The sequence below is a fragment of the Apium graveolens genome, chromosome 5, assembly GCF_009905375.1.
Source record: "Apium graveolens cultivar Ventura chromosome 5, ASM990537v1, whole genome shotgun sequence".
In the NCBI taxonomy this organism is placed as follows: domain Eukaryota; kingdom Viridiplantae; phylum Streptophyta; class Magnoliopsida; order Apiales; family Apiaceae; genus Apium; species Apium graveolens.
In genome coordinates this window covers 298,996,783-299,057,730 of record NC_133651.1, presented here as the reverse complement: position 1 = coordinate 299,057,730, position 60,948 = coordinate 298,996,783, and the positions used below count along the sequence as shown (strand labels likewise).

The following is a 60,948-nucleotide window of genomic DNA, read 5'->3' as shown; positions in this document are numbered from 1 at the left end:
AAAGACGCGCCCTCAAAACAGGTGGAGGAGGCGCGCCCAGTTATCGAGAAGGGGGAGAGAAATTTCTTAATTGAAACATGTACTGTAGTGAGCCTTAGGGCGCGCCTTGGGCAAGGAAGGCTCCTTGGACGGATTGCTTGGACATGATTGCTTTGACAGACTCGCCCGTTGGCTTGGACAGAATTGGAGCGAGCCCTAACGATGCATAATTTAGGGCGCGCCCTATGATGTAGAATGATATAGGAAGAGACCAAAGGCTGATGACACAGGGCGGCGCCAACATACAGAAATGTCAGGGCGCGCCCTTAACTTCTACTTGAAATATAAATGCAACTTTTATATGCTGCTTGGATGGATTCTCTGGAAGACTCAAGGAAGATGGAGAATGTTATTACTAACCTATTTGATGCAGGTACTCTATTGAAGAACTCCTTCCTGTAGCACATCTACAGGAAAGGCGGTGTCGGTGGTCAGAGACCTCCAGGGGTATGCCTGGACTGAAGGCCTCCTCCTGTAGTCAATGGGTGTCCTCATTGGAGATGTGGGGTGAAATCTGGTGTGTGCTTTGGGAGCTCTGTCTCTGTAGTCAACGGGTGTCCTCGTTGGGAGACTTTGGAGTATCCTGCACTTTGCACCCAAAAGCTTGGGATCACTTGTCTTGCAATCTGGTAGGGGCTCCTTATCGGGGGACAAGGATGCGTCCAATATTTGGGGTGAACCATGGCTATACCTGCATCCACGGACTTGAGAAACAGCTGGTAGCGGAGGGTTATCCTTGGCCAGGGAGATGCCTCATTCGTGAAGTCTCGAAACCGCGGACGAGCCTTGGGCCTTTGTGGTTGGGCCTCATCGGCGGACATTCCTAAAGCTAGTAGAAGGCAGTTTCCAGTGGGTTTCCTACTGGGCCTCGGGATAAGAAATCTAAGCCCATTAGGTTTCTTGTTCCCCAAGAACTACGTGGGTTTGATCCCCTATAAATAGGGGTACGTAGGCACATTGTAAGGGGTCAGAAGCGAGAGTGCAAATGAGCCACCACTAACCCTAAGCAATCTCAGCCCCCAATAATCAACACCACCAAACACTGTTCATCTTTTCCGACGAATACTGTTCATCGGATCCACCGACTACTGTTCACGTTTCCGACAAAGAACCGCCATCACAGATCTTGTTTCCGGCTACGAACCTCAAACTTTGTTGATACCAAATTCCTCCGTCAACAAATTTGCGCTAGAAGGAGGGGCTAATCAAGATCTACATCTGGGAGGAAGGATGTCTCAATATCATGATGGAAGTTTTTATGATGGAAGTTCTGAAGAAGATTCTGATCATGGCTACGAATATGAACCCTACGTTCCGCCAATGACTGATCATCCCACGCCGGACGTTGGAGGACAGCCACATGTGCTCATCAGCAACGCCGACTTGTTGGAACAACTGTATCATATGGGCGATGCTTTGAATGGTTTCGATTCATGGTTGAGCACTGTGGAACGGCGCAAGGCCAGGAGGGGTCTTCGCCACAACCGAGCGGCTCAGGCACCTGGAAAAGCACCCATGACGGATAGGGATGTCTCGGCCGGCTATGGCCACACTGAAAGAGGGCATGTGCCGATAACCCCGCGACGCCTGGACTATTCTAATGACACGTCCCCAATCATCGAGCTAGTGGAAGAAGATGCTGATGGACGAGAAATTATGCGGACAGACACCCGGGGAGCCACCCATCCACACCGCTCTGGACGTAGTCTCGAGGAACGCCGACAGGCGGAGTCGATGCCGGAGAATCAGCAACGAAGCTTCGCAGCTTTGAAAGATCGCTTGGGGATTCGCTTGGGCGATGACGATTTGAGAATGGTATTACTTGAGTGGCAGAAAGAAGCTGATCGTGGAGATGTGACGCCCCATGATACGACGCGTGTGCCCCTGAATTCCCAGGAAAATCAGGAGCGGCACCGCGATCCAACGCATGTGCCCCTGAATTCCCAGGAAAATCAGGAGCGGCACCGCGATCCAACGCGTGTGCCCCTGAATTTCCAGGAAAATCGGGAGCGGCACCGCGATCATGAGAGAGCTCCTCCCCGCAGATCGTTGGATCGATATGGGCGTGGATATGGAAACGATAGTTGGAGAAGGCCTCAATGGAGAGGAAGAGGTGGAGGCCGAGGTAGATATTTAGAGGGATACCGTCGTGGCAATTACCGCAGTCACCTTGATTCCTGCTGGAATAACCAAGCAGATGGCTATGATTATGCGGAACATGATGATCACAGAAATATAGAAAACTATGATCGCGGTACTGTTCGGAGCCGCGGCCAAGGTGGAGAAGAGAATCAAGGGAGAAATCAAGAACGAAATCCTGAAATAATTGTAATACCTGAAGACGCCCAGAATACAAACCAGCAGCAAGCCCCTCCTGGGGGGAATCAAGTGAAAATAGCTCCATTGCAACCCCAAGGTCCGCAGCCTCAAATGCAGACCATTCCTGGCGTGGGAACTTTCAATGTAGGAGATCTAAAAAGGCTACTTAACCACCTCGAAGGCAGGGTGACGGCTACAGCTGAAATCCCTTCCCCATTCTCGGCAGCAGTAAGAGAGGCACAACTGCCGGCCGGGTATCGCAACACTACTAGCGATCTCCGTTTCCACGGAAACTCAGATCCGGTGGAATTCCTGGGTCGTTTTAATATAGAGATGGATGTGTACCAAGTACCGGACTTGGCTCGATGTCGTCTCTTGGCGGCAACCTTTAGAGAAAGTGCCCAGCAGTGGTTTCAAAAGCTCGGGCCAGGAGTGATCACCTCGTGGGATCAGATGAAGAATTTGTTCTTAACTAAGTTCCAAGCCGCAGTGAGATACGCTCCCTCTGTCACAACTCTTGCCAATGTTAGACAAAGGGAAAATGAAAGCTTGACATCGTACTTCAAAAGGTTCAACGCCGAATCTACTAGCGTGAGGGGAGCATCGGACAAAGCCTTAAAAAGCTTCTTGATCGCAGGATTAAAGGTTGGTTCAGATTTTTGGAAGCACTTGCAAGGAAAAGATCCGGCCACTCTAGCAGATGTCTTCGCTTTGGCAGAATCTTTTAAAGCCATAGAACAATCTTTGGCAGAAGTACAACCGACTTCACAGTCGAGTCAGAGAAATAAAGGAAGGAAGATGGATAGGTCTCCAAGCCCAAGATACCGAAGGGATAGTCGAAGCCCAGACCGGGTGAATACAGCAAGCACAAGGAGGGGATGGAGCCCTCCCTCAAACTATGACTACAGGACAAGCCGGTACACACCTTTGGTCGCATCTATCGATCATATCTACGAGGTAAACAGAAATAAAAGGCTATTTAGAAAACCTGAAGCTTTATCATCATGGCAAAGCAAAGACAAGAAAAAATATTGTGAATACCATGAATCATCTGGACATAACACGCATGAGTGCCGACATTTAAAAGACGAAATCGAAGCGCTTATCAAGGAAGGATACCTCGGAGAATGGGTAGTCAAGGAAGTAAGGAAGCACAAGGATGAAAGAACAAGGGAAGAGGAAAGACGAGCCCCACGCGGAACAAACAATGATACCCTGGAGGAAAATAAATTTGTCAGGGATGGCAGTATCCGAACAATCTACAGGGGAGATCCCGGAATGGAATGCAGCAACCGAGCCTTTGCAAAATACGCTAGGGAAGCCTGGTTCAGGCCTCTCACAGATATTTATAGGGTGGAAACTGGGCCACCCAAGGTGTTTAAGGGTGAGCCCATGGATATCACCTTCAGGGAAGCAGATGCCCGATGGGTACATCATCCCCACAATGATACGCTGGTTATTTCCATCCAAATCGGAACAAAGAATGTCCATAGAGCCTTCGTGGATAATGGAAGCTCAGCAAACATCCTCTATTACAACACCTTCAAAAATATGGGACTACCTGATCAGGATATGTCGGGGGAAGACTCGTGGGTCTATGGTTTTTCAGGTGCAGGAGTTATAGTCATGGGGTCGATTCGGCTGCCATGTACACTGGGGGAAAGCCCATTGTCGGTAACAAAGATGCTTGAATTTAAGGTCCTGAATCAGGAATCGTCCCACAACGTGTTATTGGGACGACCTTTTCCGCGGGACATGAGAGTCATCGCTTCAATTCATCACCTAACTATCAAATTCCCAATGAAAAATGGGGTAGGAAGTATAAAGGGTTCCCAGTATGACTCTCGGGAGTGCTATAAGCAAGCTATGAAAGGCTTTAGAAAAGACTCCCACGCCGAAGATACTCCGTACGCGGATCGGGAGAAAAGCATTGAACAACCAACCGAGGAAATCCGAGTCCACTATTATATCGAGCAAGAAGATGAACATCCCTCTGCGTTGCCCCCGACAATATTGTACTTGGAAGACGCAATCAGAATTGAGATGTTGGAAGGAGAAGAGGCGATGGATACCGTAGTCTAAACAGATTTCCATAGGGAATGTTTAGAAGGAAGATTCGATGTCTTGCAAAGCCTCGAACATGGTGATGCCCTTCCCCCTGCAGGAGCACCCTTGCCCGTAAAACATACTGAAGAAGTTGATGCCTCCGCTACGCAAGGCACACCTCCTAAAGGGGATGCACCCTCTCTGCAAGACAAGGAGATATATGATTCGCCTGACTTGGATCCCCGGATTCCAATGCCGACGGAAAAGATGGGGCCAGCAGAAGATACGATTGAAATCCCTGTTGATGAAAAAGACCCGAGCAAGGTTCTGAGAATAGGGGCCCAGCTGGCACCAAAGTTAAAGGAAGGTCTTTCAATATTTCTATTGGCAAACCTCGATGTATTTGCATGGAGCCATTCTGATATGGTGGGAATTGATCCAGAAATAATGTGCCACCGATTGAATATCGACCCCAAACATAAGGGGGTTCGATAAAAATGAAGGGCCGTAAGCGGAGAGAGAGCTATAGCCCTGGCAGAGGAAGTAGAAAGGCTCCTAGACGTCGGACTAATTTGAGAATCCTTCTACCCAGAATGGCTAGCAAACCCGGTGTTGGTAAAAAAGCCCAACGGCAAATGGAGAACGTGCGTGGACTTCACCGACCTGAATAAAGCATGCCCGAAAGATAGTTTTCCCCTACCAAGAATTGATTAGTTGGTCGACGCCACGGTAGGACATGCTCTGCTCAGCTTCATGGATGCATACTTCGGGTATAACCAGATCCTTATGTATGAGCCTGACCAGGAGCACACCTCTTTCATCACTGATAGAGGGTTCTACTGCTATATCGGAATGCCATTTGGTCTGATCAACGCCGGTGCCACTTACCAAAGGTTGGTAAACAAAATGTTCAAGAAGCAGATTGGGAAGACTATGGAAGTGTATGTGGATGACATGCTCGTGAAGTCGAAAAGGGCGGAAGATCACGTCGCCGACTTAACTGAAATGTTCCATATTCTGAGAAAATATAGGATGAAACTAAACCCGTAGAAGTGTGTGTTCGGCGTAGAGTCGGGAAAATTCTTGGGATTCATGGTCAACCACCGGGGGATTGAGGCTAACCCGGCGAAAATAAAAGCTCTGCTAGACATGAAATCTCCCACCAGCGTCAAACAGGTACAGAGTCTGACAGGAAGAATCGCGGCCCTAAATCAATTTGTGTCAAAGTCGTCGGATAGGTGCAAAGAATTCTTTAAAGCAATCAAAGGGAGAGGGAAGGACTTCCTGTGGACCCCGGACTGTGAAGAAGCTTTTCTGAAAATTAAAGAACAACTGGGAAATCCTCCAATGTTGGCCAAGCCAGAAGACGGAGAAACATTAATTCTGTACTTAGCGGTGTCTGAATATTCCGTCAGTACCGTATTGGTAAAGGAAGAAGTAAGCCACCAGTGGCCTGTATACTATGTAAGCAAAAGGTTGTTGGACGCGGAAACCAGGTATACCAACATGGAAAAACTAGTGTACGCTCTTATTCTTGCGGCACGAAAGCTAAGACCGTATTTTTAGGCTCACCGAATAGAAGTTCGCACCGCTTATCCGCTCCGGCATATTCTACATAAACCCGAATCGTCAGGGAGAATGTTAAAATGGGCCTATAGCTAGGGCAATTCGATTTGGAATATTGTCCTCGCACAGCAATCAAAGGACAAGCGCTGGCTGATTTCATACTTGAGTTCAATGAAGAAATTGATGATAAGGCCATAGTGCTGGCAGAACCAACCTCGCAAGAAAGTCATCAGGATGAAAAGAAGCAAGAAACCCCCACCCTTGGTGGACATTGCACGTGGACGGAGCCGTAAACAACAACGGGTCAGGTGCCGGGATAGTCTTGATCACTTCGGAGGGACACTGCTTGATGAGTGCTATCCATTTCAAGTTTTATGCTACCAACAATGATGTTGAGTATGAAGCCTTGATCAACGGTCTGAAATTAGCTCTGGAGGTAGGGGCCGTGAATTTGATAGTTCGAAGTGATTCCGAATTAGTTGTAAATCAAGTCAACGGAGGATTCCAAGCCCGGGGACCACGGACAGAGCTATATATGAGATGTGCAAAACGCCTACTAGGAAAATTTTCAAGTGCCACACTGGAAAGTGTTCTGCGAGAAGAGAATAGTAATGCGGATGCTTTGGCCAAGATGGGTTCACAGATGGACAACGTTTAACTTGGACAAATCCCTTTGGGAATCCAGGAAGTTCCAAGTATCTCGGAGGTGGAGGTGTTTTAAACGCAAGAAATCCCACAAGAAAGCTGGATGACCCCCATCCATAACTATATTCAGACAGGGGCTGTACCAGAGGATAAACTGCAGGCTCGACGCCTTCGGTACCAAGCTGCGAAGTATGTCGAATATGACGGGGTACTATACAAGAGAGGATTTAACCAGCCACTGTTACGTTGTGTGGATATGGAAGAAGGAAATTATATTCTCAGAGAGGTGCACGAAGGGATTTGTGGCAATCACTCGGGGGGTGGTTCCTTGGCATTAAAAGTGCTCAGACAAGGGTACTACTGGCCGACTATGAGGGAAGATGCTTTCAATTTTGTCCGGGCTTATGATCGTTGCCAGCGGTTCGCCAACTATTCCAACACCCCGACATCCACCATTACCTCATTGGCAAGCCCCTGGCCTTTTGCCATGTGGGGAATTGATCTTATTGGAGAGTTACCCAAAGCAAAGGGGGTATGAAATACGTCGTGGTAGCTGTGGACTACTTCACCAAATGGGCAGAAGCTATGCCACTAGCCACGATCACCGCAAAGAAGATAAGGGACTTCGTGTTCAATTCCATAGTATGCAGGTTTGGTATTCCCTACAAGCTCATTTCAGACAATGGAAAATAATTCGATAGTAAAGAGTTAAGGAAGCTCTGTGAAGACTTAAAGATTAAAAAAGACTTCGCCGCGGTTTATCATCGGCAGAGTAATGGTTAGACAGAAGCCATAAACAAAATCATAAAACATACCATGAAGGCAAAGTTAGAAGAGAAGAAAGGGGATTGGCCAGAAGAAATGCCTATGGTTCTTTGGTCCTACAACACGACACCTAGATCGACCACAGGTGAGACCCCTTTTCTGCTGATCTACGGGTATGAGGCCATGGTTCCCGTGGAGGTTGGAGCAGGATCTCTACGGAGAGATGCGTTCGACGAGGAAGATGCGGAAGTTAACCAGAGGCTCCACTTGGATCTGTTAGATGAAACCCGGACAAACGCTCAATTGAAGCTCGCTGTGTACCAACAGAGGGTCGCAAGTTATTTCAATAAAAAAGTAAAATCCGTACCGTTCAAGGTTGGAGATCTCGTGTTGCGAAAGGTTATGCCTAACACTAAGATAGCTCAGCACGGGGTGCTTGGAGCTAATTGGGAAGGACCGTACAAAGTTAAAGTTATACTCTGGAAAGGGACCTATCGCTTAGAAGATCTGGATGGTAAACTTATTCCTCGAGCATGGAATGCAGAACATTTGCGGAAGTATTATCAGTAGGGTGTGGCTGTGTCCCCCTTATTTTCTTGTTTTGATTCTTATGTAATAGGCTAGTAGCAAATAAATTCCTCCTAGCCTAGGAGGGTAGTACATGTGACTGCGAACCTTGTAACTAGCAGAAGGAAGAAAAATTTTCAAATAATTTCCCCATAGAGCATAGTAGCCATGAGACTGGTGTAATTTACACACTAGAGCGCGTTATCAATAAAAGAGAAAAGTTACTTCAAAAATTACTATATTTGCTTGACATGAAAATTCTCATCTGAAAAACATCAATGGCGCGCCCTATGTAGAGGCGTTCCCTATCTGATAGCTCCTGCTTTATAATCAAGACAGACATAGTAGACAAGGATGAAGGAAATAAATGCACATGGCCAGCAAAATAAGACTAAGGCAAAAGCTCCCCAAACTAAGGCGCGCCTTTGGACTAATAAGTCAATTAAAATATTGCAAAGGTACTAATGGAAAGAAAAAAGTACATATTATCTATAATATGGCGCGCCCTTATATCTAAACACTACGAAGAAATAAACGATAGATCTGAATGACACAATGACAAACTTTGAGATCACACAAAAATTAATTACACTAAAAATATGTTAAAGGGTGCGCCATATAGTAACATACTCCATGGAAATATATGATTGCCAAGGGAAAAATCAAAGTGACTTAACAAATTTTTGAGTAAAGATGAAATTAACGATGAGTCATACATACAAGAATAAAAGAGTAGCAGAAAAATAAGTCATACAACTTTGCACAGCATCAAAAGAGGGCTGGCTCCTCATAAGTATTTGAAATTTAAAGTCGTAAATAATCAAGGCGCGCCTTGAGACTGGTCTGTTGGAGGAATAGATTGAAGAAGGACAGTTGGATCAACTTCAGGCGCGTCCTTGGAGACTTCCTTTTGTGGCACGCCCTCCCCTTCTTCTTCCTCTAACCCAAGTTCTATCGTCCTCGCTTTGATTTCAGCAGCATGCTCTTTTTTAAATTCCACCATTTCAGCAACAGTCTCTTCCCCAAACTTCTCAAAGGAATAATCTGGATCATTGGCCAAAAAACCAACTCTGTAGAAATGAAAACCATTGGCAAATACCTCATCAGATATTTCCCTCTTCTCATCAGGCCAGCCCAGTTTCTGCTGCTCCTCCAGATACTCAACCCTCGGGTTGGCTGCACCAAGCTCAGTATGGAGAGAGGTTGCCTTTTTGTTGGCAATCTCTAGCTGAGAAGTAAGATTGGCAACCTCATCCTTGAGAAAAGAAATCTCAGAATCCTTGGCCTTGATGTCCTTAGCATGCAAAAAGTCCTTGTCCCTGAGGGTATTCCTCAAAATATTGTTGTCCCCCTGCACCCTCTCTAGGCGCGCCCCCTCTTCCAGTAGCTTGTCCACCACTCGAGTGGAGTGGATGAACAATTGGCAAGATGCCTTTATTGAAGCACGAGCTGCATCTCCCAAATCCATGGCTTGCCATTGCTCCACTTCTTCATCCGAAACATGAAGGGAACCAATAGGGCCAAGAGCATTCAAGGCAGCAGAAGAGCCAGAAGGCGCGCCCTCTGCTCTTTGCCTCTTAGGCGCGCCCTGTTTCTCTGTGAGATCAATTATGGGCCTTTTTGGAGCAGGTGCTGTTTGAGGAATGGGGGCGGAAGTTGGAACAGACGCTTGTGCTGCAGGAGCATCCTTCTTTGCCTTGGGCCTAGGCTTGTCACCAGGGCGCGCCCCAAAAGACTTGGGGATTCTTGGAGGTGCCATTTCTGCACAAACATAAGACATGTTAGTTAAGCCTGACAGTTAAGTATGTTGAATGAAGCACTAAATAAAAGCAGTTGATAAAGACAACATTGGTAAACATGTGTAAAATGCTACGCCTAGAGTAAAAGAGCGCGCCCCTGAAGACGTGGAAAGATTAAATAAACAGAAGTTTTTATCCAGTATGACAATAAAGAGTTAATAAAAGAGAAGTAGGACGCGCCAATAGTGAAAGGGCGCGCCTTTAGATTTTACAGTGAATGAACCTGAAGGATCTTGGCCTTGTAAGGAGCCATCCTCTGTTTCTTCTTCTTCTTCTTCAGCTTCTTCTTCACTGTCTAAGTCAATAACACGAGAAACAAGAGCACCCTTCCTGAACTTTACATATTTGCACTTCACTCCTACTTGGTCAGAAAGGATTCCTACTCGCATCAAGTTGGTTCGAGTGACTAAGGTTTTTAAGTTCCACCTGTCAGTAGCCACTCTAAGGAGGGCTTCAGCTCGTTTTTTGGGCTCGCCTTTAAGGGGTTTGGACGCTGGTCTATCTAAAAAAGTATAAGGATGAGAAAAGAAAGAAAGAATATAGAAATAACGCAAGGAAAAAAAACGAAAGGGCGCGCCCTTACTTGGTGACTTGTTGAATCTTATCCTTATTCTGGGAACGTCATACAGGTAAAAGAAGTTTTTCTTCCAACCTTTCGCATGACTAAGCTTGCCAGAGGAAAACCCCTTCTTGTTGTGCTGTTTGTCCACCACCAAATAGTAGTACCCATGGTCAGATTTCCTTAGATTGAAAAAATAAGCAACTTCTGCCATTGACGGTTGAGGGAAACCCAAGTCCGTATAGAGGACAAACAAAGCCAGGATAAACTTGTAACTGTTGGGGGAAAGTTGGAGTGGAGCCACGTCGTACAGTTCTATCACTTCCCTGAGGTAGGGATGTAAGGGCGCGCCTATACCCAAAGATACTAGCTTGGGGCTGGTCACCATTCTGGGAATTTTGAAGTTTCTCCCATAATTGAAGATATGGGGCCGCATCATGCTTAAAGGGCGCGCCCATATGCCCTCCATATGATAAAACTCCATGAGCCATCCTAATTGCTCATCTGAACAGGCTGAAGACAGGCCCACACAAAAAAGCTTACCATGCTCCTTCCTGAAACGTTTCTTCACAGCCTCATTGCATGGTTCGAATTCATCCCAGTCAAAATCTAATTCACTATCAGAAACTTCCCAGTGTTGGAAGGGGATTGGAGAAGGTTCAGGAGAGGTAGAAAATTAGAAGGAGTCCTCATCAAAGAAATTTTCTTCATCACGTAGAGGTGACGCACTTGCTTCAAGCGCGCCCTCAGGAGCGGGAGAAGTAGGCGCGCCCTCTTTGTGTTGGGGAGATGGGCTTGGGGATACTGTCCTGTAGGATACTTTAGAGGGTCCTGCACCTACGTTGACGCCCCTCTCAATACCTCTATATCTGTCGGCGTTCAAACTCTCGAACCAATCATCATCGTCTAGTTCTGTCCTATCTGGGATTGGGGATCTGTCCTTTTGGACCAGCTTCTGCTTCCCTTGTCTACGAGACAAAGGAATATTATTCGTGGAGGAACTATCTGAGGAATCTGCCATCAAAGTCCCCTCTTTGGAATCCTGAAGAAGGCGCGCCACCCAGTTCAGAAATTCGGGAGTATGGTGGGCGTTTGGAGGTTGAAGATCGAGGTAAGTATTTGGGGGCGAATAAATCCCCAAACTGGTGAGGAATTTCTTGAAAGGGTGAAAAGGAGAGGACGCGCCCTCGTCTTCCAGCTGTCAAGAAAACCAAAAGAAATGTTGAGGGCGCGCCCCATACGAAAGAATGAGATACAAAAGTGTAAAGGAAATGGGATGGATAGGCGGGGGGTGTAAGAAGAGAGTACTTTCTATGATCTATATCAGCTCCCTTCTAAAATAAGCCTTCTAACAAGGGGCGCGCCATCAAGAAAATCTTAGCCTATTATTAAAAGTCTTTTTTATTACAACAGGCGCGCCCTATTCTGGTCATGAACAGATTATAAGCCAAAGATAGGGTGCGTCCTAAGTTGCTGGCGGATTCTAAAAGCACAGATGGTTATGTGCGAATTGTCAGTAATGATTGAAATTCTCAAAAACAAAAATTTAAAAGTTAGACCCAAACGATTTCAGATCTAAAGCAACAAAATTTGAAATTACAGATATACATACACAGATACATACATCATTTCATATATATCATCGAGAACAGAAGTGGAAGATAAAAAGATAACATGGCATGCAATGTGGTTTACTTAACGAAATTCAGAAATATAAGAAGCCAGTCGTACCTTTTCGAATGGAGAAGAAGTTGACTGAAAGAGATTTGGAGAATGGCAACTGAGAAGGCTGGTTCTGAGCAAAACAACACCGCTGGGTTTGGAGCTTTTGAGAAGAGAGAGAAAGTAAGAAAAAGGGGGGAAGGTAAAAGTAAAAGAAAAAATGACTGATTGTGATTAGTATTTATAGTAAAAAAGATGACAGCTGTCAAATCAATCATACCAATTGTGAATCCCTAATAATAAGGGGAACGACTTTTAAACCGTTTGAACTTCTAGGACGCGCCCTATTGGAGGCGCGCCTTATTTGATTACAATGAAATCATTGAAACTTTAAAGGAAAAATTGGGAGACACTCCCTATTCAGGGCGCGTCCTGTAAAAAGTATTGGAAGATTTGTTTATACAGATTTTAATAAAGGTGAAGAAAAATTCCAATCTCATTTTCAATGGCATATGGAATTTGGGGGTAGTTGTTATGCCCAAAAATTGGTATAAACAATATTCAGATTAAGATTAATAAAATGAGCAGAATCAAAGGAGAAGCGCCTGAAATCTAGGAAAAAGATGAGATTGACTTTCCATAAATAGAAGGCGCGCCCAAAGATTGCGCCCCGTTGACTAAGTAGCTGATTAACGGTTGTGATTATCATGTATTAAAGGCGCGCCCTCAAAACAGGTGGAGGAGGCGCGCCCAGTTATCGAGAAGGGGGAGAGAAATTTCTTAATTGAAACCTGTACTGTAGTGAGCCTTAGGGCGCGCCTTGGGCAAGGAAGGCTCCTTGGACGGATTGCTTGGACATGATTGCTTTGACAGACTCGCCCGTTGGCTTGGACAGAATTGGAGCGAGCCCTAACGATGCATAATTTAGGGCGCGCCCTATGATGTAGAATGATATAGGAAGAGACCAAAGGCTGATGACACAGGGCGGCGCCAACATACAGAAATGTCAGGGCGCGCCCTTAACTTCTACTTGAAATATAAATGCAACTTTTATATGCTGCTTGGATGGATTCTCTGGAAGACTCAAGGAAGATGGAGAATGTTATTACTAACCTATTTGATGCAGGTACTCTATTGAAGAACTCCTTCCTGTAGTCAATAGGTATCCTCATTGGGGATGTGGGGTGAAATCTGGTGTGTGCTTTGGGAGCTCTGTTTCTGTAGTCAACGGGTGTCCTCGTTGGGAGACTTTGGAGTATCCTGCACTTTGCACCCAAAAGCTTGGGATCACTTGTCCTGTAATCTGGTAGGGGCTCCTTATCGGGGGACAAGGATGCGTCCAACATTTGGGGTGAACCGTGACTATACCTGCGTCCACGGACTAGAGAAACAGCTGGTAGCGGAGGGTTATCCTTAGCCAGGGAGATGCCTCATCCGTGAAGTCTCGAAACCGCGGACGTGCCTTGGGCCTTTGTGGTTGGGCCTCATCGGCGGACATTCCTAAAGCTAGTAGAAGACGATTTCCAGTGGGTTTCCTACTGGGCCTCGGGATAAGAAATCTAAGTCCATTAGGTTTCTTGTTCCCTAAGAACTACGTGGGCTTGATCCCCTATAAATAGGGGTACGTAGGCACATTGTAAGGGATCAGAAGCGAGAGCGCAAAGGAGCCACCACTAACCCTAAGCAATCTCAGCCCCCAATAATCAACACCACCAAACACTGTTCATCTTTTCCGACGAATACTGTTCATCGGATCCACCGACTACTGTTCACGTTTCCGACAAAGAACCGTCATCACAGATCTTATTTCCGGCTACGAAACTCAAACTTTGTTGATACCAAATTCCTCCGTCAACAAAAACCATCAGAATACATGTGCACCACTTTATATAATTTTTTGCAAGGATCGAATCCAAGGGCCATTCCACAGTTTTTATGTGGGCAACCTGAAGGACACTCGGGGAGTGTCAAGCAAGAGCTGGTCAAAAAATTCACAACTTGTAGCACAATTTTCTTGTAGCGTTTCCGAAGTCCCCAATTTAGTAGCCTGGAACTTGTCAAGAGCATGCCATTACAACTTAACCTAAATAATCTGTTGCAGCTTAGTTCAAGGTCATGTAGTTTGTAGAGTTGTTTTTCAATTGATTTCCATTCGATAAGCTTTGTAGCGTTTAGAGCACCAACGTTGAACTATGAAATCAGCTTTTATCCTGGCAAAATTGTGAAACAAGTTTGTCAAACGCAAAACTGTTTCCTGAGATAACGTTTTTCCATGCTTTGCATACAAGTCTCAATTCTTTTTTCTGCATGTTTGAGTTTTCGCAGTTCTTGATCAGATAGTACTCTAAAACATCAAATTCAAAGTTACTCATATCATTCAATATACGGCCTGCAAGTTAAGAAAATCATGTATTAGATTAGTTTGTTGTAGTACAAAATACTAATAATCTTATAGCGCTTCGTGCATTAACTCAATGACCAAACTATGTTATCAGACATTACCAGAGAACTGAAACCGTAGTATTCTTGGGCTGGATCGAAGAAGCACCCCCGAAGAGAAACAAAGAAGCTCTCCCAGAGATAAAATCAGCACAAATATTACAGGTTGCGTGGCAAGATCTAATATAACAGATAAGCATCCTGTATATATAGCATAAAATAATCAGGGTTGAGTTTTCGATTCATAATTACAATTTGATTCTTACCTCTCCTTTTTTTCAATTCACAGTAACATTGTATTACATCCTCACTTTTGAGCTGCCATCCTACTTTTTATTGTCACAACTTCTTTTTTTATCATTAAATACTGACAATATTTTGATTAAAGATTAATTAATTTATATCACTTTAAAAAACTGAAAGTTATATATTAAATATATTTTATAATATTATAATTTCTTTATTTTATTCAATTATAAAATATTAATATTTTTATCAAATTTTATTCAATTTAACTTCATAAAAGTCAAATATCACAACTAAAAAAGAACGGAGGGAGTAATATTCTTGCAGATCTGTCAATTATTTCCGATCTGACATCGTGAACTGGATTATCTTGAGATCATAAATAAAGAATCCGAAAATATAAATACACGTGACATGGTTGACAAAATTATCTTGATTATCAATCCCGCACAAAAAAATTGAAAATACGAACATATTCAAAAAATCAAACCTATATCTGATTCGATTTTTGTTCTAAATTTGAGTTTGGATCTCAGATCATATTTTTTTTATAAAATCCAATATGTGGGCCTGATTAGAATTTGATCTTTTTTTAAAATTTTATTTTATTTAATAAATAATCAAGATATTAAAAACAAATAATTCTAACATATAACAAAATTAAAATTATTTTAATAACAGGATTAGATATACGCTTTTGCCAAATCTTAATAACTTGAGATTTATTTATTTTTTTAAATAATTTTTAATATGGTGTTCGCAAGTAAAAGTAACTAAATTTAATTTTAAAAAATAAATAAATTTATTTGTTATTCGTTTTTAAGGTTGATCTTAATTGCATTCCGGTATGGTTGGGTTGCAAATTCAGAATTATTTTTTAATAGTTAAACTCAAACACGCCATTAATCCTTACATCCTTGGAGAAATGCAAACTCAAAGCTACTTAAAGGTAGCTCTTCGGACCTAACATCAACATATTTCACGACCTCAACAGTCACGGGAAAAAAACAAGAAGATATCCTTAGGAAATGGGTCAAATATCAAGTCCAAATATATCAAGTGAGTTACTAGTTACAAAACTGACTAAAATGAGTCACCCATTTAAAAATTTATATTAAAAATATCAGTTTATCGTTAGTCGAAATTCTTAAAAATATTATATATTGAGTTTGACACATTTTTTTATGAATGATATTACATCCAAATGAAAAGTTACGAGTTCTACTATTTTAGATAATATTTTTAAATTTTTTTAAATTTATTTATTATTTATTTTTATTTAAATCAAATAATACAATCAAAAAATTAAAAATAAATAGTTGATAAAATTTTAAAAATCTAACAATATTATCTAAAATAGTGGAACTCATAATCTTTTATTTGGATGTAATATCATTCACAAAAATGTGGGAAACTCAATATATAATATTTTTAAGAATTTCGACTAAAGTGATATTTTTGATATAAATTTTTAAATGAGCGACTGATTTGAGGCAGTTTTGACTCAATTGATACATTTGAACTAAGTGACATAGTTGATATTTAACTCTAATGCAAACTCATAGCTAGTTCTTGTTTGATTTCATCATTGAAATATCGGTGGCAATGAATGATTAGGAGTACACTATCGAGGTGCAACAACTGTAACAGTTTGGTTTGATGAAGACATAAAGAACATTCTGTTGAGAGAATCCGCTTCATATTTGTCACTCGACTCCACGATTGATTTATCAATTAATTCGGAAAGTCTATCTTCTTTGTAACGTGTCCATGCCTGGACAAGTCTATGTTGCAATTTTCTTGTAAGTTTCTTAACTACCAATGTGCATCAAGTTCCTAAATAAAAGTGTTAGATTGGTACTTACATGACCCATAAGATTGAGGTTGTGCCCCGGATGATTAAAGAATCTGCTCTTTTTGCCACTTACAATCTCTATCAGCAGTACACCGAAGCTATAAACATCTGATTTTACTGAAAATGCTCCTTCTATGGCGTACTCAGGTGACATGTAGCCACTGTAGGTTGAAAGAAGAGATGATTTCTTGTAAGAAATCAGAAAAAGATCATCGGAACCTGCATTGTGATAAAAACTCTTACTATGTTCCAACCACCCTTGCGGTTTTTGCTTCAGTTTCACTATCTCCAAAACTTCTTAGCCATTCCAAAGTCTGAAATTTTTGGATTCACATTATTATCGAGAAGAATGTTGCTAGCTTTTAGATCTCTATGAATGACACGAAATCTTGAATTTTCATGAAGGTAAAGTAGCCCCCTGGCAATCCCGTTCATTATGTTAAAACGCTTAGGCCAATCTATGGATGCCCTCTTATTAATATCTGCTAAATTTGATAAATTCATTAATATTGTGTTAGTTTAGAAAATCTTTATAAAAATGTAAGGAGATTTAACTAATAGAGTTACTTCAGGTATTGGACCAAATGAATGATGGAGAAACTGTACCTCCAAATATGAAGTAATCTGGACTTTTGTTGGCATATATTCGTAGACATCCTTTCTCCTTCCTTAGTAGTGGACCAACCAAGAAGCCTAACCAGATTCCGGTGTTGAAGCTTGGCAATGCATGATACCTCATTTCCGAACTCTTCTACTCCTTGTGTGGAACACGTTGAACGCCTCTTTACAGCTATCTCCTTTCCATCTTCCAGAATACCCAACATTTTTTTATTGTAAAGACGAGACTTTTTAAACAAGATACATTTTGTCATGTTTTTTCTTCTGTGTCAATCAAATTTGAGTTGTGATTGTGTTGTAGTTTTGTAGATAACTTTAGTAACGGAAAAAGAAGTATGACCTAATATATGCAGTGAATACAAATTTACATTCAGAGTTGTTGAATAAAATCTTGGAGAGTATAAACAAGAGATCCATCTTTTCCGGTCTGTTTATGATTAACTCTCTTGATTCATATCTTTCAGTTGGAAAATTCTATTAAATAGCAGAAGTTCAATCCTAACTAAACCTAGTACTTTTCATTGGAGTAATATCATTACCTTGTACACAGGTCCAAAGCCACCTTCACCAAGCTTATTACTGTAGGAGAAGTTGTTGGTGGCATTCTCGATAGTTCAGAAGTCGAACAAAGGTAAATCTTCACTCCTATTAATCTCATTCTCTACAATTTCTCCTGTAAAATTGGGAAACAAATACATATAGGTGAAACCTAGGCATATATAACTTTCTGGAAAGCATTGCTACTTAACAGACTAGAATCTCTAACAAGAAGCTTAAATTAACTCACAGGAGTATTATAGGACGGAGATTCATACATGCCACAGGTAGAAAGCAAATACCATTGTTGAAATTGATATGATGGGTAAAAGTACAAACAATGTAATTCGCACTGCTCTGGCACTACTACTTGAACCTGAATAACCAAAATGACATTAACCTGTTGAAAGTTAATCTAATATAATTGTAAATTTCACATATGTTTTTTTGTCGTAATATGTAAGTATGAGGCCCTTGCTAACGGTCATTATGTATTTTTACCTGAACCTGAGGCCACAACTCTTACATAGAAATCTTGTCCACTGGGTTCTTGATCTATGATATCAATCAGATCACCGAACTAAAGCAAGCATCCACTTGTTTCTCCTGTGATGTTAGTATTTGCATATGCTGTGCAAGAGCAGTTCTCTAGACACTTCTTCTTACAATCCGCAAGGTTCATGCTCAAATTATAGGATGAGCTCTGTGTATCTGGCAATTTCATGTTTGACTGAGGTACAAAATCATCCTTATCACTGCAATTTAATTGTGTCTTAGGGACACACCCCTCTGTCCAGACGTTGAAATTTTTGGGCTGAAAACCATCATCTAAACACTTACAAAGAGAGTTAACGTTGCAGCTGCCATATGCCCCACAGCGTGCATAAACATCACAACAATTTGCCTGGACAAATATTGTCGGCTCCCATGAATTACTGTGGTTGGTCCATGTATAACGTATTACTCGCCCATCCGGCTCTGTAGTTATCCTCATAAGCATAGAATTATAAATAAGCTCGTACTTATAATACATCTCTTGTTAATATGAAACTCATCCCAAAATATATTATTTTCACCTGGGGTAGGAATACCGCTGAATCTTTCACCATTCCAGGGGCCATTGCGGATATATCTAGCTGAACCATTGCATAAGAATAGTTGTGGGTAACCACTGATATCGAGCTTAACCCTAAAATTCCCAAGAGATGGATCATCATTGCTTTTCCAAGAATTGAAGGACCAATCTAGGCCATTAGCCAAGTTCTTTCCAATCTTCATGCCTGGTAGGAGCGTACTGTCAGGAAAATGAAAACTTTGCCAATAAAAATGTGCTGGATCAGGGTCATTTTCTGTTTTGATAACAAAATTTCCTGTGTCTAACAACTGAGCAACCGGATTTTTCAAAGATGTTGACGAGCTTGATGACCAAATTGTGGTGTTTGTGCCATTAAGAACTTTGAGAGTTCCCTCGCTACTTATTGTTAGCATGCCTGATGCATCAGTAACAGGTTTATCTCGATTTGCAACCCATACAATAATCTCACTTGCTTTTTTGTATCGTATGCTCAAGTACCGATAGTTTGAACTACCAGGACTAAAGAAACCAAGTTCAAACACTCCGTTAGCTGATACAATGGTTTCTCCAGTTTTAATTCCACCATCTGGGAAAGGATGTCTCCTGCACTGGACCTTACTATAAAAGAGCACAAAAAGGAGGAGAATAAGATTAAGGTAGAAATTTTTTTCATCTTAGTCATGTTGATGATTCCTGTGATGTAAATGGCAAAATGCAGACTTAGTTGCAAATCATTTTGTCCAAGGCCTCTTGGAAGTCAAGACATTCATTCCTGGAATGCTAGTATTAGTACTGACTTTCACAAGGTGAATTACAATTTTTTCAAGTGCCTATATATGTTTTTATAACCAGCAAGTCAATTATGAACCAACCATGAAATTCCTTGAGGCTTTACGAGCAGTGGCTTAATTGTTTAAAGACTTGGCAAGTTGACTAGACTCTGTCAATACCAAAGTAAAAAAAAACACTACAAGTGTATTTTATATGTACTCAGATCTCATATATTATCAAAGAGCATATCTTCATTAGGATCTTTTAAGTGCAAATGAAATGAAAACAAATTTCAATTACTAAAAAAAATTGTTTACGCAACTGCAGGATTATTTATGTTATCAGGTTAGATCATAGATGCCTTGACTTGCGAGGATTATCATATAAGATCAGATGATAATGTTCTGCAGACAATTGGGATATGAATCTAGTTATTGCTTGATTATATTTCACACGTGCAATTATATACGTTTATCACTTAACTTCGATCTGATTGCTTCGATGGCCAACTAGACCAAACTCATGATTTAGCAACACAAAATAGCGACCAGCACAGTAGAGACCAAACGAACTAGTCTTCCGATTTTGCCTGCACAAGTTCTACGGTTTGTGCATTAGAGCTTACTACCGAGGAGCACAAAGACAAGCACACTCAATGTATATGTGCCCTGTCAATTGTAATTGCATTATGCTTCTGCGTAGTTGCAAGAATGAAGACTCAAATGTTGCGTAAACACTTCTATTTCGACGCCTAGGAAGTCAACACGTTTTTCCTTTTTCTGAAATGCTGTTATTTATACTGTCTTCCACGATGTGAGGTAAGATTGTGGAGCTCTATGTCAGACTAAGTAAATTGTCCAGAAAGTTATTGGATTGCTTATTAATTTTAGTGTTTTCTAACCAGTTAGTCAATTTCTATTTTTTAAGAAAAATTGAACTACCATGATGCTTCATTAACAGTGATTGGTCTGCAACATTAGCCAGCGGAGGAAGTGAGACAGATCCGGTGTGTATATTTACATTGAGCTGGCCTGGTCCCACTATGCACACCAGCATGGTACAACATTGAAACTAAAATATTTAACATGGGAGCCAAAAGAAACCGAACATCCCAACAACTTATTCATGTTTTATCGTTTGATCCTGACCTGAAAACTTCTCCTGTAATAACATCTGCTGTCAAAGTTGCTTCAAACGAAGATCTTTTAATCGAGATTCTGTTGCATGTGCCCGTTAAGACACCTATGGGGTTCAAATCTGTATCCAAACAGTGGTTCTCTCTCATTACTAGTCCACGCTTTGCTCGTCGTCGCAACCCTCTTCCCTCAGCCTCTGCGCTCTTCTTCATCACCTTCTCCTGCAGAAGCAACCCCGAATACCAGTTTATTCCTCTTGACACGAGTGATGATTGCAGAACCCCCTTCAGAACTCTTGATTTTGTTCATGACCCTTTAGGTTCAGGCATATCTGTTCTACAGTCTTGCAATGGGCTAATGTTATGTGCTAGCTATCGAGCACGTATCTTCAATCGTAGATATTATGTGTACAATCCTACCACTAAGCAATTTTCTATCCTTCCTCAGATTAAACGTAAAAATTTGAAATATGTAAGTGGTATGAATTTAGCCTTTGATCCTGTAAAATCGCCTTACTACAAAGTTGTTTGTGTTAGACGCTCTGAAACGGAAGGTAAACCTTTTCAGATTGAGATTTATTCATCTGAAAACTGTATTATATTGGAGAGGTTCTGTTCACTGGTGGAAGGGTTTCGTCCAAGTAGTTACTGGAATGATGAGCCGTACACATTATACTTCAAAGTTGAGGAAGAGATTTTAGAACAACTGCTAATGCCTATGAAGCACGTTAACGCAGATGAATTGGATGGGGAGGAGGAAATGGTGGAATTTCGTGAACAGGTAGCTACTTATCTCGTAGAGTCCGAGGGACATTGGCATCTCATCGAAGTGTATTCTGACTCCACTTGTTTGTTCAATGTGTATGAGATGGCATTAGATTACTCAGGGTGGTTTTTGAAGTATGAAGTCGATTTATCTGCGATATCAGATGTTTTTACAGAGATTATTACGAATGACCGCTATGGTTACACCTTCAATATACTGTCACTTGTGAGAAGAGGAAAAGAAGAAAATGGCTCTTTCTTGGTATTGGAGATACCTTGTGGTAAGATTGTCCGTTACAACTTTGCCGATAGAAGTGTTGTGAAGCTGTGGGAAGATCCAGTTGTTCACAAGTTTTATTATGATGACGGCTTAAAGTATGTCAATGCATTACCATACATGGAGTCTACTGCTTGCGTTTAATACTTTGATTGGTGTAAGCATCAGTTCGTGCTTAACAAGTTCGTCAGTTATTCGTGATTCCACAAAGTTAATTGTAATCACAGTTTCACAATGATTTTAATGTTAGTGACCACTGACCAGTGAGTACATAAATCTATACAGTTTTAGCAAGATTAAAACACTACCGAGCCTTTTTGTTTCGTGCATCTTAATATTTGGTATCCTGAAGCAAGAGCATTACAATGTACTTCAATGCAGAAATTTTGTACCGAACAATTGTGGAGAGTTCGGTTTCTGCAACAATATTACATTAAGAGGATTTCAATGTTTCTTTGCAATATTACATTGTAGGTGGTCTGGGTTGGCCTAGGGGGGAAACTAAAAGTTTGGAAAATTTTTAAGATAAACATTAATTTTATATTACATTTACCACCACAACTCATCAAATTGAAGCTGTAACTGAAGACCATAACGGAAAGATAGCAATGATACAGATTTACCTGAAGAGTGTAAAATACAAGTTTTACAATGTCATGTTCTGAGGGGTGTAAGCTAAACCTCAGGACCAGCAGCAAATAGGCTGACCAGGCCTCTAAATACTTGTGCTGAAAGTTGATGGGCGGAAAAGAGCTCTCCGTCCACGTTCCACACACTCTCTTTGCCAATAGATTTGAATGTAAAAGCCAAGGTCTAGTAGATGCAAGAAATAAATATCAAGCTTTAGACATGCTAATTATGATATAAAAAACAAGGTGATGTCACAAAATAATTCATACTTTATGGTGCTCCACAAACTCAAAGTTCAGCGGATGTCCTCCCTTCCTTGCAAGCTGAGTCAGATGCCTGTATATATGAAAAATAAAGGAAAAAAGAATTATTACAATCCTGATCCTATATTCTTAATCAGACCTATTCATCTTTAACTTCTATATATATCAGGGACTACTGAACAGAAGCGGGATGTAATGTACGGAGATATGCATATATACCACAAATAAGATGCTCTGGGGCAGTCCTTGATCAATAAAAGGTGAAGGAAACCATCTGAAAGGTGTGCATCAGCCACCAAACCATCAGGTGCCTTCTCATTACGGCAAGATATTACAGCAGCACCAACACTAATAAATTTCCCCCTAGACCTCAACCATTTTAAATCATGTAGGTGTGACTCTCTGATTGGAGGTTCTGACATTTCAACCGGTTTTGTATTGCAAACATCACATTTAACACGACAAACAACTCTTTCCGACTTTTTAGGTAGGAATTTTGCTCTGTCACCAGCACTGCTATTTTCATCTTTTATGTCTTCCACGAATGTCACCTCTGCTTCATATAAACTAAATGAAAAAAATGTAACATTAAAATTGAATTTTCAAGGGTAATAAAAAGTAGGAACACCAAGCACCAACCAAGAAATATAAATCAGTAATAGATTGAGAATGTTAAAACACTTCAGAACTCCATCACTTCTGCCATCTCCAGGACTTTTTAAAGGTAATTACAGGTAATGTAACTATAAGTTGTGAGTACTCCAAGGAGAAAGAAAGAACTTGCATATAATGGGCATACCTGTGTCTAAGAAACACTTTCGTCCCTGCATAATCATATCTTTTGGGGCCCATCCACCGATATCTTTCACTTTCTGTAATGACATCACCGTAAAATCCATATCTGATTTCAGGTGAAGAATTGGGATGAGATGATGATCTAAAATCAATATAAAAGACAATTATAAAAATTTGGATGAATCTGGTATGTATCCCTAAATAAATATCCTCATATCCTCTCTGCAGAGTACAAGCACCATTAACCAATTACCCAGCAAAAGAAGCTGCATAACGTACGGAAATCTCTTCCTTTGATGTAAAGGTAGCTTTCCACCTCACAATCTGAGCAATGTCGAGGCTAATCCTTTTACCAAGGACTATATGTAATGCCGATGTTGTTGGATCTCGAGCTCCAGTAGTACTGCAAACAGAAGGTCAATGTGCTCTTAGCTAAAATCATATTCCCATACAGCTAACGGTGTTAAACAGTAAAAGATTGTGATACTAAACTCAATTAGGTCTAAGATCAGAATAGCCGCTGTCTAGTTACATAACAAACTATGCATTACATATGCCACAGTTTCCCTGTTTAAAACTTAAAAACAATAAAATGTTGACTGCGAAAGAAAAGGTATTCTTATGATAAACGAGTATGCCAGGACTCGAGAAAACTGATAGAAAATTTCATGACCATTTGTGTTGTTGCATACTTGCATTTTAAAATGACAATAAATATGACAGTAAATGATGAATTGAACTCAATAACATGACTGTGTTTCAGGTTTAAATCTGAAAATGCCGGCAGATTGAATTTAATAATAAGTTTGTCTCAGTTAAAATTATATCTGTATTAGGATGCTGCCGAAAAAAATTATGCCAGAAAAAGCTGAAGGACATATGCAACTCACTAAAAGTTTCCTGATGCTTATCTTAAAACATGGGAAGCAATTTTTCTTCACATTTTCCATGCATCAAGTCTAATCATCGGAAATGTAAAGATAAATCATAAATATTAAGCAATAGCAGCAACTGCCACGGTGCCACCTGGTCTCAAGCTTACATAATGTCATATATCAGAGCGTTGAATGCCCACAGATATGCCTCTGACTTACGATTTAGCCTACTAATCAACCATTAAAATAATTGTTTGTGTCCAGTTTTGTACATTGCACTGAAGATTGAGGTGGAAATCAATTTTACATTGCAACTTTTGTATGGTAAATAAGAAAGTACATATCCTCACATCTATAACTCAGAGGATGCTACACAATTGTTTTAATCATCAACTGAAGAGTTCATCTACAAAGTTTTGCCTAGTATGAGAGAATCACTGATATATAAAATTTATTGGACCGGTGAGGGTACTTCTGGTGTCATACAAGCAAATTTATACGACCCAATTGGTTTATTTTTAATTCAAGTGGTTAGAGTTCAAGAGTGAAGGCCTTGTGTAGTCCTATCGGCTTTATATGCATCAACCTTTCCCTGCGTATTTATCATTCACTTGAGAATATGTGCAACACTACATTCTCTAATTCATTGTTTAGACATTTTCCAGAAATCGCAGTACGTGATTTTTTATGTAAATGTAGTACAAAAGTGACTGGTGTACACTCAAATTTTTTAGAAACTTTAGACCGGTTAGCGTTAGAAAATGTCTAAACTTTAATATGATTGTTTTTCTTTCCAATTAAAGAGGGAGGGATGCATGTACAAACTATTAAATGAACATTATTTATCACAAATTTGCAGCTAGTACTGAATGGGATATTTGCATGAAAGAGGGATGACTGGCAACACAAGAAAATACCACATCACAATAGCATCAGTTGAACCTGCAGGAATAAGTCCAAGTCTAAACCGATCATTGGGAAAATGAAAGTTGTCTTCTCGATCTGCTACTGTGAAAACAATAAGCACCAATAAAAAAATGGTGCAATAAGAGTGTGTTATGTGTTCCATATTCTCTTGTATCCACTACTTGAATAGTTATGTACAAGGTAGAATATTTACATGAGTTTTACCAACCTGAATCACATATATCATCTTCTGGTCCTGAAAATTAAGATAACCATGATAAGTGTGCTATATTTAACAAACTATGGACACTAAATAAATTTGCATGAAATGCTACGTACTGAGATTTTTTGTTTGCGATTTAATAGGTTCTGAAGTTCCCACACTCGTTTCTTTCAAATAAACCAGGTTATTGTCATTCTTATTAACTGGCTGACCAAAATCATTGGGGGATGGAGGATAAGGAGCTTTATGTCTTGACAAGAGAAGTCCATTTAGGATTTCATTGAAAAATCCATCACCACCCTGGAGCCAAAAAACAGAAGAGAAGAAAATTAATTAGAAAATTGAATCAGTTTGATATATAGATTGTTGGAATTGAGGCACTGTAATCAATTATTAGGTGTCAAAAACAGTAATACAGACACTATTTGTTAAACTTTAGGGAAAATGGTTAGATGATTTTTTCTACAAAAATAGAATAGAGTCCTAAGCAACATGTTGAGAGATAAACATAAGTCATGTATGATTTTTGTTACGTACAACAGCGACTATGCCATCATAACGGCTGAGCTCCCTATTTGAAATACCAGAGGTAGCATCAAAAGCTTGTCCTGCCCTGCGTGTCACAAGCACCTGAGGAACAAGCCGAAGGTAAAAAACTAATAGCATATCAACGTTACTAGAATTAACTATATATTAATATCTAGATAAGTAAAGAATTATTATTAACTTTGGAAAACCAATTCATAGACTCTGTTAATAAGGTAAAGAAAGTGTCTTCACTCTTTCCTAACCATTTCAAAGCCTGGGAGAGAACTGGTTCAGGCTCCACTAATATGGGGGAGTAAAATTTATATTCTAATTTCTTTAATATAAGCACAGTAAACAACTTAATATTTAACCAAACTCAAGAAGTGCCAAGCCATCGTATTTATATCACCCAAGGTCATCAATGCATTCTTAACAGATTAAGCCAATTAAATTATCTGGCTGAATGATTAGGTCACTTTATAAGCTATCTGGATCTTGACTTATTCATATAATTTTTTCAGCAGCTTGTCATTAACTTTAATCAGCTCCACTAGTAAAGTTTCTAGCTTAAATTTTTCTTAATTTGCCTCTTGAAAGATGTTAGTTGAGCTCTTACCGTAATTGTTTGACTTTCATATGTACCTTACGATTAATTACTCCAACAATACTAAAATACATGAAGATACTACTCAGATTCTTATAGAACCATAAAAAGGAATAAGATACTTGAATAACAGAAAATGCAGCACTGCACAGACAAGTACATTATAAATAATTGAAAAACTAAATACGATCATCAAACTTGCCTTTGTTTGTACTTGAGCGAGACAAAATATAGGAGCCACCTCGTCCCACGTACGACAGCCATTTCCTTTTCCACTCATCGGATTAACAAAAACCTAGTCAATCATTATTTAATCTGGAATTCTTTTACTGCCAGTGTATTTCATTTTATACTTACGAAAAAATTGCCAGTCTTGCATACCATATCAATCTAGATGTATTAATCAACTTACTAAAAGACTTTTAGGTCGCCCTGCTTCCATGTCTAGAGAGAAATTAATGCGAGCCACCCATAAATGACATGTTTGTGAATCCTTGTGACCAAAAGTATAAATAGATGTTTTCCAAAGGGAACTCTGAGTCTTTGACCTCCGAACACAGTGTACCTTGAAGCGAAACATCTGCAGCAGAAAATAGGAAAGTTATCTGTCAAAAAAAGCATGGTTGCCTTATATTCAAATAGGAGGGACTGTAATCACATTATTAGGAAAAGGAACAAAGCAAGTAACCTCAGATGCACGGCCGAGAAGGCGACCAGGGGCCTTTCCGAGAGCAGGTTCATGAATCAAGCCCCAATCAATGAACTCAACTGCATATGTATCAGAGTATTCGATTGCAGTGTCCCTTTTGGGAACAGACTGCTTACCCAAACAAGATGATCCAGTGTCATTCTACCGCAAACAACAAAAGTCAATACAGGCAGATAAGTTAATGACACTACAGAGTATCAACCACAACAAGCTCTATTTAGATGTATATCTATCAGATTGCAGCTTAATGTACCAAACATTTATACTGTATCAATAAGATAACACCCAACAGCGTACTCGTCCTACAAATTGCTTATAACTAATAGCTTAACGTTCTAACTCCTATATAATATAAAACACTTTCTTTTCAGTTCTGTTAATGTCATCCAGAATCCTAGTTAGTTACAGCAAGTTCAATGCTAAAAGCAAAATGTTTTTTTTGAACTCCAATACTAGTTCCTTTTTGTAACCAAATAATTCAAAATTTAACAATTCAACCCAACTTTCGCAACAATGATCATACAAAACCCATCACAAATTAAGGCTAGAAATTAAATCTTTGCAGAACCCATCAAATAAATTTTACCAACAAGAACATAAACACAACACCGAGCTGCATACTTATCCCACAAATTACTCATTACTAATAGCTTAACATTCTAACTCCTATATAATCTAAAACAACTATTTTTTCAGTTCTACAAATGTCAACCAGAATCTTTAGTTGGTTAGAGCAAGCTCAATGCTAGACGCAAAACGGCTTTTTGGTCTTAAAATAGAACCTCAACTCCAATCCTAGTTCCATTTGGCCACCAAATAATTCCAAATTCAACAATTCAACCCGACTTTCGCAACAATGATCATATTCATACCCCATCACAGATAGAGCCTATAAATTGAATCTTTACAGAACCCATCATATAAATTCCACAATTTACACCACCAACAAGAACATAAATACAAACAGTAAAAAAACCAAGAACATTAAAGACAACCTTGAAAAAAACCAACAAAACACAACCAAATAAAAATATATAAAGACTTACATTTTTAATAAAAGAATCAACTTTGATCCAAGAAAGGCCATCAGAATTAAGGGTAACAGAAACCTCACCAACATGATCAAGAACAAACTTTGATTTTAGAATTCTTGAATCTTCTTCTTCTCTCTCCATTACAATATTAATGGGCTCTTAGAAATCTAAAAATCTCAACTTTCAGATGGGCTGAGATTTAACAAATTGAATATTTATTAGCCGATTTGCTCAGAGAGTTGTTTTGAAGATGGTTTGTGTTTTAACTGCTGGGTAAATTTTAGCGCCTTATGTTTTTGACCAAACTATACGGACTTATAAATCTGAGGCTTAATTCGTTTCAGAAAAAATCTGAGGCTTGATATTTCAATAAATTAAATCTGAGATTATGAGATGTTTGACGGAGGAATCTGGCAACAACAAAGATCTATGACGGTGGTTTTTCGCGGAAAATCAAACAGTGTGTCGCGGTTTATGGTTATTTTGGGCTGAGATTGATCATGCCGGCTCTCTTATCGACTCTCAACTTCTTACCCTCTCAATATGTCTATGTACCCTTTATACAGGGATCAAGCTGACGTATTTCTTGTGGAATAAGAAATCTAATGGGCTTAGACTTCTTCTTCCTAGGCCCGGTAGAAGCCCATCCAGAATCCGTCTTCCACTAACTTTAGGAGTGTCCAACTATGAGGCCCAACCGCAAAGGCCCAAGGCTCATCCGTAATCACAGGACTTCACAGATAGTGCATCTTCCTGCGCAAGGATAACACTCCGCTACAGGTATCTCCCTTGATTTACGGACACAGGTACAGCCACGATTCACCCCAAGTGTCGGACGCATCACTGTCCCCCGAATGAGGATAACCCACCAGATAACAGGACAGGTGTGGCGCCCTCCAAACCCGGGGTCTAGATTTGGGGGTCACTAGCCAATAAACTATAATAAAATAATCACAGTGGAATAATATAATAAATATGACCCCTTGCATGCAACTGGATCGATCACAGGTTATAGTATGGAATAGGCACTAATACAAACCAACTGTTATTACAAACCATGAGTCTAATTAGTTTTACAACTTATTCAAATTTTATTACAAACCTTTATACTATTCAAGCGTCCCAAACTGTCTACCTGGAAAAACACACCAAACTATTTACAAGCACTCGACTTCTGGTCAAACTTGGGACTCAAGCCTGCTCTGGCTTAGCTGAAATATTAGAATAATAAACAAGTATGAGCGAAAGAAATGCTCAGCAAGCAGTATAAAGTTTGTAAATGAACAACAATAACAATATCTGAGTAAAATCAGAAGCTGATATAAACTTTAAAGTTTAAGCGACAGTTTAATAAAACACAATTATGCACTATGTTGTTCCTGATGATCAGTCATGAAACAACACCGGTATCCCGCAGCCATACCGTAAATATAGGTATCGATATCCCGCAGCCATACCGTACCTATTGGATATCCATGAAGAAGGCATATACTCGCCTAGCAAGATATTACACTTTCGTATAATAACTCACGCTGGACCGGTGCCTCGGTCTCTTGTGCTAACCAAGAATCAATTCACAAAACAATTTTGATTAAAGGAGTCGGATCAATGACATCCTTATCTATTCAACTCCCCATGTCACATGGTCCGGAGTTATCTCAACAACTGATGGCGAAATAACTAGAACAATTAGTTATTCGCTAATCTCAATTCAAAGTCTCACTGTATAGAGTATATCTGGATAGTATAGTTATTCACTATCTATCGAATCAAAAGATTGGTTCTAGAAGAATGATTACTAGAATACGAGAATGTCAATAAATATAGGAATATTGATATTCAATATGCTATCAAAGTATTTATAACCAGTTCTTATATTTGAATATGTAAAACAATAAGTTATTCTGAATTTAGAATAGGGGAGAATACTTGCATAATATAGTTCTAAATGAACATCACTTGAACGATAAGTGAAGTTAGGGTACTTGCCTGGTATGCTCGACAACTTCTTACTATAACTCTGCTTATAACTGCTGGCTACTATCTCCGTCTAACACTTGACTGCACTCCTTGCTACTCGATTCTATAAACAAAAGAACTATCTTAATTGATAGACCAAACTCAATCGACGTAACTATACGTCTTAACATCTACCCGATCGTTTATAACTAGCATGACATTTTAAAACTGTAACAGATAACATGTATATCACGTAACACGTAATCATGGTATTCGTATAACACGTACTCACATATTTCATGTAACACATAAGTCAGATCATTAAAAAGGTACGTCTCAGTGCGTTCAGAATGAAAATTAGTTCAATAATAATATTTACCGATCAGATACCGACTCAAACTGATATATATCTCACATGACATTGCAATACAAAAGAGATTAGGACTTAAAAGTATTTTTATTGGAAGCGCAATATTTTTCTGAGTCTATACGCGTTCGTTTCGTATTAAACGGACGAACGGTTTAATTATTATGAATAAAATAAGAATAAATAAATTTAAATCAATTAATAATAATATTAATTGATTTTTAAATACCAAAATATAATTTTTAAAACCTTAAAATAATTTTTAGAAATTATTTGAATTAATTATAAATAATTTACATTTATTTAATTATTTATAAATAAAATTAATTGATTTTTAATCAATTAATTATATTCATAAATAATTAACTAAAATAAATTATAAATAATTAAATCAAATTGTATTTTTGAAAATAATTAAAGAAAATAATTTTAGGAATTTAAAATAATTAATAACTGATTTTTAGAATTAAATAAATTGATTTTTGAAAATAGGAAAAATGATTTTTATTAAAAAGTAAAAAGAAAATCAGAAACGTTAATTGGTATTTGGGTCATCCCTTCCAATGGATCGAACAGCGGCCTGTGCGGTGGGGAAACGGCCGGAAATTCAAGAGCACCCGACGGAAACTGGAAATGATTCCAGAATCCGGCGAAGCCTCCCGGAATCCGGCGCCGCCCAGAAACCACACCACAACCTCGAATCATAGCCAAACTCGATGGGTTTTTATACCAATCGATTCCAATCTTTCCCAGGAACTCAACTGCAACCATATTAACCTCCAACTTCAACCCAAACAACAACTCCGATCAAATTCAAACATTTCCCGGCGAACCAAATCGGAAAACCCGATTATAACCAAATCAACGCCAAAACTTGAGTTCTCGGTATCAAAATGAAGCCCAGAACACATACAAACTAATCCAATCATCAAGTATAACTAAGAACATCATTATAATCCATAAAATCAAATTGAAAAATCCACAAAAACTTAGAACTCGACTTCAACACTTCGGGGATCAAACAACACATATTTATAATCAAAACGACTGGAAAACATCATCTAAAACTATCTGTAACATCAGAATCAATCAAAAATCAACACAACTCAAGAACGATTTCAAGAACAAAACTAAAAAAATCGATTTTACAGAATACTCACCCTCAATTCGTGATTTTGATATCAATAGAACGGGCTCCTAATAAGGATTATTTTGGTTACAAGAGCATCAACAGAGGATTCCTAGAACTCCCAATATCACTGAATTTGTGTTCTTGACAAGATTTTACCCCCAAAATTATATTCTTGATTTTTGGTTTTAATGAAATTAAAAGAAACTAAAAGAAATAATGGCCTATTTATATCTATACAAAAATTATATCCCAAAATAAATTAAGGGTGTTTTTATCCCCTAATTACAATAATTAGGGCCCCAAAATAATAATTACGGGGAATAATTTTAAAAATGATAAAATACAAAATTAATGTCAAAATTCCCAAAAATCGTGAATAATTCAAAAATATAAAAATAAAGGGTATTTGAAGTACGAATAATTTTATAAAAATAAAAACATCGATTTTGTGGGGTTTTTCGTCCCGGTGGGGTCCCGGTCCGTTGATTTTTGAAAAACAAAAATGATCCCTAAATTACCAGAAAATCCCGAAAACACGTAAAATACATTCAAACGCACATAAAATCAAATAAAACAGGTAACTCAATAAAGATGCTAATAATACACGTCCCGATTGCAAATAAGTTCTTATAATTGTAATTTAAACATTTTTTTTTAATCAATCGAAAAAAAAATTCTGGCCCGCACAAAAACACACATAACAGTTATAACATCTCATATTATAGCAACAATTACTTTAATTTATAAAACACACAATATTTATTTATTTAACATATAATATTCACATAATTTTCCCAGATTTTACAACAGGTGATCCCAAGCTCTTGGGTGCAAAGTGCAGGATGACTTCAAAGTTCTCCAACGAGGGCACCCGTTGAATACAAGAACGGAGTTCTCAAAGCACACACCAATATTAACCATGCATCCCCAACGAGGACACCCGTTGAATACAGGAGGAGGCATTCAATCATCAGGCACACCCCTAGAGGCCTTCAAGCTTTTCACGGACATCCCCCTCCTTGACCGTCTCAAGGAGGGAATTCTTCAAAGAGTACCTGCAACAAATACGTTAGTAAAAATAACCTCCACTGCTCCTCTCTATGCAAGCTTTATCATGAAGTCACCATTAAAAGTGTATTGACCAAACACAGGACGCGTCCTTAGACCCTGGGCGCGTCCTCACCTTTATAAAGCCAGCATTGTTTCTTCAACAATTGTTTCTTACAGCATGTCACGACGACAAGATGCGTCCTAACAGGTCGGGTGCGTCCTCCAGCTTCCATTGCCAAAAGACCACATTTGCCAAGTATTTTTACCACGGCTGACGCGTCCACAACACTTGGACGCGTTCTTCCCTAATCATGCACTCCCAAGCTTCTCTATTACCAGATCATAAAACATCTCCTCGAATGTAGGCGCGTCCTCTGTGCCTGGACGTGTCCTTACCTTCTACAATGCAATACCGGTTCTGACTGTACTTAATCCGCATTTGACCCGAGTCAATCCAATGCCAAATTTTTGGGTATAACAACTACCCCCCAAATTCCATTTATAGTTGAAAAAAAAATTGGAATTTTACTCACAACCATAAGCAAAATTTGGATTACCCCATTGCAGTACGTTAGGACGCTACCTAACACCTAGACGCGCCCAAGGTTTTTATTCACAACTACCCGTTCCGTGACAGCTGGTGCACACGTCATCCACCTACTTTTCTATAAATACCTTAGTCACATCACATCATTGTCACTTTCCTCTTTTCTCTCTCTTCAAAAACACCATTGTCGTCGCTGCAAGAAGCTAAGTTCAAGAATCCGACGATTCCACCAGCCATTGCTCTATTTTTCTAGCTTAATCCAACCCCCATCATATGAGGTACGTAAATCATCTTTTATTTCTTTATTTGGTTGAGTAATCCAACCGTAATAAGCAAAAGACTGTTCGTATGCTTCATGTTTATCTCAATTGTTCTTCATTTTCTTTTGTATATATATGTGTATATATCTGTAAAACCGCCGTATTTAGCTTCTTTGATTCTCAAATTACATGTTTCTAGGTTCTTAGGGAATTTCCCCCAAATCGATTATAGTCGATTAAAATTCTACTGCGTTGCAACCATATTGGACACGTCTTCCCATCAGGGCGCTCCCCCAAATCCTTGCTTAAGACATGTGTTTACGTTATTTTAACCAAAGGTCATATAGAGACAATACCTTACTAGGACGCGTCATCGGAGTGCGTCTCCTGCGATAGATTCTTAGAACGCGTCCTCGTACGTTTCCGGTATCTTCCTTTCTTCTCTTTTTTTTATGTGGACGCGTCCTCAAGTTTTTCTTCCTTCTTTTGCAGCTGGAGGACGCGTCTTCTTCATCACCTTTCCATCCATTTAAAGTTCTCAACAAACGCCTTGAGATTTATTCCCCACACTTGATCTCTTTCAAACTCGATTTCCCTGAATTTCACAAGACGAGTTCCTTCCATAAAGCAGAAAGACGCGTCTTCGAATCTCTCAAATCAAAGACTTCTTTAATGTCTGATTCCAGTTCCGATTCTATGGATCACATCCCCATAAGCTCTAGAATGAAAAAGAAAGGATTCAAACGAAAAAGAACTCCAATTCTCAATGCTAGAGCTGCTATCGAAGATTGGACAGATGATGAAATTGTACCCACCACTAACAAACAACCTCTACGCATGATTACTTCATATGAAGACGCGTCCCCTACTCAGGACGCGTCAGCTTCTCAGGACGCTGCTTCCTCACAGGACGTGGCTGCTTCTCAGGACGCGTCTCCTCTCAGCGTAAGTGAGTTTGAAAAGAGGATTCCTGATCCTGAAAAGTATCCGGTGTCCCCTCAAAAATCCAATCCACCTCTCGAACACTGGGAACCCTCAGATGTTGAAGTGGATTGTGACTGGACAAAGCTTGGTGCTCTAACTTAGGCAGAGAAAAATGCCCGAAGGAAAAAAGAAAGCAAGCTAGCTTGTGTTGCCCTTGACTCCACTGCAACTAACTTGGAAATTTAGTGGCACATGAAATACTATGACATGGAGGGCATCTGGGCGCGCCCTCTTCGTACAATGAGGCCACACATTTTCAACATTGGGAATTAAAGGATCCCTATAATGGTGCTCACACCAAAACTGATCTCTCTAGGCGTGGGCGCGCCCTTGCACCCATACATGAAAAAGATTTTGAAGTGGTATGACGTTGCCCCGGTCCAATTGTCTCCAAACTCGTACAAGCTAGCATGGGCTCTGTACATCATGTACCACAATCTTGGACTGGGCGCGCCCTCCATGAAGGAATTCAGCTTCTTTTACAGCATCAGAAAATCAATCCTTGGCTACCATGTCTTTGTAGTCAACAAGTGGCTGAACAACAAGGAATTCAATGAAGGCAAGATCAGCCACGAGAGGGATTGGAAGGAACCTTTCTTCTACGTCTATGACATCAAGAGAACTCGAGTTCGCTTTAACTTAGAACCAAGTAAGTGATTTGTAAAACGTGTCCTCATAGGCTTGACGCGTCCTTTACTCTGGACGCGTCCTCTTTTTTCCAAATTTCCCTTTTCCTTTAACAAGTCCTCATTTTTTCCATCTTTAGACAAGAGAGTTCAAAAGGAATGAGCAGGAAAAAGAAAGAAGAGAGCAGATAAAGTACACCAGTATGTAGAGAAACACTTCAACCTCAAAGGCATGATCACATAAGACAACCTTAAACTGGTGGGCGCATTATCTACCCGGGTTGGCTCTGTCTGCAAGTTCCGTGAATTTCATAATGGCAAACCTGTTCTCACGGCCTCAGAAAAAAATAGGGGCCTTAGTGTCGCAGAAGTAGTCGAGATTGACATTAGTAAGCAATTTGACTTAGAACAAGGTAAGTATATATGAGAGATGACGCGTCATACTTTTTGGACGCGTCCAAAGCTACAGAATTAGCTTCTCATTTTAAAAGTACTCACCGACATTCATGGGACGCGTCATGTTTCTTTGACGCGTCACGCGTATGTTTTTCTTTCCTTTTACACGCGAAACTTGATCTGATTTACAGGTGTTTCCTGCATATATGTTTCTATTTTGGGCGTGCCATATTTCCAGGGCGCGTCTTCCCGTAATATTTATGACTGACATTGTTAGCATGTCACTCATGTTTTCCTCACAATCTTCAGTATAGTCAATATGTCCTTCAGTAGGACGCGTCGTATCTTTAGGATGCGTCATAGTCACACACATAGATGCATTTTTCATATCTTTGCATTCATTTTTCTTGACACATTATCATGCATTTACATGTCTTTATATGCATTCTATTTGACATTTGCACATTGACAATCTTTAAATTATGTTCTTGGCGCGTCTTACTATCAGGACGCGTCTACCTTATTCAACTAACCTTTTTCCATGTTCATGTCGCAGATATGGCTTCTCTCCCAAAAGGATTTGCTATTGGAGCTTCCAAGAAGCTGAGAGCCAGGAAACAGGCCCCTGCAAAGCCTGATCCAAAGGTTAAGACCCCCACTCCTGCTGTGACTCCTTCCCCTCCACCTAAAATAATTGACACTACTGTGCTGGACATCCCGGAGAAGGACGACGCGCCCACAAAATGCCAAAAGACACTGCCAGATGATCAATCTTTTATTCTCTGATATCTGTGCGCGTCCTCAGCTGGCCACTTTACTGAAGATGAAGTCTGAGGCTGGACGTTCAGGTCCGAGGAACAAACAGAAGAGGCCATGGTGAGGGCTGCAGCTGAGCTTCATTTGCACGCCAGACAAAGTGCCAACATGGCTGCCAGACTCAGGGCACATCTTGCTACCATTGACACTGCAAAGAGCCAGGCTAAAGACAAGATCAAATCCTTAGAGAAGTATATCAATTTGCTTGCCCGAGAAAAGGACGCCGAGATTAGGCGCCTGCAGGAGGACAAGACGCGCCTTGAGGCGGAGAAAGCTGTGTTGGAAGGTAATGTCTCCTCTATGGAGAAAACGATGGAGAGTGTTATCACACTAAATTCCACCATGCAGCTGGAGCTTGACACTCTAAATGATGACAGACTGCATGGGTGGAAAGAGGAGAAAAAACTGGTCTATCAAAATGGCTTCACAGCTGAGTTCGAGGAATGGTGCTCTGAGTTTATTGCAAATGACCCAGAGTATTCTTTCTCCAAGTTTGATGAGGACACCCAGAAATGGGTAAGTGATTTTAGAATCAGAGCTGCAGATTCCATCAAGAGCAAGAGGATTTTTCTAGTCTTGGAGGAAGGTGACGCGTCCCCGGCGCCTTCTCCACTTAACGTTCAGCCTCCTCCAACTGACAACCAAGACAAGCCACAGGACACGCCCCCTGTCTAGGACGCGTCTTCTTTTTATTCATGCAACTTTTATCAGAACTATCTTAAGGGTGCAGGCCCCTTTAAGCCTTGCAACTTGTAATGATTATCTTCGAACTCCTTTTGCTTGCACTTTTTATGATATTTCTCTTTTATTACTTTTATGCATATCATTTTATTTTTTTAACTTTGTTTTGTCATAGATAAGGGCGCGTCCTACTATTAGGTCGCATCGCCTTTGGAATCTTGGTGCATTTTTACCATCATCTGTTAAGTAGATGTCCTTGAAGGGCGCGTCCTTGGAACAGTACGCGTCTTAGTTCCATTTTTACTTGAGTTTTGTTGTTCCTTTTGACAGTCACTGCATCTATTAACATCCGTATAGAACTACTACTCAGGGCGCGCCCCATGGTTAGGACGCGTCATACAGCCAAGCAAATTAACAAGCAAATAACTTTTGGAAAATTTCAAAGTTTTCATTAATAATGCGCTCTGGTGTCAAAAGTGCACCAGTCCCACGGCTACTATGCTTTGTGGGGAATTTATTCGAAAAAATGATCATTCAACTAGTTCTAAGGTAAGTAGTACATGCACTACCCCCTAGGTTGGGAAGAATTTATTTAATTCTACTCCATAATCTGGGCACAGCCCTAAGAATATAATAAAAGAGTTACGTAAGGGGCCAAAGTCGCGCCTTACTGATAATACTTTCGGAGATGTTCCGCGTTCCACGCTCGCGGAACTAACTTCCCTTCCATATCCTCAAGGTGATAAGTCCATTTCCACAAAATTACTTTTATCTTATATGGTCCTTCCCAATTAGCTCCAAACACTCATCCTTCCCAATTAGCTCCAAACACTCCATGCTGGGGATTCTTCGTGTTTGGCATCACCTTCCTGAGCACAAAATCCCCTACCTTTAGCAGTTGTCCCTTTACCTTCTTGTTATAATACCTTGCGACACGTTGCTGATACGCCGCAAGCCTCGGATGAGAATTCTCCCTTGTTTCTTCCAAAAGATCCAAATGAAGCCTTTGATTAACCTCTGCATCCTCCTCCGTGTAACGATCTCTGCGAAGCGACCCCGAACCAACTTCCACGGGGACCATAGCTTCGTAGTCGTAAGTCAGCATAAATGAAGTTTCTCTCGTAGTAGATCGTGGGGTAGTGTTGTAGAACCACATCACTTTTGGGAGTTCTTCAGGCCAATTCCCTTTGCGCTCTTCCAGTTTGGTCTTAGGGGTGTGCTTTATTATTTTATTCACGGCCTCTGTCTGTCCATTACTTTGAGGATGATAGACTGCTACAAACTCCTTCTTAATTTTCAGGTCCTCACATAATTGCCACAATTCTTTGCTGTCGAACTGTTTCCCCTTGTCAGAGACAAGTTTGTAAGGAATACCAAACCTGCAAACAATGGAGTTGAAAATGAAATCTGTGATTTTCTTTGCCGTGATAGTTGCCAATGGTATAGCCTCTGCCCACTTAGTAAAGTAGTCAACTGCGACCACCGCATACTTGACATCCCCTTTAGCCTTGGGAAACTCCCCAATAAGATCTATCCCCCATATGGTAAATGGCCACGGGTTTATCATAGACGTCAAGAGCGTCGTTGGCATAGATGAATAGTTTGCAAAGCGCTGGCAGTGATCGCATGCCCTGACGAAATTTGCAATATCCTCTTTCATTGTAGGCCAATAATATCCTTGGCGCAAAACTTCCATTGCCAACGAGCTACCCCCCGAGTGATTGCCACAGATCCCTTCATGCACTTCCCTTAAGATATAATTTCCTTCCTCTTCATCAACACATCTAAGCAGCGGTTGATTGAAGCCCCTCTTATACAGAATTCCATCGTATACCACATACCTTGCAGCCTGGTAGCGGAGTCGCCAAGCCTTGAAGTTATCCTCGGGGAGGGTTCCTTTGTGAATATAAGCGAGAATGGGTTTCATCCATATTTCCTTGGGCGCCTCATTATTTGCATCATTTCTACCTCCGGGATATTAGGAATCTCCTGGATCTCTAGGGGTATAGATCCCAGTAACACAGCTTCCTGCTGCGACCCCATTTTGGCCAGGGCATCCGCATTGTTGTTCTTCTCCCGCGGTACACATTCCAGCCTAACTTTTCTGAACTTTTCAATCAGGCGTTGCATGCATCTCAAATTCAATTATGACCGCGGTCCTCGAGCTTGAAACCCCCCCTTCACCTGATTTACCACCAGCTCCGAGTCACTCCTCGTAATTAGGTTTCGCACTCCCATTTCCAAAGCGATCTTTAGGCCATTAATCAATGCTTCATACTCTGCATCATTATTTGTTGCATAAAATTTGAAGTGAATTACGCTCATCAGGTGATGGCCTTCTGGAGACACGAGTACTATACCCGCACATACTCCCCCATTGTTAACTGCCCCATCCACATGCAAGATCCACCAGGGATGTGGAAATTCCTCCAAAGACTCCCCTGCATGGGGGGGACACAGCATCACCAAAGCTCTGTCATCAACTGAAGAGTCAAATTCGAACAAGAAATCGGGTAAGGCTTGTCCTTTAATTGACGTTTGAGGCATATATTCCAAATCTAACTGTCCCAACTCCACAGCCCACTTCAACATTCTCCCCAAGGATTCTGGTTTGTGAAGGACTTTCCATAACGGGTATGTCATACGGACTTCAACTCTATGGGCCTGGAAGTATGGTCGTAATTTTCTTGACGCAAGGATCAGGGCATAAACCAGTTTCTCCATGCTGGTGTAGCGAGTCTCAGCATCGTACAACCGCTTGCTCACATAATATACCGGTGACTGCTGTCCGTCTTCCTCTCTTACCAGAACAGCGCTAATTGAATACTCAGATACTGCAAGGTACAGTATTAGAGATTCTCCATCTAACGGTTTTGACAGCATGGGAGGGTTTCCCCAGTTGCTCCTTGATCTTTCTGAAAGCCTCTTCGCATTCTGGTGTCCATACGAAGTCTTTCCCTGTCAACTTAATTGCCTTAAAGAATTTCTTGCATCTGTCAGAAGATTTGGAAATAAATCAATTCAGCGCGGCAATCCTCCCAGTTAAACTTTGCACTTGTTTCACATTGGCGGGTGATTTCATATCCAGCAATGCCTTAATATTTGCGGGATTGGTACACTTTTATGGGTTCAACTTCATGCAAAACCTCCTTAGAATGTTAAACATTTCCATCAAGTGTTCGATATGGTCATTCGCCTCCTTGGATTTTACCAACATATCATCCACATACACCTCCATGGTTCTCCCAATCTGGTTTTTGAACATCATATTCACCAATCGCTGATAGGTTACGCCAGCATTAATCAATCCAAACGGCATTCCTATATAGCAGTATAGCCCCCTGTCGGTGATGAAGGATGTATGTTCTTGATCGGGACCATACATGGGGATCTGATTGTAACACGAATATGCATCCATGAAACTTAGCAAGGCATGCCCTGCCGTCGCGTCAACCAACTGATCAATTCGTGGGAGCGGGAAACTATCCTTTGGACATGCCTTGTTGAGATCTGTGAAATCCACACACGTCATCCACTTCCCGTTCGGCTTTTTTACGAGCAGTGGATTTGCAAGCCATTCGGGGTAGTAAGATTATTTGATTAGTCCTACCTCCAACAATCGGTCTACTTCTTCTTTTAATGCCATCGCCCTTTCTCCGCTCACTGGGTGACGTTTTTGACATATGCCCGTACAATTCGGGAAGATATTCAACCGGTGACACATTACTCCTGGGTTGATTCCCACCATGTCTGAATGACTCCATGCGAAGACATCGAGATTTGCAATCAAGAAGCGGGTAAGACTTTCCCTCATTTCATCACCAAACTGGGATCCCACTTTTAAAACCTTGCTCGGGTCATCTTTGTCGACCGGAACAGATATTGTGTCTTCAGCCGGCCCCGTCTTCTCGGCGGGCATAGGGATCCTGGGATCCAAATCAGAATCAAAGTCACTGGGGTCCTCCACGCCCATTTTTTTATCCGAAGGCGCGTCCCCATGAGTGGGTGCATCTACCTCAGGACAAGGCATGGTTTTGTGCAACGCAGGTTTGGGGGGCGCGTCCTCCTTTTGAGGAGCATCAACCTCAATTCCATTTTTGCTCTTCAAGGGCGCGTCCTCTTTTTGAGGAGCATCCACCTTGAAGTTATTTTCGAGATTTTGCAGAAACTCACTTCTTCCTTTCAACTTTTCTCCGTTAACCTCCTTCTGCATGATCTCTTCTATAGGGTTCACCACAACTTCTTCCACACTACGGATCCTCGAAACATTACCCAACGTCAAAATAGGGGTCCCGGTGGTATGGGTTTATTTCTCCTCTGGGCCTTCTACAAAATAGTGGGCATGAACCTCTCCACTTGATTTTGTATGAATATCCTCCACACCCTCAAATGGAAGACCTTTTCCCTCGTATCTTCTCCTGCGGAATTCCTTAACATCCTTGTGATAGCAGTCGTGTGACTCGTATTGCGACCCTCTCAGACTGCCTACTACGTTAGGTGTTGGGAACTTTATCATCAAGTGATGTATCGAGGTTATCACCCTGAACACCTGTAACCAAGGTCTGCCCACCAACACGTTGTGCGCAGAATCCTGATCCAACACTTTGAAATCTATCATTTGAGTGACAGACAAAGCTCCTTCCCTAAGTGTGACGGGAAGCCTAACCGAACCCATAACTCTCACTGCTTCTCTAGTAAAGCCATAGACATGTGCATCTTCAAAATACATGTCGCTATCCGGGAAACCCAATTTTTTGTATGTGCTGTAATACAGGATGTTCGCAGAGCTCCCGTTGTCCAAGAAGACCCGATGCACGTTCATTGCCCCGATAAGCATAGTTATTACCAGTGCATCGTTATGGGGATGATTTACCCATCTTGACTCTCTCTCCCTGAATGTAATATCAGCTGAATCCCCTTTGAATATTTTTGGAGGTCTATCATCCAAACAATGAATATTGGTGAGTGACGGGTGTCGTGCTTCTCTTGCATTTCTTTCCAACGCCCGATTACTGTCACCGACAAAGGGGTGTCCTCTAAAAATTGCCCTGATACTACCAGCTCTTTGGAACTTAACCTCTGCTGTCTTTCCAGCGTCTTCTTCTCGCGGGGGCTGTCTTTCATCTTTCCCCTTGTCATCATTCCCCCTGCGTCGTTTCACCTTGTCAATCCATTCTCCCAGGTATCCCGCCTTGATCAACTCTTCAATTTCATCTCTCAGGTGACGACACTCATGGGTGTCATGACCGGCAGACTCATGGTAATCACAATACTTCTTCTTATCTCTACTCTGCCATGAATTCAGACGGTCTGGTTTCTTAAAGATTCCTCTATCCTTATTCACCTCGAAGATATGATCAATGAACGCTTCCAGTGGAGTGTAGTTGCTTACTCTCCTTTCATAGTTCGATGGTGGGCTCCATTCTCTCCGCGTGTTCACGGCGTTCACCCTATTAGGGCTTCTGGCATTTCGTCGATAATCCGGGTTCACGGATCTATCTCTCCTCTTGGATCGCCTCTTGGAGTTGTGAGTGTTATCATTCTTTTTTGTTTCTGCAAGCGACTGTTCAATTGTTTTACACGATTCCGCCTGCACAAGTACATCGGCTAACGACACAGGGTCCTTCCCCTGCAGGTGCTTCCAGAAATCTGTTCCCACATGCAGACCAGCTATAAGAAGTATTTTCAGTGTTTCATCAATTGCGCCCCTCACCAAAGTGGACTCTACATTGAACCAAGTTTCTGGAACCACTACTCTTTCACATTGGCCAGCGTGGTAACTGACGGTGTATACTTTACTGCAGCTTGAAACTGAGTTAGAAACAAGGTTTTCATCTGTTCCCAGGATGTGATCACACCTGGACCAAGTTTCTAGAACCACTGCTGAGTGCCTTCTCTAAAGGTGGCAGCCAGGAGACGGCATCGAGCCAAATCAGGTACTTGATATACATCCATCTCAATGTTGAAACGCCCCAGAAATTCCACAGGGTCAAAGTTCCCATGAAAACGCAAGTCATTGGTTGTATTCCTCTATCCTGCCGGCAATTGCGCCTCCCTCACAACAGCAGCAAAAGGAGAAGGAGCTTGCGCAGTCGCCGTTACTCTTCCTCCTTCAAGATGGTTGAGAAACCTCTTAAGATCGTTCATATTAAACATCCCTACTCCAGGAATGGTTTAAATATTAGGTTATTGAGGTTGCTCCGCGACTTGTTGCGGTTTCCTTTGATTACTCCCCGGGTATAGTGGTGGATCTCGCCGCCCCTCTCCCTGAGGCTGCGGCTGCGGTATGTTACCATCTTGATTTTGAACATTGTCCCGCACGCGGGGTTCCTCTGGGCCGCGTCGCGGTACTTCCTCATTATTCTGCAACCTTTCTTGAATTCGCACACCGTCCCGGTCATGAGGATGCGTCCTGGAACCATTGTCCGTAGCACTGTGGGAAGCTACAGGAACAACGACAGGAGCTTCTTCAGCGGAGAGCGCGCCATATCTCCTACCATTGTAGGGTGCCCTTCCATGTTAGTATCTCATCCTTCCTCGCCCATTCTTTTGATAGCCTCGGTAACAATTCCCGAACCTTCCTCGCGGTGGGGCACGCTCGTGTTCGCGGTGCCACACCCTATCATCCCTTTGGTATGTAGGGAGCATACACGCTGTGTCACGGGGCCTCGCTTCTCCAGCGTTTCCTTTCTTTTTCCATTCTACCAGCAGCATTCTGAAAGAGATGTGTCCTAAGTTCAATCATGTATGATGATTTAGGAATAACTTTTATGTAATCTGTTTTGATTTCATTGATATTAATAAAAGACTTATTTTGGTTTTATTGCGGGCTTTATCTATTTAAGTGTTTAAATAAGATATACCATAATTTAGAGTAAAACTTTTTATGGATTATGATGAGATCATAATAATGAGACCTAAAAGATGATAACTCTAAACTTAAATATTTCCTGGTCGTAGGATTACTAACTGGTAATTAGTAATCCACAAAGATCGGTACATACTATGCTTGCTTCATTATGAAGGATGTATGTTCTCATAGACATTTGTGTGGTGACACTCTAACTAGTATGTAGGTGCTTATTATAGAATAAGTTCACTGAACATGACTCACACAGCTGGACAACTGATGGAGTTCACTCACGTGTCAGCAGTTGTTCACATAGTGATAGTTGTACAAGTATCCTTAGACTTGAGGTCATCATAGTCATCTTGTGTACACTGAACTATGATTTGGTTTAGTTCTTAGTCTCCAGGGACAATTATAAGGGCTCTACTGGGTATAAGAATTTGTACACGAAGATAGTGTATGATCAATAAAGGATCTACCCCTTCCAGTGAAGGAAGAGAATATTCAATGCTGATCCACTTATGCTAGTTCAGGAATCTCTGACCAGAGTGAATGAAATTAGAAAGGAGTTTCTAATTTACATTAAATAGAACTAAGCATAGTGAATGGGAAAGCAAATGATTAAATAAGATAGGCTTGACACAAGTTCCATGCCTTGTATTTAATCGTGACATTGCAGGGTAGAAGGAATTGATTGTACGGTAACTACTCACTGAATAGGTTCTTGGTATTCTAAGCAGTGAATTCGTATTATCCGGATAGTCGCGATATGCTGAGAAGTATCCCTCACGATGTAGAATAAATATGATTAATTTATTAATTAATCATATTTAATGAATTAGAGAATTTATATAAATAATGATAAAATAGTTTTATTATTATTTATTTCTACTACCGGCTTAATATTGAACCTACGGGGTCACACCATAAAAGAGAATGATTTAATGGTGGAGGAATTAATTAATAATGCCTGGTAATTATTTATTTATGAAATAAATAATTAATTAGCAGATTTATTAATTGATTAAATGAGATTTAATTAATTCTTAATATTATTAATTAAGAATTTAATTTTGGAAATTAAATCAAGTGAGAGAATTATTTTTCTAAAGTGTTTAGAAAAGGGATTAATGATTAAAAGGTGTTTTAATTATTAGTTAATTGGTTAATAAGAATAATCAATTAAAGAGTTAATAATAATAATATTTTATGAATAATTTTCAGCTAAAATTTTTGTCTATAAATATACTATTATAAACCCTATTTGCCTCAACCCAAATAATTAACCCTAATTCTAAAGTAGAACAATAGGGAGACAACTAATTCTCTCAACCTCTTCCTCCTCCATCACATTGTACTCTTGGTGGATACCGGTGGAGTGCTTCACAATTGAGGAGCAGTTGCTAGGGATTTCCGTTCATCGTTCTTGGATCGCTATTAAAGACCTCCATCTTTCCATTAACGTAAAGCTTCTTAAGGTAAACATACTGAACTATGAATTAAATATTATTTTTCGCATGGATCCTGCGGAGGATTTCGTTTTTTTTTTAAGATTTATATTTACGTTTTCGTTGCGTTTATGTGCTAAAAACCCTTCAATGGCATCAGAGCTACTTGAGAAAAGTTTTTAATTCGTTTATGTGTTTAACTGTTTTCGATATATGAGCATGTATGTGATTCGCCATGATTTGATGTTGATATAATATGTTTATATATGTATGGTTTTGAATATATGATATTCATGTGAATTGTATAATCATAAGATGATTATGTAATCTATATATATACTGATATATACATGATTTATGTTTTTTCTAATTATGAGAATCATATTAGATACGGATTCTGAATTGGCTGCTGAAGATTTGCTGAAATCTGGGTCTGGTGTCCGATTTACGCAAACGAATACCCTATTCCATAGGTAAACGAGCGTCTGAACAAAACTGATAGCTAAAGTTATCGACGATTCGTCTGTAAGGCGTTTGACGTCGTTTACTGCCCGTAAATAGTGATTCTTATTTTTCTGATTTGATTCTGATATTTCTGATTTTTGTCATATTTTTTTTTATGATTAGATCATGGATAATATGATATGTTAAGATCAGATTATGTGTTTTAACATGCTTTTATGTGTTGTATGAGCATGGTGGATGGTTATGGCCTTTCGACCTTAGTGTAATGGTTTTGGTTTTGGTTTTAAATACGACTTGCATGTCGTCAATCTTTGTAATCATAAATCTCGAATGTAACTCGAATTATTCTTGTAAGTTCATTAGATTAGTTTTAATTTCAATCTATGTAATGTAATTGAAAACTCAAGAAGGCTATCCAATGGAGGTGATACAAAGAAGAAGACGAGGCATACAAGAAGTCTAAACAAAGAAGAAGACTTATGTAATAAGTAGTTGTATTTATTTCCATCACCATATTAGATTGACCTTGATCTTTATCATGAGCTTGATAAAGATCACATAGGATGGGGTCATAACCAAACACATTTACTTTATTGCACTTTACATTTACTTGTTTATTTAATTTTATATATGAGATATATGCCTAAGTTTACCATGCGATGATAGATTTAGGTGAACTTAAATCAATATAAGGCGTGCTCTAGAAAATCTAAAATAGGAATCGTTTCTTGCCCTAACAATAATATTATGAATGCAATCATGAGATTCTTGTGTTTATGAAACACGTAATTAAATATGAATTTTCAATATTGAGAGAAAGGATGAATCTGTCAAAAGCAGATTTCTATCTGTAAGAAAGGGGTATTAAGTGAGGCCTCTTGACAATGCTCCCCCCGATCTGGGAATCATCTGATTATCGATTATTGATTTGAAATATTTAATTTAAAAGGAAGAATCTCTTTATAATATGATTATGATTGTAACATAATATAATCCCTCTAAAATTAAATAATATCAAGTAGTAATTGGCCAATGACACAACGGGCTTGTGTCGGTCATAGCCTTCCAACATGGTAGAACGTGGTTCTTATTTTTAAATCATTGTCGTTTCGTGCTACAGCCGAGGGCTTTGATTTCGAAATAAGAAATACTTGTCTATTACATAGAGATGTGTACATTGAATTAGAATCTAAAGGTCGTTACGTGCTACAGCCGTGGGCCGTTGGAGACTGATTCAATTGTACGAAATATTGGGTTAGACTTGACTTAGAATATTGAGTTTGTCGTGCTACAGCCGTGACTCAATAATTCAAGAGACTAAAGTTTTATTAGGGAATAACATAAGATGTAATTGACAAGAGTTGTCTGCCTATTGAACATCACATGATGTTTCGTGCTACAGCCGAGGTTGTGTGATGTAATGTAGGATCTCTATTCCCACTAGCATTATGAATGCTTAATTTTCACTTAAGGGTTGTATAAATTAGATAAACTAGTGGGAGCCACTTATGAATAAATACCCGATTCATATAGTGTCTTGAAATGAAATTAAATATTTGCTAAGTGTTGTTATGTGTTTATCATTTACATATTTACTATATTCGCTATGTATAACACCCTCCAAATCCGGGGTATAGATTTGGGGCATTATTAATAACCACTACAAACTAAACCTGCACAAGCGGAATATAAAAATAATAATTATCCCGAACTATTACTACTCAGGATCTTTTAAGGTTTGAGTTGAAAACAAGAACCACATACTACACTTTATTACAAACCCAAATAAAATAATCTGTCTCAAAAACTCTCTTTGTTACAAAACTTTATTCTATCTACATTCTCACCACACAACTTTTATTCAAACTACACAAAACTTTTATTCAACCCAACATTACTACTTATCCTGTTACACCTGATCTGGTAATTCAAAGCTCTCTTCAGGAATAGGAAGGAACACTCTTGGTATAAGAGGGTCCCGCTGCTTGACTCGCTTCTTGACTACGCGGGTCCTGATGGGTTTCATTCTCTACCTTAACTGTAAAACAATAGGAATAACAATAAAAAGGGATGAACCAAAATTGCTCAACAAGCCTGCAACAATATATATAGTATAAAAAGAGAGAAATAAGTGAACCAATAAGCTGCTGGTTTGAACAACCATCTGAATCTGTATAGGATAATAATTTGCCAACACTGGCGAGTGCCAAACGAACAAGACTGGAAACAAGAACAAACATATGCACTATAACCTGCTGATCAGTCAGGATACAGTGCGGATCTATACCCAACTGCATAGACCCAACCAACATAAAGAGTACTCAGGCAACTATGGCCTATTAAATAATTGTATGGGTAAAACCCAGCCCGTATAGTAACCATCCAGTCCAAGGTATAGCATCCGGAACAATCAGAATGCTTTTGATATATCCCAACACCAGGACATATCAGAGTATATGTAACAAGGGTAAAAGTATTGGAATATGAATATAGGATTCAATAAATTGGGAGAAATCAAGAATCGAAATGAAATAGAAACAAGAATTATTAATTGGGTAACAGTGTATATGAACAATAATTATCAAAGGTAACTGATATGATAAAAGGAAATATAATTCACTATTCTGAATTTAGAATAGGGGAAAAACTTGCCTTGCGCGTACTTAACCTGGTTCAACTCACCGCCTTCTGTCCCTAGCTTGCTCTGCCTTGCTAACACTGAACCAATCATAGAAAGATAGTCGTTTAGATAATTTACTATATACGTGTATCTCGAATTGATACCACGTAACCTTATCAGTCTACCCATGTGTTTCTATCTGACTCGCATATATACACATATAATTATATAACACGTAAGGTTCACATAGCCACGTAAAGCACATAGCACATAAAGCACATAATTAATTTTTAGACTTATAATTATTTTTAGAATCGATACTAGATTCATATTTATAATAACTAACCCTATCTGATTTTATTACAATTTTTCGGGATTTATTCGACTCGATTCTACCCCTAATAGGGCCTATGAACAATTAATTATCACAAAACCACTATCTTCCGGAAGAAATTATAACTTACAACTATTTTCATTGGATTCGTTTCATTTTTCTGAGTCTAGGGGTCTTCATTTCGCTCAAATCGGACTAACGGTTTAATTATTATGAATTAAACAAGATTTAGTTAATTAATAATTAATTATAAATAATTAATTATAATTCAATAATCCTTAATTACATTTTTAAATAATTAACTAATAATTATTGTATTTTAAAATAATTAATCCCTAATTATTAGGATTTATTACAATTATTTATAAATTTATAATACTTACTCGATCAGATCGATTATTTACAAATAATCAATCGATACAATTAACTGATACGTTATTTATCGAATAAATAGTAACTGCTCGAATTATAATCTAACTCAACGGTTAACTACTCGCATAAATACGAGCTACTCGCAATCTTCGCATAATTATCGAACCATTATATTATTATTGTAATTTATACGATTCGTTAATCAATTAATTATCGGTATTTAATTATATGATACAAATAATTATTACGACATCCCTCGAATAAATTATCGCTCGAATAATAATTCTCATTATCGAATCACTACTCGCAATATTAACTAATTATCGGATTATTAATCATATTATATAATTATTTTTAATCCTTATTTATTAATTAATTACCTACTTATTAATTAATTACCTAATTATTAATTAATTAGATAACTAATAAATAATAAATAATTAGATAAATAATTAAATAATTAATTAAATTCAAATTTATAATTTAATAAAATAATTTAGAAATTAATAATACTATTTTTCAAAATTTAAAACTAATTTTTATTTAATTTTTAGAATTACTAAAACTAATTTCTGATTTTTAGAAAAATAAAATAAATATAAAAAAAAACAGAAACACAGAACAGGGTTTCACGGTTAGGGTTTTTGGATCAATCCCGGGTCGAAACCGGGCTGCAAACCGGGTCGAACCCGGGTCGCTCAAGAACAGGGTCGGCCGGACGGAACCCGACGTCGGCGGCCCCGTTTTCCGGCGATTCAACTACACAGCAAACCACACGATTCTGGGCTGCTCTTGCTTCGTTTTTCATCGACAGCACCACAGGAACGTCCTCCTCCTTCCCTCGTCAAGAACACAGCCGTCCCGTCGCCTGAATTTTCAATCGCAGCGGCGGCGGCGCCGCTTTTCCGACGAACACGAAACCGAAGCCAAAAACTACGAAACCGGTGTCGTTCGACGGGAAAATCGACGATCTACTCATCTCCAACAACAATAACATCAAACAAGCAGCCAATCGTAAAACCCGAATTCAAGAATTAAAATCGAAAATATGAATTAAAAATCAACTCAACAATCAACAAAAATGATTACATAAACAGAAACTACAGATCACAAGCTTCAAAACGGATACTCACATGTTCGATTTGGATGCCGGAATCACGATCAAACTTCGGTTTGATTCTCTGCCCTGTTCTTCACCACAAACCCTAATTCCTTTTTCTTTTTATTTTTTTCTGATTTTTAATAATAATTAACTGATTAATTAATAACAAATCTGATATTTATATTTATGAAAATAATGCCCCTAAATAAAATTAAGGGGCTAATTACACTCCTTATAAAAATATTCGGCCCCAATTTTTATAATTTTTGGGTATTAATAATGAATTTTTAAATATCCAATAAATACAAAATTAATGCTAAAAATTCCCAAAAATTGTGAATATTACAAAAATGCAAAGAAAAATATTGTATGATAATTTCATGATCATATAAAAATAAAAATGTGATTTTTGTGGGGTTTTTGGTACCCGAAGGGGTCCGGAAAAGTCGTTTTTCGCGAAAAAGGTAAATTTGTAAAACGTCTAGGGGTTCAGAATAGCGATATGATATAGGGCATTTTTGATAAAATAGGGCCAATGATTTTGTTTGAAATACGAGCTTTTAAAACATGGTTTTGAGCTTTACGGGTTTTGATATAAAATATATAACCTATGATAAAACACTCAATAAATATCCAAAACACGTTTAGATCAAAACAGATAACACGTAACACATAACAATTAGGGTTTAATGACTCAACACATTTAATCACATAATAATACACATAATCTATCATTATTATGATATAATACAAGCGTAATTTCTCGGTCGTTACATTCTCCCCCCCTTAACAGGATTCTGTCCTCAGAATCATACTATGCAAACAACTGAGGATACTTTTCTAACATTTCACTCTCGAGCTCCCAGGTTGATTCTTCAACCACTGGGTTTCTCCACAAGACTCTCACTAATGACACAGACTTATTTCTTAATATCCTCTCTTGTCGATCTAGAATTCTTATCGGTTGTTCTACATACGACAAATCTGCCTGAAGTTCTACTGGTTCATACTCTATTACATGTCTTGTATCATGGTTGTACTTCTTAAGCATAGATACATGAAATATATTGCGAATATGCTGCATATGGGGTGGTAAAGCTAACTCGTACGCAACCTTCCCAATTTTCTTCAAAATTTCAAATGGTTCGACGTAGCGGGGTTTCAATTTGCCTTTGTTGCCAAACCTAGTTAATCCCTTCCATGGTGATACCTTTAGCAATACATGCTCTCCTTCCTGGTAGTCCATATCCTTTCTAGATAAATCTGCATATTTACGCTGTCGATTCTGCGCTGCTTCAAGTCGCTTGCGGATCAGTTCTACTTTTTCCTTGGTCTGCTGAATCAGTTCTGGACCTAGAATCTTGTGTTCTCCTACTTCATCCCAACAGGTAGGTGATCTGCATTTTCTTTCATATAGAGCTTCATAAGGTGGCATCCCAATACTTGCTTGATAACTGTTATTGTAAGAAAATTCCACTAGCGGTAAGTGCTCGTCTCAATTGCCTTCAAAGTCTATTGCACATACACATAGCATATCTTCGATTGTTTGAATTGTTCTTTCACTTTGCCCGTCCGTTTGTGGATGATAGGTTGTACTCATGTTCAACTTCGTTCCTAGACATTCTTGGAATTGTCTCCAAAATCTCGAATTGAAACGAGGATCTCGATCCGATACAATCGATACTGGTAGTCCATGACGTATTATAATTTCCTTGAGATATAAGTGCACTAACTTGTCCAGTGAAAATCTTTCGTTAATCGGAAGAAAATGTGCTGATTTCGTCAATCAATCAATGATAACCCAAATTGCATCATGATTTGCTTTCGTCCTTGGAAGTCCCACTACGAAATCCATAGCTAAGTGCTCCCATTTCCATTCGGGAATGTCTAGTGGCTGTAGTAGTCCGCTCGGGCGTTGATGTTCAGCTTTCACTCTTTGGCACGTATAACATTTACTGACCCATTTCGCTATTTCTTTCTTCATATTCGGCCACCAAAAATTTTCCTTCAGGTCTCTGTACATCTTTGTGCTTCCGGGATTAATCGAATATCTTGAACTATGAGCATTTTGTAAAATTTCCGCTTTCAGTTCCGGTACATTAGGTATCCAAATCCTTGAAGCAACACGAAAAATTCCTTTAGCATCCTTCTGACTGGTAATCTCTTCTCCTGTTAAATTGTCGATATCCTGGTCCATTACTTCTTCCTGACACCTTCTTATTTTCTCCAATAGTTCTGGCTGAAAAGTCATAGCGTAAATCATTTCGGTAGAATTTTCTGGTACACGAACTTCAATCTCCAATTTATCGAATTCCTTGATTAAGTCCTCTGAAGACGTTAACAGGTTCAATCGTTCCTTTCGACTTAACGCATCTGCTACTACATTGGCCTTGCCTGGATGATAATTGATTGAAACGTCGTAATCCTTAATTAACTCTAGCCAACGTCGCTGTCACATGTTAAGTTCCTTCTGGGTAAAAATATACTTCAAGCTTTTATGGTCTGTGTAAATCTCACATCTTTCACCGTACAGATAATGTCTCCAAAGCTTCAGTGCGAACATAATTGCTGCTAGTTCAAGATCGTTCGTCGGATATTTTTGTTCATGCGGCTTTAGCTGTCTAGAAGCATATGCGACCACATTTCCATGTTGCATTAAAACGCATCCAAGTCCTCGATACGAAGCATCGCTGTATATGACAAAGTCTCCTTGTTCATCAGGTAACACAAGCACAGGTGCAGTTACGAGTCGATTCTTCAATTCTTGGAAACTTGCTTCACATTTCTCGTTCCATTCGAACTTTTCATTCTTTCGCGTCAACTTCGTCAATGGTGTGGCTATCTTTGCAAAATCTTTAACGAATCTTCTGTAATAACCGGCTAATCCTAAGAAACTTCTAACTTCAGTTGGCGTCTTTGGTCTTTCCCAATTTAAAATAGCTTCAATCTTCGCTGGGTCCACTTGAATTCCTTCAATACTGATGATGTGTCCTAAAAATTGCACTTCCTTCAACTAAAATTCACATTTTGAAAATTTCGCATAAAGCTGCTCCTTTCGTAATATCTCCAGTGTCGTTCTTAAGTGCGCTGCATGTTCTTCTTCCGTCTTTGAATAAATTAAGATGTAATCAATAAATACAATGATAAACTTATCCAGATACTTCTTTAATACTCGATTCATCAAATCCATAAACGCTGCAGGTGCATTTGTCAATCCAAAATCCATCACAAGAAATTCATAGTGTCCGTACCTCATTCTGAACGCCGTCTTTGGAATATCTTCTACCTTGATCTTTAACTGATGATAGCCTGATTGTAAGTCGATTTTCGAAAACCATGTTGTTCCTTTTAGTTGATCAAATAAATCATCGATGCGAGGTAAAGGATATTTATTCTTGATAGTTAACTTGTTCAGCTCACGATAATCAATACACAGTCGCATACTACCGTCCTTCTTTTTCACGAACAATACTGGTGCGCCCCACGGGGATACACTTGGCCTTATGATTCCTTTATCGAGAAGTTCTTGTAACTGCTTTGCCAATTCCTTCATTTCAACAGGTGCCATTCGATATAGAGCTTTCGAAATTGGTTCAGTCCCTGGCGTCAAGTCAATAGTGAACTCGATTTCTCGATCCGGTGGAAGTCCTGGAAGTTCATCTGGAAAAACATCAAGAAACTCACAAATTACAGGAATATCTTCAATCTTCGGATTATCCTTGTCGGTATCCAATACATAGGCTAAGTAAGCTTGACATCCTTGGCGTAACAATCTTCTCGTCTGCATCATGGTTAGGAATTTCTGCTTTTGCTTTTCACCTTTAAATGTTACCATTTTATTTTCTTCAGTTTGCAATTTCACTTTCTTATTTGCGCAATCAATCTGAGCATTATTACTAGCTAGCCAATCCATTCCTAAAATAACATCAAACTCTCCTAACCTGAAAGGTATCAAATCAACTGAGAAATGACATCTACCTATCTCAATATCACAACTTGGGCATACTCGATCTACCATAACCTGATCATCATTTACTAATTTTATGACTAATACTTCATCTAACCACTGAGTCTCACAATCTATCTTAGAGATAAAATCTTCAAAAATAAAAGATCTAGTAGCTCCTGAATCAATCAATACTAGAGCATTTACGGAATTCACAGGGAGTGTACCTGCAACCACATTTGGACTCTGTACTGCTTCCTTCATTGACATGTTGAAAGTCCTTGCCCTGGGCTGATTTTGTGGTGATAGTGGAGGTGGAGGTAATACTAAAACCCGTGGAATACTAGCGGCCATTGCAACTCCTCTGCAGTCTTTGGCAATAAGTCCTTTTCCTCCACACTGGAAACACGTGACTTCTGCTCTTCCCATCGGACATTCTCCAGAATAATGTCCCCTTTGCTTGCACTTAAAACATGTGACATTTGGCTTGTTGAAATTTCCCGTATGCTTTTTACCACACATTCTGCAATCAGGTATAGGCGGTCGAATAAGCCTTTGCTGAGTTGGGGCAGAAAGTCGATTACCCATCATCTGGTTGTTTTGTTCTGGTCTCCTGAAGTTTGCTTTTCCCCGGGCTTGAAATCCCGGCCTTTTGTTGAAACAGTTCTGGAAATTTCCTGGTCCTTTCTCTTTCTGAGCTGCTTCACTTTCACCTTCAATAATCATGGCCTTCTGAACAACAGCCGTATAAGTCGTCAGTTCAAACACAGCTACTCTGCTCCGAATCCATGGTTTCAGTCCCTGCTGGAATCTTTTGGCCCGCTTTTCATCAGTATCCACTTGCTCATGAACAAATCTAGCTAATTCAGTGAACTTGGTCTCATAATCCGTAACTGATAAGTTATCTTGCTTCAGCTCCAGGAACTTGATCTCCATCTGGTTCTTCATAAAGCGAGGAAAATATTTCTCCAAGAAAAGATCAGTGAATCTATCCCAGGTCACCACACCTTCTCCTTCCAAAGCTTTCTTCGATTCCCACCAGTAATTGGCTTCGCCTTTTAGAAAGTAGCTAGAAAAATCCATCTTCTGTTCTTCCTCAACTTTCACCAACGAAAAAGCCTTTTCTATCTCTTTCAGTCAAGCTCTCGCCTTTGTAGGATCTGTGGAACCAGTAAATTCCGGAGGCTTAACCGACTGAAATTGCTTGAAAGTACCTGTAGGTGCTGCTGGTGGTACTTGATGTCCTGGATAAGCGGCTTGCTGTAACATCTGTTGTTGGAACTGCTGTTGTTGCTGCTGCATTTGTTGTTGCGTCATCAGCATCTACTGTTGCATGAGATGAAACATCTGATCCATCTGGTTATTATTGTTTTGGCCCTCGGTATTTCCATTAGATGAGTCGGATCGTGCTTTTCTTTTAGGTGACATCTTTCTGGTAATGAAACAATGGGTTCTCTTAATAACAGTATATTAAACAGGTGTTATGGAATGGAAATAGTCTTTATAATATTAAAACAGTGTTAAAACAGTTGATATGGGGAAAGAAAACAATTTAGTAAATATTCAAATAAATAAAACAGTATGATGTGTAAATAAATCCTTTTTTTTTAAATACTTTAAAATCTTTTTGAAAACATAAAGGGTATAACATGAGCGTAAATAAAACAACATTTGTAAATATGTAACGGTAAAATAATGAAAATAAATGTAAATGCTTAAATGACTGGAAATAAAATAAAGAAAACGTGCAAAAGACCATCTCGTATATATATATATATAGGTAGGACACCAGCTGCAGGTGTCAGTACTTGATACAAAAGCCTATGATATATCAGTCGTACTGCTACTATTATCAGTCAAAGTTAGTAGCTACACTCATACAAACTAGTCATACAATACTATGCTGCCTCTATCTACAAAAATGTACATGATACAACACTCCTCTATCTGCTAGTCTCAGAATCCTGGTGGCACATGACTCAACTCCTCCTGCAATGCCTCTAGCACTACCTCGGTAAGTCCCAACGCTCTACGATATGCTGTCTCTGCACTAATATCCTGCTGTCTCAGATCCTACGCTGCTGAGAACTAACTCGGTGAATCTGACGTAACCACTCCCTCAATATGTAATCTGATCGTAATGCTTGGACGGGACCATCCGCCTGCGTCTCAAACAATCCAAGGATCTCTCTGCACTGGTTCTGCCATCGAATCCTCTCCTCTCTCTCCACCTGAAAATGCTGATAAGTAACTGTATGATGCTCATGAAGATCCGTGCTAGAACCTCGAGAAGGTAACGACCCATCTACTACTATCACATCCATGAACTCCGGCTGTGGAAATTGATATACTCCGGGAACAGGAGCATAAATAGCTAATGGGGCAGGGAATAAGACAGGCTGCTCCATAGGTGCATACACTGGTGGCTCTGCCTCTGGCTCCATCTGTGGAATATCTGGAATCTCAGGCTGCGGTACTGGCATCTGCGGCTCTAGGTCATCCCATTGTGGAAGATCAATCATATCAGGAACATCAAACATAGGAATCTCCAAAGGTGGAAAGTCAGGCATCTCCGGCTCAAAATAAGGGAAATAATCAACAAAGTCCGGTACCTCTAGTGGAGGTGGTATCTCTGGTGCTGGTCCAGGTGGCAATGGTGGAGGTGGTGGCAATGGAGGAAAAATCTGCACTGATGCTGGGGCTAGTACTGGTGCTGCTACTGGGTCTGACTCAGTCCGCTCTGACGAAGAAGCCATCTAATATACATAACAATAATAACACAAAACAAATCAAACCACATTCCTAAAATCATAACTTCTAATCACATAAACAGACTATCCTAACACTCTTACTTCTATTCTATCTAATTTTTCTATCTTATCTTAATCCTAACGTTCTTGTTTCAAGGGTTAAACCTAAGCTCTAATACCAATTATAACACCCTCCAAATCCGGGGTATAGATTTGGGGCATTATTAATAACCACTACAAACTAAACCGGCACAAGCGGAATATAAAAATAATAATTACCCTGAACTATTACTACTCAGGATCTTTTAAGGTTTGAGTTGAAAACAAGAACCACATACTACACTTTATTACAAACCCAAATAAAATAATCTGTCTCAAGAACTCTCTTTGTTATAAAACTTTATTCTATCTACATTCTCACCACACAACTTTTATTCAAACTACACAAAACTTTTATTCAACCCAACATTACTACTTATCCTGTTACACCTGATCTGGTAATTCAAAGCTCTCTTCGGGAATAGGAAGGAACACTCTTGGTATAAGAGGGTCCCGCTGCTTGACTCGCTTCTTGACTACGCGGGTCCTGATGGGTTTCATTCTCTACCTTAACTGTAAAACAATAGAAATAACAATAAAAAGGGATGAGCCAAAATTGCTCAACAAGCCTGCAACAATATATATAGTATAAAGAGAGAGAAATAAGTGAACCAATAAGCTATTGGTTTGAACAACCATCTGAATCTGTATAGGATAATAATTTGCCAACACTGGCGAGTGCCAAATGAACAAGACTGGAAACAAGAACCAACATATGCACTATAACCTGCTGATCAGTCAGGATACAGTGCGGATCTATACCTAGCTTCATAGACCCAACCAACATAAAGAGTACTCAGGCAACTATGGCCTATTAAATAATGGTCTGGGTGAATCTCAGCCCGTATAGCAACCATCCAGTCCAAGGTATAGCATCCGGAACAATCGCAATGCTTTTGATATATCCCAACACCAGGACATACCAAAGTATATGTAACAAGGGTAAAAGTATTGGAATATGAATAGAGGATTCAATAAATTGGGAAAAATTAAGAATCGAAATGAAATAGAAACAAGAATTATTAATTGGGTAACAGTGTATATGAACAATAATTATCAAAGGTAACTGATATGATAAAAGGAAATATAATTCACTATTCTGAATTTAGAATAGGGGAAAAACTTGCCTTGCGCGTACTTAACCTGGTTCAACTCACTGCCTTCTGTCCCTAGTTTACTCTGCCTTGCTAACACTGAACCAATCATAGAAAGATAGTCGTTTAGATAACTTACTATATACGTGTATCTCGAATTGATACCACGTAACCTTATCAGTCTACCCATGCGTTTCTATCTGACTCGCATATATACACATATAATTATATAGCATGTAAGGTTCACATAGCCACGTAAAGCACATAGCACATAAAGCATATAATTAATTTTTAGACTTATAATTATTTTTAGAATCGATACTAAATTCATATTTATAATAACTAACCCTATCTGTTTTTATTACAATTTTTCGGGATTTATTCGACTCGATTCTACCCCTAATAGGGCCTATGAACAATTAATTATCACAAAACCACTCTCTTCCGGAAGAAATTATAACTTACAACTATTTTCATTGGATTCGTTTCATTTTTCTGAGTCTAGGGATCTTCATTTCGCTCAAATCGGACTAACGGTTTAATTATTATGAATTAAACAAGATTTAGTTAATTAATAATTAATTATAAATAATTAATTATAATTCAATAATCCTTAATTACATTTTTAAATAATTAACTAATAATTATTGTATTTTAAAATAATTAATCCCTAATTATTATGATTTATTACAATTATTTATAAATTAATAATACTTACTCGATCGGATCGATTATTTACAAATAATCAATCGATACAATTAACTGATACGCTATTTATCGAATAAATACTAATAGCTCGAATTATAATCTAACTCAACGGTTAACTACTCGCATAAATACGAGCTACTCGCAATCTTCACATAATTATTGAGCCATTATATTATTATTGTAATTTATACGATTCGTTAATCAATTAATTATCGGTATTTAATTATATGATACAAATAATTATTACGACATCCCTCGAATAAATTATCGCTCGAATAATAATTCTCATTATCGAATCACTACTCGCAATATTAACTAATTATCGGATTATTAATCATATTATTTAATTATTTTTAAACCTTATTTATTAATTAATTAACTACTTATTAATTAATTACCTAATTATTAATTAATTAGATAACTAATAAATAATTAGATAAATAATTAAATAATTAATTAAATTTAAATTTCTAATTTAATAAAATAATTTAGAAATTAATAATACTATTTTTCAAAATTTAAAACTAATTTTTATTTAATTTTAGAATTACTAAAACTAATTTCTGATTTTTAGAAAAATAAAATAAATATAAAAAAAAACCAGAAACACAAAACAGGGTTTCAGGGTTAGGGTTTTTGGATCAATCCCGGGTCGAAACCGGGTTGAAAACCGGGTCGAACCCGGGTCGCTCAAGAACAGGGTCGGCCGGACGGAACCCCACGTCGGCGGCCCCGTTTTCGGGCGATTCGAATACACAGCAAACCACACGATTCTGGGCTGCTCTTGCTTTGTTTTTCACCGACAGCACCACAGGAACGTCCTCCTCCTTCCCTCGTCAAGAACACAGCCGTCCCGTCGCTTGAATCTTCAATCGCAGCGGCGGCGTCCGAAGCCAAAAACTACGAAACCGGTGTCGTTTGACGGGAAAATCGACGATCTACTCATCTCCAACAACAATAACATCAAACAAACAGCCAATCGTAAAACCCGAATTCACGAATTAAAACCGAAAATACGAATTAAAAATCAACTCAACAATCAACAAAAATGATTACAGAAACTACATATCACAAGCTTCAAAACGGATACTCACACGTTCGATTTGGATGCCGGAAACACGATCAAACTTCGGTTTGATTCTCTGCCCTGTTCTTCACCACAAACCCTAATTCCTTTTTCTTTTTATTTTTTTCTGATTTTTAATAATAATTAACTGATTAATTAATAACAATTCTGATATTTATATTTATGAAAATAATACCCCTAAATAAAATTAAGGGGCTAATTACACTCCCAATAAAAATATTTGGCCCCAATTTTTATAATTTTTGGGTATTAATAATGAATTTTTAAATATCCAATAAATACAAAATTAATGCTAAAAATTCCCAAAAATTGTGAATATTACAAAAATGCAAAGAAAAATAATGTATGATAATTTCATGATCATATAAAAATAAAAATGTGATTTTTGTGGGGTTTTTGATACCCGAAGGGGTCCGGAAAAGTCATTTTTCGCGAAAAAGGTAAATTTGTAAAACGTCTAGGGGTTCAGAATAGCGATATGATATAGGGCATTTTTGACAAAATAGGGCCAATGATTTTGTTTGAAATACGAGCTTTAAAAACATGATTTTGAGCTGTACGGGTTTTGATATAAAATATATAACCTATGATAAAACACACAATAAATATCCAAAATACGTTTGGATCAAAACATACAACACGTAACACATAACAGTTAGGGTTTAATGACTCAACACATTTAATCACATAATAATACACATAATCTATCATTATTATGATATAATACAAGCGTAATTTCTCGGTCGTTACATTATGTCTTCTGCACTATCACTCCGGAGTATACTAGATGCTCATAAGTTGACTGGTCCTAATTTTGCTGACTGGCTTCGAAACTTGAGAATTGTTCTCAGGGTTGAGAAGCTGGAATATGTGCTTGACTCACCTAAGCCTACTGAACCTGCTAGCGATGCACATAATGATGAACATGTTGTGTATCGTAAGTGGATAGATGATACAAATGTTGCTCAATGCATCATGCTAGCTTCCATGAACATTGAGCTAC

At 39.1% G+C, this 60,948-nt stretch overlaps 4 protein-coding genes and 1 long non-coding RNA gene across 9 annotated transcripts; 2 read left to right on the top strand and 3 right to left on the bottom strand.

Moving 5' to 3' along the window:
* The first annotated feature begins 7,431 nt into the window (after nt 1–7,431).
* On the top strand, nt 7,432–7,950 carry LOC141661097 (uncharacterized). Its single transcript, XM_074468078.1, has one exon. It carries the CDS (start codon nt 7,432–7,434, stop codon nt 7,948–7,950), a length of 519 nt encoding a protein of 172 aa, XP_074324179.1.
* Nucleotides 7,951–16,137: 8,187 nt separating this feature from the next.
* Nucleotides 16,138–17,794, bottom strand: LOC141661947 (uncharacterized). 2 transcript variants are annotated; one of them, XR_012550176.1, is made up of 4 exons: nt 17,665–17,794; nt 17,114–17,312; nt 16,518–16,989; nt 16,138–16,436 (listed from the first exon to the last, which is right to left on the bottom strand). It is a non-coding gene; the product is annotated as an uncharacterized LOC141661947 (long non-coding RNA). The 2 variants fall into 2 exon arrangements; XR_012550175.1 differs by having other exon boundaries at nt 16,138–16,989.
* A 2,799-nt stretch (nt 17,795–20,593) lies between these two features.
* Nucleotides 20,594–21,829, top strand: LOC141661096 (F-box protein At5g07610-like). The gene has a single exon (XM_074468077.1). It carries the CDS (start codon nt 20,594–20,596, stop codon nt 21,827–21,829), a length of 1,236 nt encoding a protein of 411 aa, XP_074324178.1.
* A 270-nt stretch (nt 21,830–22,099) lies between these two features.
* Nucleotides 22,100–28,605, bottom strand: LOC141659227 (ceramide kinase). 4 transcript variants are annotated; one of them, XM_074466017.1, is made up of 13 exons: nt 28,265–28,605; nt 27,198–27,359; nt 26,922–27,089; nt 26,712–26,804; nt 25,915–26,007; nt 25,494–25,677; nt 25,384–25,410; nt 25,166–25,250; nt 23,627–23,776; nt 23,378–23,479; nt 22,798–23,145; nt 22,585–22,651; nt 22,100–22,498 (listed from the first exon to the last, which is right to left on the bottom strand). In XM_074466017.1, the coding sequence occupies exons 1-13, from the start codon at nt 28,391–28,393 to the stop codon at nt 22,361–22,363; spliced, it is 1,746 nt and encodes a 581-aa protein (XP_074322118.1). In that variant the 5' UTR covers nt 28,394–28,605; the 3' UTR covers nt 22,100–22,360. The 4 variants fall into 4 exon arrangements, with proteins under 4 accessions (XP_074322118.1, XP_074322119.1, XP_074322117.1 ...); XM_074466018.1 differs by having other exon boundaries at nt 25,166–25,256; nt 27,198–27,326; XM_074466016.1 differs by having other exon boundaries at nt 25,166–25,253; nt 28,265–28,604.
* Nucleotides 28,606–39,215: 10,610 nt separating this feature from the next.
* LOC141661094 (uncharacterized) lies at nt 39,216–41,043 on the bottom strand. Its single transcript, XM_074468076.1, has 3 exons — nt 40,681–41,043; nt 40,282–40,461; nt 39,216–40,028 (listed from the first exon to the last, which is right to left on the bottom strand). The coding sequence occupies exons 1-3, from the start codon at nt 41,041–41,043 to the stop codon at nt 39,216–39,218; spliced, it is 1,356 nt and encodes a 451-aa protein (XP_074324177.1).
* Nucleotides 41,044–60,948: the final 19,905 nt, after the last annotated feature.

What these genes read in the sequence shown, in the direction of transcription:
- LOC141659227 (XM_074466015.1), bottom strand. Translation starts at nt 28,393, where the DNA reads ATGGAGAGAGAAGAAGAAGATTCAAGAATTCTAAAATCAAAGTTTGTT. An exon ending in GGCGACCTAAAAGTCTTTTA is followed by an intron (nt 26,805 to 26,921) that starts GTAAGTTGATTA and finishes ATGATTGACTAG; the next exon opens with GTTTTTGTTAATCCGATGAG. An exon ending in TCGCTCAAGTACAAACAAAG is followed by an intron (nt 26,008 to 26,711) that starts GCAAGTTTGATG and finishes CTTGTTCCTCAG; the next exon opens with GTGCTTGTGACACGCAGGGC.
- LOC141661096 (XM_074468077.1), top strand. Translation starts at nt 20,594, where the DNA reads ATGGGAGCCAAAAGAAACCGAACATCCCAACAACTTATTCATGTTTTA.
- LOC141661097 (XM_074468078.1), top strand. Translation starts at nt 7,432, where the DNA reads ATGAAGGCAAAGTTAGAAGAGAAGAAAGGGGATTGGCCAGAAGAAATG.
- LOC141661094 (XM_074468076.1), bottom strand. Translation starts at nt 41,043, where the DNA reads ATGGGCGTGGAGGACCCCAGTGACTTTGATTCTGATTTGGATCCCAGG. An exon ending in AAGTAGACCGATTGTTGGAG is followed by an intron (nt 40,462 to 40,680) that starts GTAGGACTAATC and finishes TGTTACAATCAG; the next exon opens with ATCCCCATGTATGGTCCCGA. An exon ending in TGTATGTGGATGATATGTTG is followed by an intron (nt 40,029 to 40,281) that starts GTAAAATCCAAG and finishes TTAAGTTGACAG; the next exon opens with GGAAAGACTTCGTATGGACA.